The sequence below is a fragment of the Podarcis filfolensis genome (genome assembly GCF_964270895.1).
Source record: "Podarcis filfolensis genome assembly, chromosome: W".
In the NCBI taxonomy this organism is placed as follows: Eukaryota; Metazoa; Chordata; class Lepidosauria; order Squamata; family Lacertidae; genus Podarcis; species Podarcis filfolensis.
In genome coordinates, this window is record NC_139619.1 from 29,224,090 (window position 1) to 29,296,178 (window position 72,089).

The window sequence follows — 72,089 nt, forward strand, 5'->3', positions numbered from 1 at the left end:
GTGCCGTTTTTCATCTGCCACTAGACAACCCACCCCCATCCCCATAAAAAACCTATCAATGCAAGGATTCAGGAAACTGTGTAAGGGCCGAGGCACCCTAACACATAGTTTTGATAGAACTTTTATGCAAAGACTAGATTGGTGAAGTGTTAGGTTCCATACAGCATCGTCCAACAGTAGTGATTGCTGTACCCCTCCAGTCTGGTGCACATTAAGGATTCTGCACAGGAATTCAGATTTTCCCATCATGACTCAAATAAGTGACCTCAAAAATACACTGCGCAACTTTCTCCAATGGGTAAAATGCCTTAATGGTAACTGATACACGAGGCAAAGCAGAGGTGGATTTAGGGCAGTGAAGCTGTTCCCCTGCACAGGATGTGGGGGCCAAAAGGGAGCCTTCCTGCCTCCTTCCCCAAGCCTAGTTAGCGCTTTCCCAACTTTGGGAATGAGATGAGAGGGCTCTAGGACCCACCAGAGCCTTGTGCATCCTTCCCAAAGCCTGACACCTCCCTTGCCTGGCTTTTGGAAGGCACCAGGAGGGCAGGGGCAGGGTGTGTGACAAATTTTGCACCCCCCAGGGCACCATATTACCAAGGTCCATCCCTGGGCAAAGTGTAATTTGTTCTTCAATAAGAGTGTCTGTGCAAACAAAACAGAAACGGTGATGGTAAGGATGAATGGAAATGACATTCCGTTTAGCACTTTGTCTTAACCTCCCCTCAAAAGCTGGGGGATGCATATAGGTTCTGGTAACACCAGACGCATTTGCACAGAGGATTTGATCCCCACAGCCCATGTTCACGGAGACAATTCCATCTGTGGAAGTCCTAACCATGCCACATGATTGACAGGCTATGTGCAAGTCTAATATGGGGTGTGTGCAGCTAGGCCCCTACAGCAGGCTGAGGGGAGACTAAGGAAGCCTCCCTTTTAAAAAAAGGTGTTCAATCCAATGCTGAACTAGAAGCATAACACTGGCCCTCCAAGCTGTAATGGGTGAGGTTTCACTATGTTACGAGACTCATTAAAATGGAATAAAAAAGAAACATGGGGGGAAATATTATGAGACTCACCGCAGCCCATATACCTCACAGATTAAGGCCTGGTAAGATGCTGCTGATTAGCTGGATATCCCATGTTTTCTACCAACGGAAGATTGGATGGCATACATTTAAGATACAGGTAGGTAGCCGTGTTGGTCTGCCGTAGTTGCAACAAAATTAAAAAATGCCTTCCAGTAGCACCTTAGAGACCAACTAAGTTTGTTATTGGTATGAGCTTTTGTGTGCTCATGTATCTGAAGAAGTGTGCATGCACATGAAAACTCATACCATTAACAAACTTAGTTGGTCTCTAAGGTGCTACTGGAAGGCATTTTTTATACATTTAAGAGAAAGTCTTTAATTTAAGACTTATCAACATAAAACTTTTTAAAGCAATTAGACCTATTAGTACAGCAGCATCTAAAAGTTTAACATGTCAAGCCATTCATAGTTCCACTATGAATACGTAACAGGGCTGAGAAAGTGAGATGCTGCAACTCAAGTTGACTTTATCATGCGAGGTTCAAGTCTTACATGCTTGCTGCTTGAAACATGGCCCTATGGATGCAGCTTCCCCACAGCAAAGCGTTTACGAAAAGCAGATAATTACTTTATCCTCTTCCAACCATTTGAGGAGTGTTTCACATAAATGGCTTAGCTCATCTCGATTTGATTCTGCCCCAAGTGGCAACCTTGGTACGGACTCCATTATGAATTGCTCCATAAGCATATGCCTGGACAGGAAAAGCTGTTCAGATCTAACATGATGGCTGTATTCTATTAAAGAGAAGACTCAGACCACCAAGAGTTATTTGTAATAAATCATTTATGCATGCAGCGTTAGAAATGAGCCACAGTGTTTTATAAACCTTGGTCTTTATTAGGGCTACATCAACAGAAAGAGGTGTTTGCCACTAGAAAACAAGTAGATGTGGAAAAGACTTCCATCGGTGAGTGGTTGGCTTTGGTTTTTTACAAGGCAAATTGCAAAAAGAAGCTGCAGGTTGTATTATCATAGATGACTATGAATTGCCTAGTCTTGAATAAGTGAGTTCACTAGACATCAGTCTTTTCTCAAAGCAGCAACAGAACTAGAACAGAAATGAGATATCTGCACAAAGCAATGTGGCAACAGCAGACATATCCTCCAAGCTGTTCTTCAAACTTCTACAGACCTCAAAAAATGTGAGCTGCAAAAACCTTAAAGCAAAATGAAGCTGAAACAGTACAACTGGACTATAAGGAGGCCAACTGGGAAAAAGTGAAATTGCTAACTGTCATATTTAAGTCATATATACTTTGTGTTTTCTTTGGAGTACACTCATGCTTATGAAGGCCACATTAGACTGTGTTCAGGAACACCCATGTCTTCACATATAAAGTGGATGATACTTCTTTGGAGTGAGTTTCCTCCTTCAAATTGGGCAAAAGTTAGCATGCCTAAGAAAATTGCTGAGGCACTGACTACAGAAGATGTAGCCGCATGTTGTTGACACTATAAGCCGTCCGCTTTGCACAATCTCTGCAAAGCTGTCTATGCAAGTTCGGCAACTCAAAGTGCCTGAGGATCTTGCAAATTCCCTCCTTCCCACTTCTCTGGGGAGCTTTCTAGTGGCAAGAGCACCACTCTGTGTGTGTCTGCTATCACCATCACCACTAAATATGAGGCTGTCAGACAATGGTTGACATCTGAACTCTCTATTGGGCTGCTGCCCACTCTCTCCAATAAGCACAACAGAATCGTCTTGCGTAAGATCAACAACTATAGATTCTGAAGTTTCACAAGTGAGGTCAACTACTTCCACATCAATACTTCTATCATTAAGGCTGCGTGGTTCTACTTGTGCAGCTGCAGCAGCTATTTTCCTTTGATTACAGGCTTGCACAGAGCGAGTCTTGCATCCACAATAATTTCTCTGAATCTTCTGCTGCTCAGTTCCTTTGCTATCACCGAAAGGAGTAGATTGTTCCATAAAACTCAGCCCTGAATCAGGAGGGGAGCCAGCAAGGGCAGTTTGTAATAAAGGTAAGGCCAGGGAGGAAGTAGATGGCAGGGAAGAGGAAGAGGAGGAGGAGGAGGAGGGGATACAGGGTTCAGAAGCAGTTCCCACTATCATCTTGTCCAGAGTATTATGATGTCTTGCTTAGGTGTTGCGACGGCCCCTCTTGCTTTTGCTGTGCTTGGTTGCATTACATTCTGTACTTGTTGAACTCATGATGCACAGGGATGGGAGAGGCACAAGCTGCAGAGTACTTGCTTTTCCCCTTATCTCCGTGTGCTGCTCACTGCTTAGTCGCCAAGCAATTCTGTAATGTGATAATGATGATCATGAATGCTCTCTCTAAAGCAACTTTATGCAACTGGTGACGCTTTGGAGCACTGTGACTTTTTTAGAGTTGTCTCTTTTATACCAGGTACTCCGAAGCTGGGAGCAAGTTCAACATCTCGAGGAGTGATACGGAGGGGGGGGGGCATGCCTTCCTTCACCCTTCCGCCGGTCACCAGAGGGTCTGAGGCGATGACCTCAAGGGCACCCAGCCCCACGTGGACCCCTCAGCCCCCACACCGTTACACAAGCACCACACTCTACCCCAAGCCCCATAAATAAAGTGCCTTTTCCCTTTCCTACACCGATCCGCTATTACGGGCAAAATAAGCCCAAATTCTTATGCCTCTTTCCCGATCTATCTTTACTGTGGGTTGACCGTACGAAGCTGTATTCCCTATTCCTTTCAATGGCTGTGTTCTACCCAATCAGAACCATGCATTCGCTTGGCAGAGCTAGCTCAGCGAGCTCCTGCACGCCTCATTTAACCTCTTGACAAGCTGCTGACGGCTCCCCGCTGGGAGAACAATGGAACCGAAACTTGTGAACTCATAAAAGTGTCAAATCTTGCTACAATGTATCTATTTTGTTTCCGACTTCAATTACCAATATAAACTGGACTAAAAAGGACTAAAATCTTTAGAAATTTGTATAAAATCAACCACAACTCCGATTTCCTTGCTTTTGGTGCTGATCGGCTCTGTCTCTTCAGGACTCCATGACACCTCCCCTGCCTCCATGATCCCTCGAGCGAGGTGTCACATACTCAGGAAGACCCTAATCCGGTCAAATCGCTCTGCCAAGCCTTTCATCCGGGCAATGCCAGGCGGCAGACCATACATACATGGACCATTGTCTTCTCATCACCGGTACTCAGGAAGTGCTTATCTGCGCATATCTCCAGCTCTGCATATTCCCCCTCCCTCTTCTATATGTTAATCCGGTGTAACCCAACCTCTCTTTAATGTATTCATGATGTGATCCGTGTAACCCAACCTCTCTTTAATGTATTCATGATGTAACTATGATGTATTTTGCACTGTATTCTGGGACATGGAGGGAAGTTTTAAAAGTTCATGTCACCCCTTTCCCACTGTTCAATCTTGCCTTGAACCTGTTGCGCAATAAACTTGGATCTTCTGCAGCTTGCTCCTGTCTCCGGCTGAGCTCATTTTCCTCTGCAGGGACCCACGGACTTAGTCCGACGAGCTGGGTGGCAGAGTAGCTCCACACCCAGATTTTACCATAACAAGGAGTTAGGGCAGGCTTCCTCAACCTCGGCCCTCCAGGTGTTTTTGGCCTACAACTCCCATGATCCCTAGCTAGCAGGACCAGTGGTCAGGGATGATGGGAATTGTAGTCTCAAAACATCTGAAGGGCCGAGTTTGAGGAAGCCTGAGTTATGGTGTCTTTCGTGTTACTCTACAGAACTGCATTAAAGTGGGAAGAAACATGATTAGGCTAAGAAGCAGGCACACAAATATTAATTTTCTATCTTTCAGCCAAGAGATTAGCTAAAACAATTAGGATTATTACAAGGTGGAGTATCTTTCCCTACCTTGACAGTCCTCTTTATACAAGAGTCTGATAAGGAGAAGGGAAGAATTCATGGAAGACTGATGAATGCCTCTGATTCAAGAAGAACCAGGGCACATAGCCAAGCTGAGGATGATGGGAAATATTAAATGAAATTCATTTGAGTTGCCTCTACTAGAGCGCACCTCCTATGGCTGCTCTTGCAAGAGGTATTTTTCAGGTATGACACATTCAATCTGTACACCCAACAGGGTGGATAAAAATCAATGATTTTTTTTAAAAAAAAATAATATTTAAAATCTGTTGTTTTTAAAATTTAAATTGATTTTTTTTAAATTTAAATTTGATTTTTTTTTAAGTAAAATGCTTTTGGAGGAAAGATCATTTCTATTTAAGTTACATTATAGTCCAAAGGCTATTCATCAGGAAAGAAGTATTTGTTTTAAGTTTTTCATGTGTGCTAAAACTCATTCTAAGGATTTGGGGGGGGGGGGGGTAACAATAAAACAACACTTTTAACCACATCAGTTAACAAACATGGATACATATGCTATAATTTTATTGTTTTAGTTAAATACACTGTTTAAATTGTTATTAAGAAAATGATAATTTTTCTCCTTCAGCTGTCCACGGAGGTGCAGGTCCATTCTGTGTCCAGGGCAGCTGTTTACCAGCTCCATCTGTTACACAGGCTGAGACCCTATCTGCCCGCAGACTGTCTCGCCAGTGCATGCTCTAGTTACCTCCCACTTGGACTACTGCAATGCGCTCTACGTGGGGCTACCTTTGAAAGTGACTCGGAAACTGCAATTAATCCAGAATGCAGCAGCTAGACTGGTGACTGGGAGCGGCCACCGAGACCACATAACACCAGTCTTTAAAGACCTACATTGGCTCCCAGTACATTTCTGAGCACAATTCAAAGTGTTGGTGCTGACCTTGAAAGCCCTAAACGGTCTTGGTCCAGTATACCTGAAGGAGTGTCTCCACCCCCATCGTTCTGCCCAGACACCTGGGTCCATCTCCAAGGGCCTTCTGGTGGTTCCCTCACTGCGAGAAGCCAAGTTACAGGGAACCAGGCAGAGGGCATTCTCGGTAGTGGCACCCGCCCTGTGGAACGCCCTCCCACCAAATGTCGAAGAGAACAACAATTACAAGACTTTTAGAAGACATCTGTGTTACGAAAAAGGAGCAATGCTGAGTTCTCCAGATGGCTGGAAAGCCAAACAGGATGTTGATGTTTTGGGACTGTACCGTGGGAACAAGGGACAGTCTATTCTGTGCACTGAGCACCGGATGTTAGCTCAGAGTGTCACATGACCCTGTACTGGAAGTACATGGGAGGAGTTATTCTCTCTCTGCTGTTGATGTAAAGAGAGTGCAGACACGTTTTCTCTGTACTGCTGGAAAGACAGAAATAAAGGCATGTAAATACATTTCTGTCTGTCTCTCTCCCCTCCCTGGGAATGAGGGGGGGAGGAATGGTGTGTTCTTCTCACGTTTGGGAAGGATCGCCGATAAGAGATCTCGCCTTGTCTTACCGGGAGTCGCTGACGGGGGAGATCAACAAGGAATCCAAGCCGGGCACCTGGAGAGTGGCCAATTCCTCTGACTAAGGCTTGAATTTTGACAACTGGTAGCAGACGCCGGTGGTTATCTGATCCAGGGGAATCAGCATGAGAGGTGAGAGGTTGATGGATCGTGTGCCATCCTCTGCACCAAGGAAAGAAGATAACATCTGCATTGCAGCCAGAAGCTGAACAGACGGCTGGACACCGAGAGGGGGTGTTTTCCAAGCAAAAGAGCCCCAAAAGGTATGCTGAATTTCGGGCTGAAAGTGTGAACGCAGATTGATTCATTCTCTCGTTCACAGGAGCTGCGTTTGGAAAAACAGCTCTGAGAGCAAAGGCTTGCATACCAGGAATATTTGTGGTCGATAAGAAATCCTATCTGAAGAAAGGTATGCACAGTTACTAGGCAACGACAGTCAGTACAGTGGAAAGTTACTGACATGTGGGGCTGGCTCAGTGAGAGCCTGGGAACTCAAAGTTGTTTTGACTTTGAGACAGCTTGCAGTTTGCCTGCCAGAGAGGCAGTAAACACCCCGGAAGAGACTTTTGGATTTTACAGGCTCGAGAGTGAGAGCTGAGACTTGGATTCAAAATGGATGCCAAGAAGGGGGGAGGCTTACCTTACCCGCCTCCCCTGACTAATGACAATTATTCATCTTGGTCTGTAAAGATGAAGGCCCTGCTGCAGAATCAGAGGATTTTTGGGGTGATTGAGAACCCCATCCCTCAAGCACCAACGCGAGCTTGGAATTCACAGAATGTGAAAGCCAGGACGGCCATAATTCTGTGTGTCTCGGATGATCAACTTGTGCATATTCAGGATTTGGAATACGCGCAAGAGATTTGGGAGATGCTGCGTAGAACACATCAGAGGGATGCTGGTTCTTCAGCGTTGCTGTATTTTGAGAAGCTGACCAATCTGAGGCTTGCGCCTGATGGAGACGTTCAAGCGCACCTGACGGAAATGAAATATCTGCGCCAACAGATGGTGGAACGCAATTTCCGTCTACAGGAGGAAGTGTTCTGCTTCATGATGATAAACAGCCTAAATCGGACTTACAAAACAGTTGCCAGTCAGCTTGGTTCCCTTCCGGCTCACGATTTGACCGCGGAGAGGGTATGTGCCGTTGTTTTGAATGAACACGACCGCCTTGCTGCACTGGAGGTGAAGGACAGGGGGAGGGAGGAACGGAGTTCTGATTCCCCCACTGATGTTGCTACTGGAGAGGATGCTGTAGCTTTGAACGTTGTCCGATGTTACAATTGTGGACAGGCTGGGCATCTTCAGTGGAACTGCAAGAAGCCACGCCAGCCAAAAGGAGCTAAGGGCCACTCAGTAAAGCCTGAGGCAGCAGGCAAAGGTCATACCAAGTCTTCGGTGAAACCTGCAAAGGCTTTGATGGCGAAAGGAACCACGCCAGATGTTGGAAATTCATTTGTGATTGACACGGGCTGTAATTTTCATATGTCCCCACACAGAGGGCTCTTTTCAACGTTTAAGAAGCAAAGCTTCGCTGTGAAACTAGCCAACGGTCAGGAGCTGGAGGCGACCGGGATAGGAACTGTGTATCTTAAGAGTCTGAACCTGACTATACACAATGTTTACTTGGTTCCTGAATTGAAGTTCAATCTGCTGAGTGTTTCGCAGATTGCAAAGAAAGGACTGAAACTGTCCTATGATGCTGAGAGCTGCAAGATCTTCAAAGATGGAGAGTTGTATCTTTCCACCAGAGAGAAAGATGGACTGTATTTGTTGACTTTTGAGCAAAGTGATTACATGGAATGTAATTCTGAGTCTAACTTGATTTCTCTCGCAGGTGTGACCAAAACGAGCGCCAAGAAGATGGCCAGGGTCGACAGAGCGTTTCAGCGGGTGTATGCTGATGTGATTGGTCCTCTAGAACCATCTAGAGGCAATGCAAGATTTTATCTTGTGTGTGTGGATCATTTTACTAACTTTGTCTGGATTTATGTGTTACAGAGGCCACAGGAAGTCTTGGAAAGGTTTCAGGAGTTTTGTGACAAGGTTAAAAATATGCATGATGCTAACATTGATTGTCTTTTGACAGATGAGAAGCAGATTTTTCTTTTACAGGATTTTCAGGAGTTCCTGCAGAAGAAAGGGATAAGACACAAGGTTGCTGTTTCAGCGGAAGCGTGGAACAGGGGTGTCTATGTACGGGTGAACAAAGAATTGCAAAAGGGGATGAATGTGCAATTGCTTAGTTCACATCTGCCACATGAGTTCTGGGCGGAGTTGCTAATGTCGTATTGTTATACGTGGTTGAGAAAGGTTTCGAAAGAGTTGGGAAGTTCTCCTTTTGAGAAACTGTTCCATAGAAAACCTTCTGTTGCCCATTTCAAGGTTTTTGGGTCTCATGTGAGGACAGAAGCTCCAGGTGGAGTAAAGAATGCCAAAGGCATTTTTGTGGGATATGAAAAGGGTCTCTACAGAGTAATTTTGTCTGAATCTGGTCAGGTGATTCTCACAAAATTTCTAGAGAGTGCTCCTGAACAGGAGAGAGTGATAGTACACACATTTCCCACAGAGGACAATTCAGATGATGAGGATGGTTTTACAGATTACAGTGGTACTGAGAGCGACAGTGATAGCTCACAGAGCTCAGTTGTCACAGTCATTGAGAGGAAATCTCACACAATTGATAGACCTTCACAGGTGAAGGATGAACCACTGTTTACTATTGGAACTGGTTCTCCTAAAAGTCCTGAGACAGAACCAGTGAGCAGAGAGGATCAGCACCTCATACGCAGGTCTGAGAGAGTTACAAAGGGTGAACCACCCAAAAGGTACTCAACAGAGTTTGCTAACTTAGCTGTTGCATGTGTTGCTGTTGTACACAACCGAGGACAGGTTGGAGATGTGTCTGAGTCAGAGACAAAGACACAACAGAGAGTTGCTAGCCAAGGTAATGCAGATGCACTCATTCCTTGGAAGCCAGACAACCAGAGAGGTACACTGGGGAAACCAGTGGCGGGTAGTTCCAAGGGTGGAACTGAAACAACAGGGGAGTGTTATGTGTATAACAACTGTTTGTTTTCTTCTCTGGATCACGCTTTGCTTGCCGCAACTCGCATTGATTCTTTTGGGGGAGGATGTTACGAAAAAGGAGCAATGCTGAGTTCTCCAGATGGCTGGAAAGCCAAACAGGATGTTGATGTTTTGGGACTGTACCGTGGGAACAAGGGACAGTCTATTCTGTGCACTGAGCACCGGATGTTAGCTCAGAGTGTCACATGACCCTGTACTGGAAGTACATGGGAGGAGTTATTCTCTCTCTGCTGTTGATGTAAAGAGAGTGCAGACACGTTTTCTCTGTACTGCTGGAAAGACAGAAATAAAGGCATGTAAATACATTTCTGTCTGTCTCTCTCCCCTCCCTGGGAATGAGGGGGGGAGGAATGGTGTGTTCTTCTCACGTTTGGGAAGGATCGCCGATAAGAGATCTCGCCTTGTCTTACCGGGAGTCGCTGACGGGGGAGATCAACAAGGAATCCAAGCCGGGCACCTGGAGAGTGGCCAATTCCTCTGACTAAGGCTTGAATTTTGACAATCTGAAGGCAGCCCTGTTTAGGGAAGCTTTTAATGTTTGATGGATTACTGTATTTTCATATTTTATTGGAAGCCTCCCAGAGTGGCTGGGGTAGCCCAACCAGATGGGCGGGGTATAAACAATAAAAAATATTATTATTTCTTAGATTATCTTAGATTGATTTATTGCTCAGATAAACCCTCTCTCCCTGCGCTACTGTGGGGAAAATAAGTACAGAACTTACCCCAACTCCAAACCATCACAAAACTCCCCATGACTCTGGAAGCTTAAAGGTTTGGTAAATCCATCGGCCAAATTATCATGGCTAGCACAATACTTCAGCCGTATCACACCTGACTGAACACTCTGACACACATTTTGGAAACGTATGTCCAGATGCTTGGTTCCGGCCTTAAATTGCGCAGATTCAGCCAATTTCAAACAGGGTTGATTGTCTTCCCAAACCGTGACGGGTAAGCTACAATCCCCAAACACCAAACATCTATAGAACTCCAGTTCCCGGCACAAATCTGACAGTGCACTGAATTCAGCCTCAGTAGAAGACAGCGCAATGAGACTTTGCTTCCGGGACTTCCACCCAACCAGTGACTTCCCAAACTTTATCACCAACCCAGACACAGACTTGCGGTCCTGCGAATTCACCCAATCACTGTCCACATAGCATGTGAGCTTCACCTCACCTTCAGCTGGCAGCTTAAGACAGAAGTCTTTGGTATCCTGCAGGTAGCGCAGTACCCGCTTGATACTGTGCCAAGCACTCACACTAGGCTTTGACGCTTCCCTACTTAGCAGATTGGTAGCAAAGGCAATGTCTGGTCTGCTCCATTGGGACAGATACAACAGACTACCCAGAGCTGACTGAAAGAGCTCAGCATTCTCAAACTCAGCACTTTCTGCTTGCTGGCAATCTTTCTCGTAGCTCGTTTCCATGGGTGTCCGAACTCCTGCACAATCGGACATTCTGAACTTCTCAAGCAACTGCTCAATCTTGCCTTTCTGACTGAGCAAGAAGCTACCATCCTCAGTTCTAGCTATCTGGACGCCCAGGTAGGTCTTTACTGCACCCAGGTTCTTGAGCTGAAAACGCTTACCAAGCTCTTTGGCAAACTTCTGCACCTGTTTGTCTACCTTTCCTATATGGCTGATGTCATCAACGTAAAATAACACCATTTCCTGTGAGTCTCCTGATCCTTTAAGGAACAGGCAACTGTCAGCAACAGACCCAGACAATATGGCCAATTATCACCCAGTTTCAAATCTTCCATTCTTGGGCAAGGTGATTGAGTGTGTGGTTGCTGAACAACTCCAAGCATGCCTGGAGGATGCGGACCATTTGGATCCCTTCCATTCGGGATTCAGGCCTCGCCATGGGACTGAAACTGCCTTGTTCTCACTGGTTGATGATCTCAGGCGGGCTAGGGACAAAGGTGAGAGCTGTTTCCTAGTTCTGCTGGATCTCTCAGCGGCCTTTGACACCATCGACCATAACATCCTTCTGGACCGTCTAGAGGGGCTGGGAGCTGGGGGCACTGTTATACGGTGGTTCCGCTCCTTTCTCCTGGGCCGTGTCCAGAAAGTGGTGTTGGGGGATGAGTGTTCAGACCCCTGGGCTCTCACTTGTGGGGTGCCTCAGGGTTCCGTCCTCTCCCCCATGCTTTTTAATATCTCTATGAAGCCGCTGGGATAGATCATCAGGGGGTTTGGGCTAGGTGTTCATCAGTATGCAGATGACACCCAGCTCTACCTCTCTTTCATTTTTTTTATTATAAAATATTTATTGAGATTTTACAAAAACATAGGTTTAGAAAATACAAAGAGAAACATAGTAAAAGAAAAAGATAAAAAAACAAAAACATACAAAAATTCATAAAAAATAAAAAATAAAAATAAAAATACAAGATACAAAAAAAACACACAGATAGATAAAAAAGAAGTAAAAACAAATCCATTTTTTATAACTTTAAATTCGTTAGCTTGTTTCTTTGACCTCCTCACACCTCCCCTTTTTGTATTCCCATTTAAGTAATCAAGTCAGCAAATCCTTACCCTCTTTCGTTTATCTTAACTCTATATCTTAACATATTGTACCTCTATATTTTCATCCTTTATCAATTCATTTTTGCATATTCTCATAACTTTGTTGCTAATGCCACTTATTTTCTTTTTTTTTCATAAAATATTTATTGAAGTTTTCAAAAAATTAAAAGAAAAAACAAAACACACACAAAAAAAACAAAAAAACAAAAACAAACATATACCTTTCAATAACATTTTTCCCTGACTTCCCCCATCTCCTCTTCTTGTATTCCAGTTCAATTTTTAATTCAACAAGTTCCTATCCCCAAATTTTACCTTATTATATTTAAATCCTTTTTGTTTAACCAATTTTAACATAAATCTCAATCTTGATACATCAAATCTTATTCTTAATACCTTTTTCTAAAGTCAACCCCAATTCCATTTCACGATTTCCCCATTTTAATCTAGAATAGCAAAACAAATTATTTACAAGAAAGAAAAAAAAAATATATTTGTACCGCCTTTGGATACCCAAAACCCCACTCCCCGCTTTTCCCGGTTTCAATCTCCAACCAATGTCCATCAGTCCATCTGGTATCAGCCTGGTGATCTCACATCCGAGGCCCTTAAGTCTCTGTCCTTTCCTCTCTGCCGGTTTTTTTGATAGTCCTTTATGTTAAACGCCAAATCTCGGAGAAGCTCTGTCCCCATAAGGTCCATACTTCTTCCTGCCAGGCCACCATATTTAAAATTGTAATCCAAATCTTGTTTTTTACTTCTTTTAAGTCCAAATGTCCCAGAGACTCCTGCTTCCACTTTGATCAGATTTGTCTTTCCCTTTAAATCCATCTTCACAGGCCTCTGGCCTGCCAGGTCTCCATATTTATAATTGTAATCCAAATCTTGTTTTTTGCTTCTTTCTTTAATCCTCTGCTGCATTATAGCTCCTCCTTCCTTTCCCTCTAAGTTATCATGTGTAGCTTCTTCAAATTTCTCAAATTCCTTTTCTTGTTCAGCTGCAAGAGTCTTTAGTTCAAGGGCACAGTCTTTTTGTTCTGGTACAGAGACTTGAGTCAAGTCCCTTCCAATTTCCGCAGGTTTGTTTGCTTTTTCATTCAATATTGTAACATTTTTAGCCAAAACAGTGCTTTGTTCATGAAGTTTTCCCAGGCTACGAAAGATCTTCTCAAGTGCCGTCTGTATTTTTCCACTTACAGCCATTCTGTAATGTCCCAGAGCCCCCTCTAGGGGAGTGCTGGTTACTTAGTGTTCCTTCCAGTTGTAAATCCAAAAGTCCTTTATTTTCCTTGATTTTCGACAATTTGTTACCTAAATGTAACAAATATGACCAGCCGAGGCAATAGAAACAAAGTTCTCTCTCTTTTTTTTCCCTCTCAGCTTTGACAGCTAGTTTGACAGCTGTCAAAGTCTTTTAAATCTCTCCAACAGGCTCCCTCGCGGATCGCTCCCGGGTCCTGGGGGAGGGGTAACAATCCACTTTCAGAATTAACTCTTATCCTCCAGCACATTCACTTATACTGCCAAAACGTGAAATTAGTTACTTTTGACTTCTCACGAAGAAGATGTTCTTTTCAACCTTAGTTATCTAGTCCTTGCTTTAAAGTGTTTACAAGAGGGGGAGACGGACTTCCTCTTTGCGCCTTCCCCGCTCGTGCCGAATCAAAAAAAGGGATTTTTAATATCCAATTTCCGTAATACTCACGGGTTGTTACTTTTAGTCCAAATTTCAAAGGAAGAAGTCAGCGCTCTCCAACCATGGCATGCGGCTTCGCTTCGCGGAGACGGGTAGACAGCTCTCAGCTCCGCGCCGCTCACCCCCGGTATGTTCCGGAGCCTTTAAAAAGGCTCCTTTGCCGTGGGGGGGGGGGACGCAAATGGAGCCCGCCGAGCCTTCAGTTCACAGGCTTCCCCGCCTGTGATTTTTTTCGGGTTCCCGCTTCGCCGTAGCGGTAGAACCCTGGCTCCACGAAGCAGATTTCCTCCGGAGATCGGAGGAAATCCGCCATTACAGTTGCTGGCGCTGACCGGAAGTGCTAATGCCACTTATTTTCAATCCAACATCATTTTTAACATTCATTAATTTTACAGTGTTTCTGAAGATAGTCTTTAAATTTCTTCCAGTCTTCTTACTCCAACTCCTCTCCCAGGTCTCGGATTCTGCCAGTCATTTCCGCTAATTCCATATAGTCCATCACCTTCATCTGCCACTCTTCCAGGGTGGGTAAATCTTGTGTCTTCCAATACTTTGCAATGAGTATTCTTGCTGCTGTTGTTGCATACATAAAGAAAGTTCTGTCCTTCTTTGGCACCAATTGGCTGACTATGCCCAGGAGAAAGGCCTCTGGTTTCTTCAGGAAGGTATATTTAAATACCTTTTTCATTTCATTATAGATCATCTCCCAGAAAGCCTTAATCTTTGGGCACGTCCACCAAAGGTGAAAGAATGTACCTTCATTTTCTTTACATTTCCAGCATTTGTTATCGGGTAAATGATATATTTTTGCAAGCTTGACTGGTGTCATGTACCACCTGTATATCATTTTCATAATATTCTCTCTTAAGGCATTACATGCCGTAAATTTCATACCGGTGGTCCACAACTGTTCCCAGTCCGCAAACATAATGTTATGACCAATATCTTGTGCCCATTTAATCATAGCAGATTTAACCGTTTCATCCTGCGTATTCCATTTCAACAGCAAGTTATACATTCTTGAAAGTATCTTAGTTTTGGGATCTAACAATTCTGTTTCCAATTTTGATTTTTCCACCTGGAAGCCGATTTTTTTGTCCAAATTATAGGCCTCTCTTATTTGATAATAATGAAGCCAGTCTCGCACTTTATCTTTTAATTTCTCAAAACTCTGCAATTTCAGTTTATCTCCTTCTTGTTCCAAAATTTCCCAATATTTCGGCCATTTGGCCTCCATATTGAGCTTTTTCTGAGCCTTCGCTTCCATTGGTGACAACCACCTTGGGGTTTTATTTTCCAATAAGTCTTTGTATCTTATCCAGACATTGAACAATGCTTTCCTGACAATATGGTTTTTAAATGCTTTATGTGCTTTAACCTTGTCGTACCACAAATATGCATGCCATCCAAAAACGTTGTTAAAACCTTCTAAGTCCAAAATGTCCGTGTTCTCAAGAAGCAGCCATTCTTTCAACCAGCAGAATGCTGCTGATTCATAGTAAAGTTTAAGGTCTGGCAGGGCAAATCCGCCTCTTTCCTTTGCATCAGTTAGTATTTTAAATTTTATTCTGGGCTTCTTGCCCTGCCAGACAAATCTAGAAATATCTCTCTGCCACTTCTTGAAACAGTCCATCCTGTCCAAAATTTGCAATTATTGAAACAGAAATAACATTTTTGGCAATACATTCATCTTTATAGCTGCAATTTGACCCAACAAGGAAAGCTTCAAATTTGACCATATTTCTAAGTCTTTTTTCACTTCTGTCCAACATTTCTCATAGTTATCTTTAAATAAGTTTAAGTTCTTAGAAGTCATATTAACCCCCAAATATTTTACTTTCTTAGCTAATGTTAAACCAGTCTCCTTCTGAAACCTCTCTTTCTCAATCGGTGTTAAATTTTTCTCAAGTACTTTAGTTTTTGACTTGTTCAATTTAAATCCTGCCACATGACCAAATTCTTGAATCAGTTCTAATACTCTTTTCGTACTAGATTCTGGCTCCTGTAACGTCAAAACTAGGTCATCTGCAAAAGCTTTCAATTTATATTGTTTGGCTCCGACCTGAATACCCTGAATCAGACGGTCCCTTCTAATCATATTTAACAGAACCTCCAGGACCGAAATGAAGAGCAATGGGGAAATTGGGCAGCCTTGTCGTGTCCCTTTCTCTATCTTAAATTCCTCTGTCATCACATTATTAACTATTAGCTTAGCCTTTTGTTCTGAGTAAATTGCACTTATACCATTTTCAAACCCTTGACCCACCCCCATCCCCCGAAGATTTTTCTTCATGAAATTCCAAGAAATATTGTCAAAGGCTTTCTCCGCATCTATAAAAATTAAAACTGCTTAAGTATTAATCTTCACTTGCAACTTCTCCAATATGTTAATTATGTTCCTCATATTGTCAGACAAGTGTCTACCTGGAAGAAAGCCAGCTTGGTCCTTATGTATCTCTTCCACTAATACTTTTTTTTAATCTATTAGCCAAAATATCAGCAAAAATTTTGTAATCCACATTAAGCAGGGATATGGGGCGGTAGTTCTTAAGTTGTGTCTTCTCAGACTCCGTTTTCGGTATAAGTGTAATGTAGGCTTCCTTCCACGACTCTGGCGCTTTTTTCCCCTCCAAAATTTCATTACAGACCTCCTTCAGTGGCTGAATTAACCAATCTTTCAAAGATCTATAATATTTTGAGGTTAAGCCATCCGGCCCTGGAGATTTACCCAACTGCATATTCTGAATGGCACCTTCTATCTCCTGTTCTGTGATTTTATAATTCAGCATTATCTTATTTTCTTGAGAGATTTTTTTGTAATCCATTTGTTTTTAAAAATCGGTCTATATCAAACTCTTTCTGTGGCCCTTGTGTATATAGCTCTTTAAAATACCTCTGGAAGCATTTTCTAATTTCCACTGGATTCTGAATGTTCTTTCCTTCCACTTCCAAATTAGTGATAGTATTGAGCTTTTGTCTTTTTTTCATTTGCCAAGCTAGCAATTTTCCACATTTATTAGCCGATTCAAATGTCTTTTGTCTCATTTGTTTGATTTTCCATTCAATTTCCTGGTTCATCATCTTCATATATTGCACTTGGTATAACTTTATATCTCTCAGAATCTCTTGTGACTTTGGTTTCGCTCTTAGTTTCTTCTCACCCTCCTTTATTTTTTCCAGAATTTTATCTTTTTTTTCCATTTTGGGCTCTCTTCTTTATTGTATTCTGTTGAATCAGAAACCCCCTCATAACTGCTTTACTTGCGTCCCAGATTATTCTTTTTTCCGTAGTAGTGTTCAAATTTATCTCAAAATAGTCTCTCAAGGTTTTTTGGGCCTTCTTGATAACCTCTTGATCTCTAAATAAGGTGTCATTCATCCTCCATCTGAAGGAACCGCTTGGTGTTAGCTTCATCTCCATTTTCACAGCATTATGGTCGGAGCAAGTTTTTGGGCAAATTTCCACTTTTCGAGTCTTAGGTGCCAGTCCTCTAGTTATCCATATTTGGTCAATTCTTGTCCATGTCATTTTGGCTTCAGAGAAGAATGTTCCCTCTCTTCCTAGGGGGTTCTTAATTCTCCAAATGTCAATCAAGTCCATATTGTCAGTCAGTTCAAAAAAGGTTTTTGGTAGTCTGCCATCTTTAGTTACAATCTGTCTCTGCGACTTGTCCATATTTGTAGATACCACTCCATTCATATCTCCCATCATAATGATGTTGTGATCCATGTAATCTAACAATGTCTCGTGCAATTTCTTAAAAAATTCAGATTTCCCCTCATTTGGTGCATAAACTCCTATTATTAAAAATTTTTCTCCTTGTGATTGAATTTCGATTGCCACAAATCTTCCTTGATCATCTTTAAAAACAAATTTCGGTGACAGGCTCTCTTTGGCGTAAATTACAACTCCTCTCTTTTTAACCTTATCCGATGAAATAAACTCTTGTCCCAATCTTTTATTAATCAATACTTTCCTGTGTAGCCTTATCACATGTGTTTCCTGTAAACAAATTAAGTCCAATTGTTCCTTTTTCAATAAATGAAAAACTTTCCTCCTCTTCTCCGGGGAGTTAAGTCCATGAATGTTCCAACTTAGTAATTGCAGAGAGATGGTGCATTTATTCTACTTTCCTCCAACTGCTCCCAGTAATTCCTCTTGTTCCGACGGTGGTATCACTTTTTCTAATTTGTCCAGTCCCGAAGATGGTGGTACTATGTCTAGTACTCCTGGTTTTTAAGCTCTTAGCCCTTCTAGAGCTTCTTTTTGCATGTCTTCTTCGTAATCTCTCAGGAGTTTTTCCTTGTCTTCCACTGATCTTATTTTGAACTTTTTCCCTTTAAAGGTAAAGGATAGGCCTTGAGGGAATTCCCACCTGAAAGCAATTCTGTTACTTCTCAGGAAGGCCACCAAATCTCCGTAGTTAGTTCTAAGATCCAATAAGTATTTCGGAATATCCTTGAATATCTCCACTCTTGATTGATGTATTTCCAAGGTCTTCTGGAAGTGCAGGCTCAATATTTTGTCTCTCTCTTCTTTCGTTCGGAGGGTAACCAAACAGTCTCTCGCTCTGGGACTTCCGGGTTGGCGCCATTGTTTAATGGCGGATTCCCTCCGAGCTCCGGAGGGAATCGGCTCCGTAGCGTCTGGGTCTGGCCGCTGCGGCGAAGCGGAGACCCTTAAAATCACAGGCGCGGATGCCTGTGAACACAGAGACTCGGCGGGCACCATTTGCGCCCCCCCAATCCGCGACGGAGCCTTTTTAAAGGCTTTGGAACGGAGGCAGGGTGGGGCGTGGTGCTGAGAGTACTCCCTCGCCTACGGAGTGAAGCCGCAAGCCATTGACAGAGAGCGCCAACTTCTTCCAAGACCGATTGGACTCTAAAATATAAACCCGTGAGTAATACGGAGATTGGAATCTTAAAAAATTTTAATTTTGGATTTGGAACGAGCGGGAAGGGGCTAAAAAGGAAGTCCACCCCCCCCCCTCTTTGTAAACAATTTAAAGCAAAGGACTGGGCAGCTAAGGTCGAGAGAATTTGTTTCTTGTTTCTTTTTAAGGAAAGATCCTGACTTCACGGTTTTGACACTATAAGAAGATTTACTGGAGGATAAAAAGAATTTTGGGAGTTGAAATTTCACCCCCCCCCCCGAGACCCGGGAACGTCCTATGAGAAAGCCTGTTGTATTGAGGATTTTGACAGCTGTCAAGTGAGCTGTCAGCTGGAAAAAGAGAACATTGTTTCTGCTGTTTTTGCTGGTTTATTTGGTACAACTTGTTGAAAATAAGGAGAGCTGATACAAAATAACTGGACTTTTGGTTTGGAGCCGAAAGGAACATTAAGGAACTAAAATCCCCCTAGAGGGGTAACAGGGACACTACACCACAAAAATGGCTGGAGTATGTAAAATCCAAGCAGAATTGGACAGAGCACTCGTTCTCTTGGGAAACTTGCAAGATGAATACAATGCTTTGTCTACAGAGGTATCATTACTACACTGGACAGTAAACAACAGTTTTGAGCCTGATAAGGACTTGAAACAGGAAGCCTATTCAACTGAACAAATAAATGAAACTGAAAGTGTAGATATGATGGAGCAATATGTTGTTTTTGAAGAAAATGAAGGAGGAGCAGGAGATTTGCAGGAGTCAAAGGAGAGTTACAATATGAGGCCTGACATGATGATAAAAAAGGACAATAAAAATTGGATGTGGAAAGCCTGGTCTGAATGGGACTTTGGAAAATGGAGAGATCCCCTTTGGAGGAGATCTGAAGACCTGAGGATTACAAATTTGTTGAAGGTGAAAGCTGGAGCTTTGGGGACATATGGATCTGAAAGAAATTTGAAACAAGAGTTGGAGTACCCCATAGGCTTTGTTTTTAAGTATGGAGGACTGGCTGGAAGCAACATGGAGTCTGTTGGGCCGGAGCCCCTCCGAGACTTGGGGCTTAACATCAAGGACTATCAAAGAGACCGGCAGAAAGGAACTGAGAGAGATATAAGGGCCTCGGACGTGAGATCTCCAGGCTAAATAAATAACATAAAGACTGATGGATATTGGTTGGGGACTGGAACCGGGAGAAGGGTGGGTGGAGGTTGGGAATCCAAAGGGTACATAAGGATAATTTGCTTTTTATATTTTGTTAGTGGTAAGGAAATTGGGTAAATCGTGGAAGGGAAATTTTGGTCGACTTTAGGAAAAAGGCTTAAGAATAATTAATGAGGTATAAGTATTGATGTGTGATTTTAATAAGGTAAAATTGGTTTTTTCTTTTTAAATTAATTGAAAATAAGGCTGTTAGAAATAAATTGAGGAAATGGAAAAAAGAAGTAAAGTAAAACAATAGTATGTTAGAACAAATGTTTAAGTTAAGGTAAAGAAATAAGTTAAGGACTTGCTGAACTGACAATTTAAATTGGAATACAAGAAGGGGAGGTGTGAGGAGGTCTGAGAAATAAGGTTAAGAATAATAAGTATCAGAAATTTTATGTGGTTTTTTCTATTTTTTTTTCTTTGTTTAGTTTTGAATATTATGTATTTTTGTGTGTTTTTTTCTGTTTTGTTTTGTGTATTTCTTGTTTTTGTTTGTTGTGTGTTTCTTGAAAATGCCAATAAATATTTAATAAAAAAAAAAAACAGTCTCTCGCTCTGTTCTTTCTCCCTCCTCTTCCAAGTCTAAAAGCAGTTACTATCTTGAAGTCTTGCTTAGCATCCAGATTCCAAAATTCTGCAAATTCCTTCGTAAGAAAGTCACTCAAACTGTCTTTTTCCAATTCAGGGACCGCCCTGATTCTCAGATTAATCTGTTTTTCCTTAAGTTCAATCATAGACAGAAGCGACCGGTGGTCCTTAAGCTCTTTGCATATAGGTGGAATCTTTTCCTCTACCGCCAGCACTTTTTCCTTTACTTCCTCAACTGCCTTTTGGTTCGAAGCGGATTCTTGCAACAGTCTTTCAATAGCTTCTGTATTTGAGTTCACCTTCTGCCCCAAATTGTTAATGCTAGTAGTATTTTGGTCAATTTTAGTAGTCGCTTCAGTGACTTGGTTACTTAATTTTTCCAAACTTTCAAAAATTTTATTTAATACTGAAGTGAATCCCTCTTCAGTAGCCATTCCTTTAGGCCCAACTTGTGCAGGATCTTTCCCTTGTACAGAGTCTTTTCCTTGTGATGCAGAAGGGGCAGATACAGATGCAGAGGCAGATACGGATGCTCTACGCTGCTGCGTTACACTAGTCTGCTGCTGTCTAACCTTTCCCAATCTTGTTGTCTTTTCCTGAAGCAAGTCTGCCATACCACTTTATCTAGGAATCTGGAAGTCAAGGTCAATCCCACGGTCAAAACTTGTTTTGCTATGAAAGTTTCCCAGGCTAGTTGAGAGTGGAAAATCCCCTGGCTAGTTGCAACAATTTCAAAGTTCCTCTAGGGGGACACAGTAGCGATCAATAGTGTTACAATAAGGTCTCTCTTCCGATTTTCCAAAGTCCCCCTTTTACAAAAGAGAAAAGCAACAGTTCCAAATTCAAAGTAATCCACAGAGTAAAAGTGTCTCACTTGCAGAGTTAACTGTCACAAAGTAACATTGTCCATAAATAGTGCGATTCTCAGTACAGCAATTTATTAGTCTGGCAGTCCGTTCCCAAGGATTAAGTGGTGGTCTTTTACTCCTTTTTCCTCCACTTTTCTTGCAGGCAACATATATTTTCTCCTCTTCCCTCCCCTCTCCTGCAATTCAAGGAGGGAAATCTTTTAATTTGACGTTAGGATTTAAGTCCTTTTTAAACCCCACTCTCCAGCGTTAGCTTAATCAGTCTTTGCTTTGATCTATATACAGAAAGGAAGGCGGACTTCCTGTTTGCGTCTTCCCGTTTCAGTGCCAAATTAATCCTCTTTTTCTTGAATCCCCGGGTCTTTGAACTTGACCTACTCACAGGTAGTTGTTTGTTAGCCGAATTGTCCCAGGAAAAAGGTCAGCGCTCTCCGGCAACGGCTGTGCGGCTTCGCTCCACGGAAGAAGCAGTTGGCTCTCAGCACCGCGCCTGTCTCCCCGTTTCGCTATGGGACCCCTTACGGGGTTCCTTCGCAGTTAGGGGGGGCGCTAAAGGTGCCCGCTGAGTCCCATGAACACAGGCTTCTCCCGCCTGTAGTTTCCTAAAGGGTCCCCGCGTCGCCGTCGCGGTTAGACCCGATTTCCGTGGAGTAATCCCCTCACAACTGGAGGGAATCCGCCATTACCGATGGCGCCGCCTCCGGAAGTCCCTCTACCTCTCTTTCAAATCAGAACCAGTGAAGGCGGTGAAGGTCCTGTGTGAGCGGAGGAAAAGAGGAGGAGCCTCGGCTGCAGCAGGTTTAAATAGCCGAGGCCCCACCCCCAGAGCCAGCCGATTGGCTGGCCCGGGGTATGACACAGGCGGGGATTCCCTTAGGTATTGTGGGGGCTGGAGCCAACCCCCATGAATGTGGGGAAGGGGCGTGCCGCCCACAACCCCACCTCCTTGTTTATCGCGGAAGTGGCTTTGCGTGGCAAGTTCCCCCCTCCCCCCGAGGAGAAAAAGACACAGGACACAAGAATTCAGGTTAATGGGTCAAATTAGGCCACAGCTTTATTGATTACAGGAATTGAGCGGTATTGGCTTAGGCATTGGTCCTAACTACTAACCGGCTAGAGGCCGGAAGGGTTATTTTTTTTATTTTTTTTTAATGATATTTATTCAAGGTTTCATGAATACATAAGTATGAAAAAAGAAAAAAAACAGAAAAATACAACAAAAAAAATACAATAAAAATAAAAAACCAAAAAAGAAGAAAAATACAAATCTCGAATTGCATCTTTTCATTTGCTTATTTCTTGAACCTCCTCACACCTCCCTTTTTGTATTCTAATTTAATTCATTATTCCAGCAAATTCTTCCCATATTTCTCAATTTTAATTTAATTTGATTTAATTTAAATAATTTATCTTAACAATCTATCTTATTTATTAATTCAACATATCCTTTCCATCTTTTAATATATTCTGTTATTCAATTTACCTTAATTTCTTTAGCCTTATCTTATCTTGTAAAAACCTTAAAATTTCAAAATTTAAACCATATTCATACATAACTCCTTAAATCTTTTTTACTAAAGCCAATTTAGTTCCTTTCCAGCATGTTCCCTGATATTTCATTAATGTTGCACTAATTCCAAAAATAAAAAGAAATTTTTCTTAATATCTCTAATTTTTATCCAACGTCCCTTCTTCCTGGTCTCGGGTTATGTCAGTCCTTTCTGACCATTACATCCAGTCCATCAATCTGGTGATCTTATGTCCGAGGCCCTTAAGTCTCTTCTAGGCCCCTTCTGCAGATTTTCTTGTTCTTGTTTGTGCTTACGCACTTCTTTGTCTTTTGTTGGTTTCTTTCATAGTTTCTCCCCTTTCTCTTTGGGGAGTGGGTCTCTGGGGGATTCCTTCCGGTAATAATTTCCATTTTCCTTCATCAGACTAGCCCATTCCCCACAGTCCCACTCCCCGTCATCATCTTTGTAATCCAAAAAATAGTTATCCAAAAGATAGTTATCCACCTGTTTCATAGTCCCACTAGAGTTAAGAGCTTCCTTAACTCCAAAAACTTCCAGACACTCTCCAAGTTCAATCTTCCAATGCAGTGGCTTTTGCTCCTGCAGGACTTTGGATCTCTCCATTTGTGTTGTTTGAGGTGTAATCGCAGCCTCTTCCTTCCTCATCTGCCCTTGGACTTGCCCTGTCAAACCAGATTCCTGAATTGGTCTCTGTATAGCTTCTTTATCCTTATTTCCTGTTAAATCATATTCACTGGCTACAGCATTCATCAAGTGCAACTTTTCATTCATCAAGTTCATTTTCTCATGCAGCTGCTCCAGCAAAGCATTTGTCATGCCAAGGGCAGACACCAAACCTTCCTTCCAACACATTTCTGTTCAAGGTCAAACGGCTGGTCCCACGATCCAAATCTCGCAGCTGTAAGGTCTCCAAGTAAGCTGCAACAACAAACTGACAGGCTCCCTCTAGGGGACACAATTTCTATTTGTATCCATTTTTTTAAAATGTATCCAACAAAGAAGATTACTTTCGGTTTTCAAATACTTTGTTTCTTTAAAATGCAGAAATGCAGAAAGTAGCGTTGAAGTTAATTTGTTTCTCTTTTTTTTTTTAACTATCTGTCAAAATGCTCCACTTTCAATCAATGGACATCTCAAACAATTTCTGTCCAGACACCCCGTCCCCAGGTTTGGGACGATGGAAACTTAAATTCCTTTACTCTCCTCCTGCAGGATTAAACAGTCAAATCCCCCCCCCCCTTTTCTCCTGCTTCCAATGGGGTTTTATTGGTTGTGGATGCAGGAAATTTCCAACTTTAAAACAGTTTTCCAGGCTATTAGATTGCAAGGTCTTTGCTTCAGTCTATATACAAAAAGCGGAAGGCGGACTTCCTGTTTAAACCTTCCCGCTTCGTTGCCTAATTCACAAATTTTACAGATTTCTTGATCCAATTTTCCGTTTTTACTCACGGGTACTTGATTTAGAGTCCAATTGTCATCAGGAAAATGTCAGCGCTCTCCGGCGATGGCTATGCGGCTTCCCTCTGTGGAAATAGCGATCGGTTCGCAGCACCACGCTGCTCACCCCACTTCACTCCGGAGCCCCGAAAAGGGGTTTCCTCGCGAGTAGGGGAGGCGCTCTTGGTGCTCTGCCGAACCCCACGTTCCCAGGCTTCTCCGCCTGGGATTTCTAGCGGGTCCCCGCCTTCGCCGGGACGGGAAGACCCAATTTCCACAGAGCCCGTTCCTCCGGTTGGAGGAACTCCGCCATTCGTCGTTGGCGCTAACCCAGAAGTCGAGGCCGGAAGGGTTAATCACCAGATTAATCACCAGGAGGAGTCCTGCTGAGGCACGTCAACTAGGACCTCCCCCGGGCATCACCGCGTGGGGGCGTGCCATGGGCCCACACCTCCTTAGGCTTAGGACAAGGCCACGCACCCCAGAATCCTTTTTTTTTTAATAACATATTTATTAAGGTTTAGGAATTTATATAAAACATAAAAAACAAAACATTAAAAAACAAAAACAATAAAAAATACATACAATCCAAACAGAACACATACAAAACAAGTATAATTTCCATCCCTTCTATTCATAAAACTTACTTTCCCGACCTCCTCGTACCTCCCCTTTCTGTATTCCATTCTCTAATTAAGTCAATTCAGCAAATCCTTTCCCTAATTTCTATATACTTTTTAGCCTTTCTTTTCTTAATCACATAATCATTACAGCTTTTAACCCCTTAATTTCTCCCCCCAGAATCCTTTACCGGACTACCCTTGCTTGGGGGAAGGTGATGGCGCTCCTTCCCCCTTCATTTGCATAACAATAGGACAGTACCCCTACCAATGCCTAACCGCCACTCAAGCCCAGGCTCACCACCAATACCCTCAAACCTGTAACCAATCCCTAATCCCTAATATAATATCGCTCAACCAAACATCATTTCCCGCATCGGAAAGATGTACGCCATCATCTCTGTAGAGGGCCACCTTGGTGTACTGGATCTCAGGATGGTCAATGACTCGTCCCCCCAGAGCCACCACTCTACGTGCCACAGTACGTTGCAAGATCTTTCGGGCTCTATTCACCGCAGCAGGGGAGCGACAATCTCTCCATGTGCGCCTTTCTAGTAAGGATGACCACAGAATGCTAATGCTGGGGTAAGAGGTGAGTAGCTCCTCAAAGTCGCTGAATATATTCTATTGCAGATCAATAGTTTTATGATAAGCAAGATCGTTTCCCCCAAGCTGTATCACCAAAGCGTCTGGAGGGCCCTCAATTGCCACTCTGTTCTTAATGATCGGCATGAACTCGGCCCATCGCATCCCTCTCCGTGCCATCCATATCACATCTGTGCTTGGCGGCAAGCCGAGTCTTAGCCCTAAGCCCGTCATGGCAGCCCGCTTTGCAGCCCAATGCACGATACTGTGGCCCATGATCCATATCCGAATTCTCGTGTCTCCTAGAAGGGGAATGAAATGACATGGAAAGATCAGGAGTGCGGCCGCAATCATTGAATCTTTCTAACATAGGTCTTGTAAGCATCGGATTTCCAGTGCCCCATGTCCTTAAGTCTTTCCGCTGAGAGGCCCATGTGTACGGCAGTAGTAGCCGCCCCAATCCTAAAAGAATGGGCTGCAAACTCTGCAGTGTTGAGGCCGCAAGCCGCGATTGCCATACGCATCACCCGTGTAAATTGGTGCCCAGTCAGAGGAGCACCATCGTTATGAATTAATAGGGGCCCGGGCAACTTAGGTCTCAAGTATAGGAAATGCCTGGTATCTTTTACCGGACAAGGCCCTTCCTTCCCCGTTGGTAGTAACCTAATGAGGGCCCCTTTCCCCCGTTGGTCGGTTTTTGAACTGCGCACATGTAAGATCAAATCTGAGCGCGAGAGGGTCAGGTCATTCAACAATATACCATGCTGAGTTTTTTCCTGGCCTCCTTCGCATACCACCTCCCCTATCTGAAGTGCTCCATAAAATGCAATGGAAAAGACCGCTGAGAATAATCGAGCTTCAAATTTTGACCAACATATGGTTCTTAATTTCCTGTGAATTTGGCTAAGGATATCGAATGTAATGGGTTTCCTATTGTCCTTACTGGGGGGCTCTAGCCTGCGCCAACCTTCCAGCACTTTGCACACTACGAAGTCTGCACAGGGGTCTATGGAGTAAACAGCTTTTGAAAAGAAGGATATAGTGGCCGACTGTATAATTAAGGTCTTTGACGCTCTCCCTAAGTTTTTCAGGTGTAATAAGTATCTTAGGACTTTTGAGGGGGGGATGCGATGTTCAAGTTGCCTCCTCTGTTACAAAACTTTTGAAAGTCCGCCCACGCCCTTGTGTATGATCTCAGAGTGGATGGCGCCAATGCGGCCAATACTCCCTTCATAATTTCGTGTTCCCAAGGCTCCAAAGGTGCTCCGGGAAAGGCTGCGGCAATTGTCGCGCCTCTGGCGCTAATGAGCGGAAGCGGTTCATCTGAAAACGAGACAGCATCCACGATGTCATTATTAACGCCTGGCACAAACTTGGCAGAAAAATAGATGTTACGCTGAAGACATAACAGGACAAAGGAACGTAGGAGGCTTCCCACCCTTGGGGATCGTGAAGATTGCGTCGACAGGACCGCTACTACTGCCTGATTGTCGGTCCAGAAACACACCCTGTGGTTACTAAATACCTCTCCCCATAAGTGAACCGCTACCACGATGGGAAAGAATTCTAAAAAAGTAAGATCCCTCAAGATGGGTCTTCCTTGCCAACCGGGGGGTCAGTGTTGGTCGCACCACTGACCCTTAAAGAAAACCCCGAATCCTAGCGAACCTGCGGCATCGGACTGCACCTGAAAATCGGCGTGAAGCAGCATGGTGTCTTGCCACAGAGATATACCATTATAATTGTCCAGGAAATGAAGCCATATTTCTAAGTCGGCTTTAACCGCCTTGGAAAGGCGTACCCTGTGCTGAGGAGTGTGTAGGCCCGCAGACAATCTAGCTAGGCGGGCGCAAAAGGGGCCCCAGGAGATACCACCCGGCAGGTGAAATTCAGGTGACCTAATAGAGACTGGATTTTTCCTTTGGCAACCTGGAAGTCTGTGCAATTGTATCCAATTCAATGCCTAGGTGCACCATTTTGGTGGCGGGCCCCTCGGTTTTGTCCGCCGCCAATGGGACTCCGAGTTCCTCAGCTAAAGAGATAAATGACGTCAGCAAAGAGGTGCACTGGGGTGCTGTAGCTACAATGAGAATAAAGTCATCGAGGTAATGTGAGACCCCGATGGAGCCGGTTTTAAATTGAAGCACCCAATCCAGGAATGTACTGAAAGTTTCAAAGGCTGCACAAGCCACCGAACAGCCCATAGGCATAGCTTTGTCAACAAAGTAAGAACCTTCAAATTTAAAGCCTAACCAACGAAAATGCTCAGGGTGCACTGGGAGGAGACGGAAGGCTGATTCTATATCACATTTTGCGAGCAGCGCCCCCTTACCAAATTTATGAATCAGTTTAACCGCTTGGTCAAATGACGCGTATTTCACTGAGCAGAGTTCTTGGGGAATGGCATCGTTGACGGAGCCTCCCCTTGGGTATGAGAGATTATGGATCATACAGAATTCCCCAGGGGCGTTTTTGGGAACAATGCCCAGGGGGGAGATGTGTAAGCCTTCGATAGGGGGTTGGCTGAAGGGACCGGCCACCCTTCCCGCTGCAATTTCTTTTTGAATTTTCTTTCTGGCTATCTCTGGCATTTCCCTCACTGATTTTTGGTTGGGTGGATCGCCCGGGTTTGGTGGAAAGGAGACTGGGATTCTAAAGCCTGAGGAAAACCCTTCCCAAAGGTACCTCGCTGCTATTTTATTGGGGTATAGATCTAATAGGGCTTTCAACGGGTGCAATTTGATAGGTGTGTGAGCTAGCCTGAGGTTCCCGGAAGTCCCCTGTGGGTGTCCGGAGGTACCCCTAGGACCTTGGTGAGAGTACCCCCTGCCACCTCAAAAGGGCTGCTTTCCTTTGGGGCAGGCGGAGCCCGGGTGATTACCAAGGCACCTTTTGCATTCATGTGCATACTTACACGTGGGACGGGAACAGACCCCCCTGTTGAAATCCCAGCATTGCCGACAGTGTTTTGGCTCCACCTTTCCCACCTTTGGAGAATCCTGGGATTTCTTCTCCACATATGGACCTACATGATCCATCCAATAGTTCTGGTCCCTCAGTTCCCAGCAAGTGGATGGCAGAAGTGACGCGTTTCTACGGAAGTCCTCGTCATAAGATAAGGCGGCATTCTCCCCTGCTAGCGTAAAGGCCCTTCTAATGTGTGCCATGTGTGCTATGAGATGCATCGCACATTTTGGATAAGCTGCGGAAACTACCCCCATGAAGACCTGGTAGCCATCTAACCAATTTTCAAAAGTATGCTCCGCCCGCGGGGTTCTGTATCTCCGCTTCCCATAAATACGTTTTGTCTCCCCTTTACCTGTCATTTTTGTCGGGGGGAGGAGTGTAAATATGTCGATATAGTCCCTATTGAGTATTTTGGTCTTCTTTTTCTTAGATAAATGATTTCCCAATATAAAATCGGTCGACACATTTGGTGGATGTTTTTACGTCTTCCACCAATGCCCCCCCTTTCCAATCCAGGGACCCGTTAAAGGACTTACGGTGGGAGTTAGCCCTCCTTTCATGTACCCACAAAGGAAGCCCAGAATTATCCTTGCCCAAGCCCCAGTAATCCTCCATGGGGGCTTCGCTATCTGAATCGGAAGAAGAGGTACCTGACTCGTCCTCGGAATCCGCCTTCCTGCTTTTCTTGCCTTTTTTTGAAGTGTGTTTCTTCTTGGACTTCCGTTTCCCACCCTGCTGCTCTGCGTCAGCAACAGTCTGAGCAGTGGCCGGGGGGTCGTCTTGGTGTCCCTGTTGTTCCTCCTTGTATGATGATCCGGAATCTCCATCCACCGTCGTGAGCTGCTGCGCTGATTCCTGAAAGAAACTGGGCACACCTATGCCCTGATGAGAATTAGTATTGCTGGATCTCTCAGGAGGCGCTCTGCCACCAGAGGAACCTTAATTAGACCCAAGGGAGCGAGCAGACTGAGAGCGGGTTATATGTGGTGACCCAGCAGCGGGTCCCGGTGGAGCTATGCCCGAACCAGAGGCAGAGGTACTCGGTTGTTCCTGATTACTGGGTAGGGTGTCAGGAATGTAATCCTGGGAGGCTGGCGGTGGCGCTGGGAGTGGTATGGCCCCTGGCCGACACTGCCTATAAAAGGTTTCAAATGCCGCAAAGAACTGAGCGAATGCTTGCGGGTTACACGGCATGACGGGCACCAGTGAATTGGTTTGAGTGGCTTCCTTGTTCCCCTTGCGGAAAGATGCCTGTTGTTTTTTACCAGAAGGCATGTTGGAAGGAGCGTACACCACCAGCACCTAGCTAGGTGACCTGGTCTGGCAAGAACTAGTACGCAACCATGCCCCAGCTAATCCTAATCCCAATCATTCATTCATTCATTCATTTATTTACTTACTTACTATTGATTTTTTATTATTTATTTATTTACTGTTTTAAATGAAAATAAAACTTAATTAATTCTTTATTTATTATTATTATGTTTTAATTATTTTATTATTAATAATAATATTTTTTATTTGTTAATTGTGTAATTTAAGAATTTGTTTATATAATGCATGTGTCACTAGACCCCTAAGCCTAGTTCAGTATTTCCTAGGCTGACTGACCAAAAGTATGGTTAGACCAGTTCCGAACTGTTCAGTAGTAACTACGCCAGCAGCAGGAAACCCAATTTGGACAAAGGGTATCCCATGATCTTACCGCGTTATATGCACTCAATATGAGTAATGAATCATGCTAAATGGGATGAATTGAGTTGTATGAGATGACTATGCAATGAGTATATACATGAATATAATGGGCTGTGTATGAATATACCCTTTGCCAGGCGCTTGATTACAATGGTAAAATGCAGCAATCCCGCACTAAACACACTACCTATAAACCTGCAGTCCTACACTCTATGTGATATACAAGAAGTAAGTGAGCCACTATCAGCCTACATGTAAGATTGAGGGAATATCCAAGAAGGTTTAATTAAGAAGCACCTTAACTGCCTCTGTGAATAAAAGCAGTCCTCAATTGCCAGAACCAACCGCAGTGTAAGCAAGTCCTTTAATTGCCTTTATGAGTTAGGGCTTTTAAGAGCAGCGCTAAATAACATACAAGCTGCAGCATTTGCTAATTGCACCAATTAAATTTAAAAACAGCGCTAAATAATATGCAAGCTGCAGCGTTTGCCACTTGCTCCAATTAATTTTAAAAGCAGCGCTAAATACTATGCAAGCAGCAGCGTTTGCTAATTGCACCAATTAATTTTGCCAGCTATCGCACTTTAGAGACAGCACACAGCACTTTACTAACTTATACACTTTAGGCACTTGCTCCCAGCAGTTTGCAAAAGTAGCGATTCCCCATGCAAAGCCCCGGTGTACTAACGCAAACAACAGAATAATACTACCAGTGAAGCTACAAAGTAGCAGCCCCCGGCACAGAAATTTTAATGAGCGTGCGTGCAGCTGCTGAATAGTAGGCTAACAAAGTTGCAAGTTAATAGCAGTCCGAGTTACTTGGCAGACTGTGATAACAAAAAAAGGTGGCAGCTTTATTTGAATACACAACAATGTTGCAACCCCTTGCGCAGCGAAAACACAGCTTAAGATTCAAGGAAAGGTTCTATATCCAAAGGCACATAACCTCGCAGAGGGCAAACGCCTCACCTAAGATGGCGGGTGGTCCCCCCCAGCCACGTGGTCGAGTTAAAATGGCAGCCGCTAGCTGCAGTAACCTAGGCAACAGGTAAACACTTTTGCAGACACAGCTAGAATAGCCCTGCGATCGCACGCCCGCAAAGAAGCAGTCACTTCTCTACACGTTATTTTCTTAGAAAAAATGGCTCAAGTGCCCTATTCTGCTCAATAAACAAGCTGCCAGCTATCTAAAAAAACGCTGGCGATCTCGCGTTCGCTCCGACGCGTGAGGGTCGCAAGCTGCCAGAATTTAAACAAACGTCCCTGCAATCGCTCAGACGCCCAAGATGCGCAGCCGCAAGAGTTTAAAGCAAAAGCCCAGATCGGCGCCCTCCCCCCAAAGTCACCAACCTCACGCAGTGCTGAAGCTACCTGCGTTACGAAGTCAAAGCCAAATCCCCTCAGTTGTGAGGAGAGCTGTAATCCTAGGTCTTTGTGAACAAAAAGGAGAGCGCGCTGTGGGGAAAAACCCCTGGACCTGCTGCCCAACGCTGGAAGAGAGCTGCAGGAGCCTCCGACGATGGGTAGACGAGGAGACATAGTGGGAGGGAAAGAAAAATCGAGCCGAGACCAGGGAGAAGACCGCAGGGAAGGAAATACAAACCGGGTCAAAAAACCGGGTCAGCTGCAGCAGCGGAGGAAAAGAGGAGGAGCCTCGGCTGCAGCAGGTATACTGGACCGAGGCCGTTTAGGGCTTTCAAGGTCAGCACCAACACTTTGAATAGTGCTCGGAAACGTACTGGGAGCCAATGTAGGTCTTTCAAGACCGGTGTTATATGGTCTCGGCGGCGGCTCCCAGTCACCAGTCTAGCTTCCGCGTTCTGGATTAGTTTTAGTTTCTGGGTCACCTTCAAAGGTAGCCCCACGTAGAGCACATTGCAGTACTCCAAGCGGGAGTTAACTAGAGCATGCACCACTCTGGTGAGACAGTCCGCGGGCAGGCAGGGTCTTAGCCTGCGTACCAGGTGGAGCTGGTAAACAGCTGCCCTGGACACAGATTTGACCTGTGCCTCCATGGACCCCTGTGAGTCCAAAATGACTCCTAGGCTGCACACCAGGGGCACAGTTACCCCATTCAGGACCAGGGAATCCTCCACACCTGCCCGCCTCCTGTCCCCCAAAAACAGTACTTCTCTCTTGTCAGGATTCAACCTCAATCTGTTAGCCGCCATCCATCCTCCAACCGCCTCCAGACACTCACACAGTGGCTTCTGACGCTGATGCCGGACGGCAGAACAGAAGCTGCAAGTTGGATTTATTTGCGGTGCCCAGAAGCAGAGTTTTCTGAGCTGTTTTCTGAGCTGTTTTCCATGCAGCTGCTGCTGCTTGATTTATGGAGGTATGTTGCTGTCCACCAAGAAAAGAAGATAGCGTCCCTGTTTGCCTGTTAATTGGGCTCTGAGTGGGAGAAAGAGTGGCTGAAGGAGTCTAAGGCTTTATTGTGTTGCACGTAGGGAAGTGTCTTGCTTTAATTAACAGCAGACATGGCCTGTGCACATAAACTGAGAGATATGCATTTGAGACAAGGTGCCGGTTCCAGCGTGATTTTCTTCAAGAAGCTGTGCAGGCTGCAATTAAAGAAAGATGGTGATTTGCCCAGCCATCTGTCCCAATTAAAATGCCTCAGACAGGACCTTGTTCAGCGAGATCTGAATATTTCGGAGGCTGTGTTTGCAATGTTAGTGATAAATAGCATAGACGATTCTTTCGACGGAGTAGCTGCCCAAATTTCTTGCCTTCTGACCGGCTAACAGAAGATTATGTGTCTAGTGTGCTCTTGAATGAGTGGGATCGCAGACAGGCTGTTAGAGAAAGTCGGGACAATGCTGTTGAAAATGTGCCTAAGTCTCCAGCAGGGGAAAGTGAAAATGCTGCTAAAGCTCTAAAATTGCAGCGTTGTTTTTCACGTGGAGCTCAAGGCCATATGAGTTTCCAGTGTAAAAAAACTTCAAAGAAGGAGGGCAACTTCAAAGGCAGAGGGGGAGGGGGAGGATATCCCCAAGTGCCAGCTACATCAAAGGCTTTGATCTCGCGCTGCTCCAATCAACGTGGACGGAGATTTTTTGTCGTAGACAACTTGTGTAAATATAAAGTTCTCTTTGTTCATCTTGAGAAGCAAGAGAAAGCAATTCATCAAGCAGATGGGACTGTTTTCAGAAGTTTGGCTCAAGGAAATGTGTTTTTAAAGAGCCTTAATGCAACAATTAAGAATGTCCTGTATGCTCCTCATCTTCAGGACAATCTTTTGAGTGTTTCTCAGCTTGATTATCCAGGGTTCAAGGTGGTTTTTGCTGGATCTCGTTGTGAAATTCGTCAAGATGGCAAGCTCATTCTGTATGCCAAATGTGTTAATGGTTTATATCAATTGCCTTTTGTTACAGGTACAGCTGCTGAAGCAACTGAGAAGACATGTTGTAACATTTCTGTAGATAAGAATGAGAAGCTGCATGACCAATGTATTCATGAGTACCACCGTCTCTATGGTCATTTGCATTTCCAGGCAGTAGCTAAAATGCCAAGCATGGCTGAGGGCATGAAATTGAAAAATTGTCCTTACCATATGAAATGTGTTTCTTGCGCTGAAAATAAGGCTAAGCAAGCTCCCAAAGGTGTAAAATCTGGGAGAGAAGCCAAGAAACCTTATGAAGTCATACATGCTGACTTGGTGGGACCTCTAGAGGCAACTCACGTTTTTTCATGGTGCTGATAGATTCCAATTCAAGATATGTTTGGGTCTATGTGCTGCAAAAGAAATCTGAAGCTTTTCCTAAGTTTCAAGAATTTTGTGCATGGCTTAGGAATGTACACAATGAGAACATACATTGTTTGTTTACTGACAGGGGTGGAGAACTTTGTTCAGAAAAGTTAGGAGTTTTCTTACTGAACAGGGCATAGAGCACATGACTGCTATGCCCAGATCTCCCTGGCAAAATGGTTTGTGTGAACGAGTGAACCAAACCTTGCAACAAGGTATAAGAACTCTGTTGCACGATTCGGGCCTACCCCATCCCTTTTGGGTCAAGGCTCTATCCTGTTTTTCTTATGTGTACAATCGTAGATATCAGTCCGGTATTGATTGCACCCCATATGAAATGCTTTACAAAAAGAAGCCATATGTAAAACATTTCAAAATTTTTGGTTCAGAGGTATGGATGCACACTTTGCAGAACAACAAATTGAGCAAACAACGTGAACATGGTATTTTTCTGGGTTATGAAAAAGGTTCCTATTGTGTGTTAATCACTGACACAAAGGTGATTAGGTTGACCAGAAGCATGGATTGTAATCCAAAATGGGAAAGAGTTGGCATTTTTCAATGTCATCCCATTTCAGATGATGATGGTGCAAAAGCAGTTAAGAAAGAGGCAGATTCTGTTGTTGCTGATCATAATGCTGATGCCAACATACATTCTGATGATGACACAGATTATCAAAGTCCAAAAGCCTCTCTTAAACGATCAGATGAGTCTTTTCAGGATTTATGTCTTCCTCCTGTCCGGCCGCTTCCTTCTGTGCGCACACTCTGAGGAAAAACAGCCTAGGTAGGAAAACAAATTGCAGAGCAGAGACGCAGCAGTCTTCGTGTGAGAGAAGAGGGAGTGAAAATAGTCCAGGCACGGCTTCTTCTATCTAAAAGCTTTATTTACAAGCAAAAGCAACACACTCCATCAGAGCTTAAACGCATCGCGTCTTTCTCCTTTCGCTCTCGGAGAAAAGTGAGACCAACTCTCAAAGAAAAAAGAACCGTGACGTACAGTGCAGCATTGGATGGACGCCCCTCCCCCAGGGCAGAACACAAGGAGGTTAACTCTATAACCACCAAACTCTACAGAGTCTGACACTGATTCAGACACAGCACCTTCATTTACATTAGGTCGTCATTCTCCCGAGGAGGAGGAGACACCAGACCCAGAGGACCAGAGAGTTTTGTGTAGATCTGAAAGAACTACTGAGGCCATACCACCTAAGCGGTTCTCCAAAGAGTTTGCTAAAGCTGCTGTTACTAGCAACTCTGATGCGGTTTTTGAACCAGCCAACTACAAAGAGGTTCAAAATCTATCCGCAAAGGATGCCGAACCTTGGCTGAACGCCATGAAAGCCGAGTTAAAGTCCCTAAAGCAAAATGATACTTGGGAATTGGTTCCAGCAGAACCAGGCATGAAGTGTGTTGATAGCAGGTGGGTCTACAAGACAAAAGCTGATCAGAATGGAAAAATAGTCAGGTACAAAGCCAGACTAGTGGCATGAGGTTTTTCTCAAATACCTGATCAGGACTATCATGAGACATATTCACCAACAGTAAAGTTTGAGAGTGTTAGGCTGTTGATGAAAATTGCTGCTGAGGAAGGTATGACCATTTCTCATCATGATGTAAATACTGCATTTTTGTGTGGAGTTCTCACTGAGAATATTTACATGTCACCGCCAGATGGTGTGCAGATAAAACAGGGAATGGTTTGTAAGCTGAAAAAATCCCTGTATGGCTTAAAAAATAGTGCACGATGCTGGCACACCAAGCTGACTGAAGTTCTGTTTTCCCTAGGTTTTCAGCAAGGGAAGGCTGATTCTTGTGTTTTTGTGAAAGAGTCCAATCAGCACACGCTCTACTGCATTTGCTTTGTTGATGATATCTTATTTTTGTGGAGAATATCTACAAAAGCACTCTAGCAAAGCTGCAGAAACATTTTGATATGAAAGATCTTGGAGAAGTCAGCAATTATCTCTCACTAGAGGTAGAAAGAAATGCACAAGGTGATGTTTTGCTGCATCAGACATGTAAAATCACTGATGTCATCGAAAGGTTGAACCTGAGCGATGCTAATGCTGTAGACACCCCCATGGTCTCAGGTTATCAACATGATGCTGATGCTGATGTTTTTCCTGATACAACACTTTTCAGGGGTGTATTAGGCAAACTCAGTTTTATAGCAAGGTGTACAAGACCAGATATTGCTGTGAGTGTAAATCTGCTCAGCAGACATGCGAACCAACCCACAGTTCAAGATTGGAAAGCGCTGAAACGAATAGCGAGAGATTTAAAAGGAACTGTGGATTACAGATTGAGACTTACTAGTCAAAAATCTGGAGGTCTTGAGATCTATGCCGATGCCAGTTTTGGCAGTGACACAATTGATGGCAAAAGAACATCAGGTGAGTGCTATCTGCACAATCAATGCCTATTTGATTGGTCTTGTAGGAAGCAGGCAACAGTAAGTTTGAGTTCTTGCGAAACAGAACTTAATGCTTTAACTCTTTCGCTCATGGACATAGAGTGATTACAGCAACTGTTTGATGATATAAAAGTAAAGGTCACTTGTCTGTTCAAGTTTATCAGGACAATAAAGCATGTATAGCGTTGCTCCACTCAGAAGGATGCAAGCAAAGGACGAAGTATCTGCAAATCAAACTTCATCGAGCTAGGGAATGTATCCAAAACGATATTGTAAAAGTGTCTTATATGCCGGGGAAAGAGATACCTGCAGATGTTTTAACCAAAGTTGTTAACAAGGAACAACTTCCGGTGTATGTACATAAATTGTGGTTGTGTTAGATTCTGCAATGGTTGGCATGAAAAGGGGGAGGATCTGGATATTTCACCCCTCCCATTGCAAGACTCTACTGACAATGTTTACAGAGAGGAGGGGCGGAATCTGCTCACTGTTTCTTCCACTCCAGCCTGACTCTCTTCAAAGAGTCTGAGTGTTATCTGTGTCGAGATAAGATGACTGCTTAAACAACTATAACACTCATGCAGTCCAGCGTCTCCGATAGTCTTTAGTAGTTTATTTTAGTTTTGCAGTAGCTGAAAAGGAATAAAGAAGTTTCCAAAACATGATAAACTTGTCTCCTTTTTTGAGGAGAGTTCAAACCATTTACATTCCATGAATAAATTCTCAACGCCATAATGCCAAATTAAGAGGATGCTGCCTCCGCTCCCGACAGCTGTGGGCTTTGTAATCCAAGTTCCACCGAGTGCTTTTGCAGAAATCTGTCCTTGTCGCCAACAGTCTTTATCTTTTGCTTTCTTCCTTCAAATTTGAAGGATAGGCCCTCTGGAAATTCCCACCTAAAAAAGATGTTCTTCCTCCTCAAGATGGTTATCAAATCCGTGTATTGCAATCTCAGGTTCAAAAATTGATGTGGGATCTCTTTAAAGAGCACCACAGATTTATCCTGGATTTTTAGGCCTTTTTTGTAGTGGTGTACCAAAATAATATCTCTGCTCCTTGGCCTTAAAAATCACTATACAGTCATAAGTTATTTTAATATCCTTTTAAGAACCAAATCTATAAGCTTTCTCTATCCAAGCTTCCACTTCCTCTTTTTTCAGATCCCAACATTCCACAAAAAAACCTATCAAAGACTCCTTGAGATTTTCCTCTTCCAGAAAAGGGACCCCCCTCAATCTCAAATATGATTCTTTTTCCTTCAACTGGAGAAAGGCAATTGCATTAGCATTTTCATATTGCAACCGTTCCAAATCTGGCACTCTAACAGTCTCCAGCTGTGCCAACCTTGTGTCATGCGTGATTATCTCATATTTCACTTCCTTTAAGTCAGTGCTTAAAAGTTCAGTCCTTTTGTCCAATTTATCAATGCTTGCTGTATTGTGATTTAAACTTTCTCTAATGTTGCTCAACATTGCCATCACCGACTCTTCAAATTGCTGGGTTTTAGAGCCACGTCTTGTTTATTCTGAACTCATAATGGCTTAGGAATGTCAAGGTCAGTCCCACAGTCTGGCGCAGTGGAGGAGAAAAACAATTTCCCTCCACCAATGCCACTGCCTGGGCCTTGTATGTGTCCTTGGCCTGGCGCAGTTGCTCCATCAACAGTTGTTGCTAAGACTGGAGCTCCTGGAGCCAATCTGCCACTGCGGGGACTGCGACTGCCGGCAGCACATCCGGGAACAAATGTGGATGGTAACCATAATTGGCCTGTAACGGGGTCTGCTGGGAGGAGGCGTTCACCGCATTGTTGTAAGTGAACTCCACCAATGCTAAGTGGTCAACCCAGTCGTCCTGCTGGAAGCTGCAGTAACACTGGAGATACTGCTCCAGCACTGTGTTCGCCTGTTCCGTCTGGCCATCGGTCCGTGGGTGGTGGGCCGAAGATAGACAGACCTCTGTCCCGAGGGCCTGGTGCAAAGCTTGCCAGAAGCAGGATGTGAACTGGACACCCCGGTTGGAAACCACACGCTCGGGAAGGCCATGCAGGCGGAAGATGTGCTGAAGGTATAGCTGAGCAGTTTCCTTGGCCGTGGGTATGGATGGGCAGGGGGCACAGTGCACCATCTTGGTGAAATGGTCTGTGAAAACCAGGTGGCAGGTACAGTGATGAGACAGGGGTAAGTCCACCACAAAGTCCAGCAAGACCATATGCCAGGGACGTGGTGGGACCGGCAACGGCTGGAGTAGGCCGGGGGGTCGCCCGGTAGGACCCTTGGCCCGCCGGCAGACATCGCAACTAGCAACGTAGTGTGCCACATCAGCCTTCAGGCAGGGCCACCAAAACTCTCAGCTTACCAGATGGGTGGTCCGATACCGCCCGAAGTGCCCCACTGCTGGGGCATTGTGGGACATCCGGAGTACCTCAGCCCGCAGTGGTCCTAGCGGGATGTACAGACGGCCGTGGTGCAGCAGTAGGCCCTGATGCAAGACCAGCCCCGGATAGTGAGGGCATGACCCTTCGGACAGTTCCCAGAGCAGTTCTCAAGCCCAAGCTTTGACCCGTTGTTGTTCCCACACCCGAGCCCACAGTGGCTCTGCCTCCTGAGTGGCCATGAACGCGGCCAATGGTAAGATCGTTGTTGGTACTGCTTGCTGTACCGTGTCTGCGACGTCCTCGGATTTCCGAGACAGGGCATCCTCCTTCCGGTTTTGGGAGCTAGGGATGTAGCGGATCCGGAACTGGAACTGAGAGAAGAACAGCGCCCACCGGATCTGTCTTTGGTTCAACTTGCGGGTGGTCTGAAGGTACTCCAGGTTCCGGAGGTCAGTTGTCACTTCCACCGGGTGTTGTGCCCCCTCAAGATGATGGCTCCAGACCTCAAAGGCCACCTTGATGGCCAGTAGTTCCCACTCCCACACGGTATAATTACACTCTGCTGGAAGGAGCTGGCGGGAATAGTAAGCACAGGGCAACAGCGGAGCATCAGGTCCGTGCTGCTGGGACAAGACAGCACCGAGAGCTGTGCTGGAGGCATCGGTCTCCACCACGAAGGGACGAGAGGGATCAGGATGCTGTAAAATCGGCGCCCACTGGAAACAGGCTTTCAACCCCTGAAACGCCACCTCTGCCTCCTTGTCCCAGGAGAACAGCATCTTGGGGCACAGCAGTCGAGTCAACGGGGTGGTGCGATGAGCATAATCCGCAATGAAGGTCCGGTAATAGTTGGCGAACCCCAGGAACCGCTGTAGGTGTTTGCGGTTTGGGGTGCCTCCCACTCCCAAACCGCAACCACCTTCCCGGGATCCATCTGTACCCCATCAGGGGAGAGTCGGTGACCGAGAAAGACCACTGACTGCTGGTGGAACTCACACTTGCTGAGCTTAGCATACATGCGGTGCTCCCACAAGAGCTGCAGCACAGACCGGACATGACCCTCGTGACGCTCCAGGTTGCGGGAGTAAATCAGAATATCATCTAGGTACACCACCATGTACTTGTCTAGCAAGTCCTGGAACACGTGGTTGATGTACCGTTGGAACACGGCGGGCTCATTGCACAACCCAAAAGGCATGACCAGGTATTCGAACTGCCCATACCGGGTCCCAAATGCTGTCTTCCACTCATCCCTGGCTTGGATCCGAATCAAATTGTAGGCTCCCCGGAGGTCCAGCTTGGTAAACATCTGCGCCCTTTGCACCCGCTCCAGCAACTCCACAATAAGGGGCAAGGGATGGTAATCTTGTTCAGGGCCCAGTAATTGTGGCAAGGGCGAAGCTCCCCACACTTCTTCTTAATGAAGAGTATTGGAGCGGCGGTGGGCAAGGTAGAGGGCCGAATGAACCTGCGCTCCAGGTTCTTGCGAAGGAAGCCCTGCAAAGCTTCGCGCTCTGGCTCCGCAAGGGAGTATAGGCGACTCATAGGCAGAGGCGCCCTGGGCTGGAGGTCTATGCCGCAGTCGAAAGATTGATGAGGCGGCAGCTGGTCTGCCCCCTGTTCCTCGAACACATCTTGGTAGTCCTGGTAAACAGCGGGAAACGTTGATGCGGCCTCCCCCGTGGGGGCGGCCGCTAGCATCTGGAACCGAGCATGGGGCACGGGTCTGGGAAGCGCACAGTCTGATTGACCCAGTTGATTTGAACATTGTGAGACTCCAGCCAGTCCATCCCGAGCACCAGGGGAAACCAGGGCATGGTAGCATTGTCCAAGGTTCGCACCTCCCGGTGCTGCTGGTGACATAGAACCAAGGGCTGGGTCTCCTGAGTAACAGCACCCAAGCGCAGGAGCTGTCCGTCAATTGCCTCCACCTGTACCGGTTCTGGCTTATCCTGGAGTGGCATCTGATGATGGGCGGAAAAGGCAGAGTCCATGTAGGAGCGGGTTGCCCCAGAATCCACCAGAGCGTGGGTGAGAATCCACGGCCTGCCAGGGGGGTATAGACGCACCGGAACCATGAGATGTTGCAATTCCATCGGTGAGGACCCATCATACGATGTTTGGGACCCCAGATAGCCTGGGCCAACGGCTACTGGGGATTGGCGGTTTCCCTGCGGCCGGTGTTTCTCGGGACAGGTTCGGGCGTAGTGTCCACTCCCGCCGCAGTAGAGACACAGGTTCCCCTCCCATCGCCGCATCTTCTCCGAGGGGGAGAGGTGAGGCCGCGCTGCCCCAAGCTGCATTGGCTCCTCCGGCAACTCGGCTATGGCCGTGGAACTGCTGAGAAGGACCGGAGCTGGGAGCCGGGAGTGCCGGTGGTCCCGGGCCTGACGACGGTCCTCCAACCAATCGTCTATCTGCAGGCTCCGTTGAATGAGGGCGTCCAGTGCGGCGGGGTGATCCATTGTGGCCAGCTGGTCCTGTATCTTGTCCGAGAGCCCCTCGAGATACTGGTCCCGAAGTGCAGAGTAATTCCAGGACAAGTCCTGTGCCAACAGCTGAAATTCTGTGGCGTAGGCAGCCACTGTGGACTTGTCCTGTTTCAACCGCCAAATCACCCGATTGGCTTGACTCCCCTCTGAGGGTTGCCGAACGCGGTCTCCAGATGGTTGCAAAACCCCGTATAGTCTGTCAGGAAGGGAGAGTCTTGCCGGAGCAGCGGCAATGCCCACTTGGCCGCCTGGTCCTTCAGCAAGCTGATCAAGAAGTGCACCTTGGTGCGGTCGTCAGGGAAATTCCGGGCTCGCCCCTGAATATACAGTTTGGCCTGGGCGAGAAACGTGGGAAAGCTGGCTGGAGTCCCACTGAACTTCTCTGGCAGGGCCACTGGGTACTTGCCAGAAGCTGGGGCGTCGGCCCCAGGAGCCAGTAAGGCGCCCAAACGCTGCTGAAGCACCGTAACCGCATTGCTTAGCTGCTGAACGGTGTGGGTCAAGGCCTGGTTTTCCTGGGCCAATGCCACCAGCGCAGCCGCCTGGTTAGCCATGGCTTCTGGTTCTTCCCAAACGCACCCCGATGAAGGGGGAGTGTGGGTGTGGCAGGAGCAAACTGTGCTGGTCCTGTGTGCTAACCGAGAGGCGAGGTCCAAGTCCAGTCCGAGGTCAAAGGTGCAGTATGGAGGCAGTCCATAAAAGTTGAAGCTGGATGCAGGGCAGGTAGTCGGGTGAGGTCAGGAGCTCCGGCAGGATAGCAGGACAGGGTTCAGGCAGGACCTGTCAACCAACAAAGTTGCTCCCGCAACTTGGGACTGGGGCTGGTTGGCTTTTATCCGCCCAGAGGCACAGGGCGGCTCCGATCCTCAGATAACTCGCCTCTCCTGGCCTGGAGGCGAGCACTCCTCCTGCGGGAACTTAGTTTCCTCCGCCTCTCTGCCCTGAGCCTCTGCAGCTCAGGAGAGGCTGGAGGGTTACTGGACCCAGAGGCAACCTCAGCTTCCTCTGCCGGGGCTGAGAGTGGAGCACCTGCAGGCAATGGGTCATCCACCCCCTCAGGAGCCCAAGCAGACTCAGCTGGTGCCTGCACCTGAGGATCCAGCACAGGTGAGGACCCTTCAGGCTCAAGCCCCAGTCCTGGCTCAGCTGGTTCTGGAGGTGGGGAATCCTGCGCAGGCTGGGATTCTTCAGGTTCAGCATCCGAATCCGGATCCCAGGCCATCAAAAGCCAAAGGCAACTGGCAGAGATGGCCTTGAACATAGACAATTGGCAGCTTCCATGGCAACAGTCAAGAACTGTAAACAGGACGCTGTGCTGACCCTCGTGATAGACTCTGGAGCGTCCCACCACCTCGTGCCCTCTGGTGGTCTTTTGCGGAACTGCACCTCTGTAGACTCTGGGAAATATGTTTGTCTTGCAGATGGGACTAAACGTCCTCTGACACAGTCTGACTCACTGTTTTGCTCTTTCTTACTGGATTTGATACAGGAGTTTGTCATTCCTGGACAGTCCTGCTGTCTGTTATCCGTCACCGCTCTTGTTGCTGATGGTTATTGTCAGGGATCGGTTTGCAGGGGAGGGGGGAAAGGCAGGAATGTACAGAGAGCCTCCTCCTCTGTTGAGCAGCTGTACTTCATCAGAGTCGGGGGAGGAGAGGCCGTCAGGAGACACGGAAGATGAGAGAGGGAGGAACCCAAAGGCTGCTATCAGAGAGCAAAAAGAGCAGTGTGCCTCACTTAGTTTGTCACAGAAGGAAAAGAAAAGAAGGGGGGCTTCCGGGGTTTCTCTGCTGGAGGGGGAACAGGCGTGGAGCACTTCCAGATTCTGTTAGCAATTGAGACAGACATGCTTTTGGAACCTCTGCACTGTACATAGTATTTGCACTCAATAAATCCTGTAAAAGACAGGCTGGAGTCCCAAGCTGTTATCTCCGCAAGCAGCCATTAATCACTCTGACAGTTATAGAGTCTGTTTTGAGAATAACATGTGTTCTATTTCCAGGGATGAGCAAAAACTAGTCAGTGTGGAATGTAAAGATAGGCTGTTTGTGCTAGAAACTTCTCTTGCAGGTCCAGGTACCACGGAGGCAGCTCAAGCGCAATGTGCCAACGTTCCAGTCCATGATGCGTGTCAACATCTTTGGCACAGACGAATGGCTCACGTGTCGTGGGGTTACGTGAAGAAGATCCCAGAGTGCACTGAGGGGTGCAAAATGTAGTCATGTGCTAAATTTCTTGATTGCAGAGCGTGTAAGCATTCGTAGGTGAAAACGTGCACCTACCCAAGGTCTGAAGGGGTGACCACTAGACCTTTTCAGCTGGTGCAAGCAGATTTGTGTGGCCCTATGTCAGTAGCCAATTTGGGCGGGACCAAATTTGCGCTCACTCTGATAGATGATTTCTCGAGGAATGGCTGGGTCTTCTCACTTAAACACAAGAGTGAGGCTGCACCGCTGATCAGAGACTGGATTGCGGCAGTGGAACTGCAATTTCCCACACACGTGCAAAACTTTCAGAGTGACTGTGCTGGGGAATTCACCGGGTCTGCGCTGCAAAGTTTCTTCTGCCAGACAGGTTGACAGTTCCACACAGACCCCAACAGAATGGCGTTGCAGAATGCCGGAACAGAACGCTGCAGGAAATGTCCGCAGTGTTGCTGTTTTTATGCCGGGCTCCCCCAGCGCTTTTGGGTGGAATCTTGGAAGAAGGCCAACTTCAGGTTGAACAGGTCGTTTAATTCAGTGGTGGGGGACACACCCTATTTTCTGCTGCACGGCAAGAAGCTCAAGGTGCATTTCTTCCATGTATTTGGCTGCGAGGCTTGGGTACTTGTGCCAAAGGCCAAACACAGAAAGGGTGGCCCTAGGTCCGAAAAGATGATTTTCTGTGGGGATGAGCCAGGGACCAAGGGGTGGAGATTTGCCTATCCAACAGGCGATCAGTCCAGGATTCTGCTCAGCAACAGTGCTGAATTCTGTGAGCAGAATGGGTGGACACAGATACATGGGAACCCTGATGTTCTTTCAGAGAGTCTGCTTGACTCTGCTGATGAGGAAGAGGTAGAGATTGTACCTGTTGCTGAGGCAGAGTCTCTCTGATGCCAAGGACATTCTGGCTGGTCCTGGTGGGTCAGAGGGGGCACCTGAAGTAGTGTTGCGCCGATCAGCTCGAACGACGAAGGGGAAGCCTCCTGAAAGGTTTGCAGTCACTAGCGTGTGGGTTGGAATGGCACAGTGTGAACCCGAGAGTTTTGAGGATGTTCAGAAACTGCCTCAGGAAGAAGCCAGGAAATGGCATGAGGCGATGCAGAAGGAGATGAACTCAATGGCGTCGCTAGGTGTGTTTTCACTCACGAAGTTGCCGGTGGGCAAACAAGCCGTGGGTAGCCACTGGGTTTGCCGTCTTAAACCCACAGCGACAGGAGAATGGGTTCATGGGAACCCTGACATCCTGTCAGAGAGTCTGCTTGACTCTGCTGATGAAGAAGAGGAAGAGGTTGAACCTGCTACTGAGGCCCAGAGTCCAGGCCCAGTGCAGGCAGAGGGGAGAACTTCTCCCAAGGCTGTGAAGCTGGAGCAACGCAGTGCTCCATCTTCTCCCACAGGTTTGGCTGAGAAGTCCAGAAGGCGCAGTAAGTCAGAGGGGGAACTCTCTGATGCCAAGGACGTTCTGGCTGGCCCTAGTGAGTCAGAGGGGGTTCCTGAAGTAGTGTTGCGCCGATCAGCTCGGACAACAAAGGGGAAACCTCCTGAAAGGTTTGCAGTCACTAGTGTGTGGGTTGGTATGGCACAGTGTGAACCTGAGAGTTTTGAGGATGTTCAGAAACTGCCTCAGGAAGAAGCCAGGAAATGGCATGAGGCGATGCAGAAGATGAGTTCTATGGAGTCTCTAGGTGTGTTCTCCCTCACAACATTGCCAGTGGGCAAACAGGCCGTGAGCAGCCGCTGGGTTTACCGTCCTAAACTCACAGCAGCTGGAGAACCACAGTACAAGGCTAGGCTAGTAGCCAGAGGGTTCACACAGCGGAAGGGGCTGCATTATACCGAGGTATATGCTCCTACTTCCAGAAGTGAAACTCTGTGCATGCTCTTAGCCATTGCTGCACAAAGGGGTTTGCTGGTGCATCACTTTGATGTGGATGTGGCCTATTTGAACTCAGACCTCTAGGAGGATCTGTACATGATTCCTCCTCCAGGGTTTGAGGGCAATGAGCAAGGTACTGTATGGAGGTTGCACAAGTCAATTTACGAGCTGAGAGAATCGGCCAGAAATTGGAACTTGTGCCTGAATGAAGCCTTAGAGAAGCTAGGTTTCAGGAAGAGTCTTGCTGACAGCTCCCTGTATCTCAAAGGGTCAGGAGAGTCACAGGAAATAGTTTTTGTTTTTGTTGATGACATCGTATACTCCTCAGGGGCAAACAAGCAGGTGCAGAGGTTTGCCAAAGAACTTGGAAAACGTTTTCAGCTCAAGAACCTGGGTGCAGTAAAGATCTACCTAGGTGTGCAGATAGATAGGACTGAGGATGGAAGCTTCTTGCTCAGTCAGAAAGGCATGATTGAGCAGTTGCTTGAGAAGTTCAGAATGGCTGATTGTGCAGGAGTCAGAACACCCATGGAGAGAAGCTATGTGAAAGACAGTCAGCTAACAGAACGCACTGAGTTCGAGAATGCTGAGCTCTTTCAGTCAGCCCTAGAAGTCTGTTGTATCTGTCCCAATGGAGCAGACCAGACATTGCTTTTGCTACCAATTTGCTCAGTAGGGAAGCTACAAAGCCCAGCGTAAATGCCTGGCATGGTGTCAAGAGGGTACTGTGTTACCTGCAGGATACCTAGGACTTCAGTCTCAAACTGTCAGCTGCAGGTGAAACGAAGCTCACGTGCTGGGCAGACAGCGACTGGGCGAATCTGGATGACAGGACGTCCGTATCTGGGATGGTAATAAAGTTTGGGGGATCTCTTATTGGGTGGAAGTCCTGGCAGAATCTGGGCAATTTAAGGCGGAACCAAGCATCTAGACATACGTTTCCAGAATGTGTGTCAAAGTGTCCAGTCAGGTTTGATACGGCTGAAGTACTGTGCTAGCCACGATAACCTGGCAGATGGGTTGAACATGAACTTATGACGCTCTTCACTGTAAATAGTTTACACCAAAATAAAGCCCATAAAAGACAAGTCGGAGTCTTGCCTGGCTACTCTCGAGCAACCACAACAGCGCCAGACAGCAATCCGGGAGTCTTTGAGGTTGCTCGCGTGTAGCAGCGAAGGGGTAGCACAATGAGCAAGACCGGCAAAGGTGCTGAGACGGAGGAGGCGAAGGACATAGCAGCCCTTTCATCGAGGAACAGGGAACTGGAAGCTCATGTCACAGATCTCGCAGCCAGGCTTGAGGAACGCAGAGCACAGGACCAGCACATCAGAGCTACTCCAATTGGGAGAAAGGTACCATTGCTTGTGAGCATGTTTGGGGGGAAACCCCAGGATTATCTAGCTTTTAGAACTGAGATAAAATACGCGTTGGACTTGCAAAAAGGGGAGTTTGCGAATGACCAGGAGAAAGTGGCGTTTGTAATTGGACACTTGGAGGGATCTGCAAGGGAATGGGTGCAACCCCTGATAGCAGCGGAGAACGATGCCCTGCAGAACCTAGCAAAGTTTTATCAGGCGATGGACGCGATGTTTTCCAGCGAGGTGGAGGGGGATGTCACTCGGCAGCATTTGTTGGGTCTTAACCAGGGAAGTCTGACAGTCCAAAGTTATTGGTCGTGCTTCGCAATGCTAGTGCACAAGTTAAACTGGGATTAGCCTCTGAACCCCTGCAAGCGCTTTTTGAGGCGGGCTTGAATCCAGAGGTGAAGGATGAACTATCCAGGGGTCCGCGGTCATGATCGATGGATGAGCTGACCAAGGCAGCATTATCCATTGGGGTGAGGCAAGAGGTGCGTGCACAGGAAAGGCAGGAGCGTTTCCGTAGCAATCGCATTCCTGAAATTCCGGCGGGGACTTCAGGCAGGGTGTCACAAGCAGAGCCTATGGAAATTGATGGAGCCCGCATGCGGGAGATTTCAAACGCTGACGTTCCCAAGAAAAAGGAGGGAAGGGACTGGAAGTCAACCAAAAAGTGCTTCATCTGTCAACGCCCCAGGCATTTTGCCAAGGCTTGCCTGCAGAGGAAAGCCTGGCAAGCCATAGTGGGGGCAGCGGGCAAAGAGGAGGAGGGAGACAAGCCTCAGGTGCAGGGAAACGAAAGGGCCTGGCTGCAGACCAACAGGGACAGTAGAAAAGCTCCGACCAGACCCTCCCAAGGCGGGCATAGCAGTCAAGGCGATGCGAGAGCTCCCTAATGGGCACCCAATAGAAGTCCAGGCCTTAATAGATTCTGGTGCGTCAGCCAATTTTTTCAGCAGAGACTTTGCCTTGGAGCACCAGCTGTACCTGTTGCCACTAGATTTCCCCTTGCAAGTGACCACTATTGATGGGAGAGAGCTACTGGGAGGGAAAGTCACGCACCAGACACCCCCGATGAGGATGAGGGTTTCCAAACACACAGAAACCATTGCCTTTCATTCGGCCACTCTGGCGGGACCTCCCATTATCCTGGGAATGAGTTGGTTGGCACATGACCTGGTGGTGTCGTGGCATCAACGATTCCTTACCTTTGGGTCAGCACACTGTGTGGAACACTGTTTTGGGGGGGAGGAGCCACAGGTGGCTATGGCCAAGGTCGCCGGAGCGACTCTGGAGGAGAGGAAGAGCATTCCGCGACAATATGCAGATTTGAAGGAGGTCTTCAGTGAGAGGGAGGCTAACAAGCTGCCCCCCCCCCACCGGCCTTATGACTACCAGGTCAATCTGGTCCCAGGGGCCAAGCTGCCGGTGGGTAAGCTATATTCAATGTCTGACCAAGACATACAAGAGTTGAAGGAGTTTATTGACAAAATTTGAAAATGGGTTTCATAAGGGAATCCAAGGCAGTAGGGAGCAGTCCAGTATTCTTTGTGGACAAGCGAGGGACAAACGAACACCACTTGATCATGGACGTCAAGGTCGTGAACAGTCTGACGGAACCCATAGCCTTCTCCATGCCCAGAATTGACAATGTTTTGGCGCAAGTCAGGCAGGGGAAAATTTTTTACCAAGTTGGATCTCAGAGGAGCGTACAACCTGATTAGGGTGTGGGAGGAAGACGAATGGAAGACGACCATGTTCACCCCCCTTGGAGCATTTGAATATCTTGTTATGCCGTTCGGATTACAAGGGGGCAGCACATGCTTCCAGGCCTTCATGCACCCCGTGTTGGGCTCCCTTCTGTACAGGAACTGTGTTGCCTGTTTGGATGACGTCTTAAACTTTTCAGAGGATGAAGCACAGCACGTGAGAGACGTGCGGCAAGTGTTGGAGAGATTGAAGGAGCATCAGTTGTGGGTCAAACTGGAGAAATGCCAATTCCATGCTCGAGAGGTCGAGTTCCTGGGGTATCGGCTGTCGGATAAAGGGCTTGCCATGTATCCGGAGAAGGTGAAGGCATTGCTGGACTGGAAGAGTCCCAAGACAAAGAAGGATGTGCAGCGGTTCCTGGGCTTCAGCAATTTCTACAGAAAGTTCATCAAGAACTTTGCACATTTGACAGCACCTATAACAGATTGTCTCAGGAGGAAGAAGAAGTTTTCATGGACAAGGGAAGTGCAGCAGGCCTTTGAAAGGTTAAAGAATGTCTTTGCATCGGAGAATTTTTTTTCCTTCCAGTAGCACCTTAAAGACCAACTAAGTTAGTCCTTGGTATGAGCTTTCGTGTGCATGCACACTTCTTCAGATACAGATGTTTTGTTTTGACTATGGCAGACCAACACGGCTACCTATCTGTATTTGCATCGGAGGAGGAGCTCTTGCATGTGGATCCTGGGAAGCCTTTGAGGGTGGAGATGAACACTTCAGACTGGGCCATCGGAGCAGTGCTGTTGCAACAAGGTGCAGGGGAGGATTGGAAACCTTGTGCCTTTTTCTCTCGGAAGCTGAGCAAATTGGAGCAAAATTACACCATTTATGAAAAGGAATTGTTGGTCATTTATGTGGCTTTTAAGTAGTGGAGACATTTTTTGATCGGGGCACAGCAGCAGATCCAGGTGCGAACAGACCACAAGAACCTGGAATATTGGTGGACAGCGCACGTGCTCTGCCAGAGACAGGTCAGATGGGCGCAGTACTTTGCTAATTTTAACTTTAAGATACAATATGTCCCTGGGGGGCAAAACGAGAGGGCAGACGCGCTCTCCAGGAAGCCTGAGTACATGGAAGAGGAAGGGCCGCCCGTGGCCAGACAAATATTCCAGGAGGACAAATGGTCTTGTGGGGGAGCACTGACAGGGGAGGCAGAACTGGTTGGACTCACCAGACACGTGTTTGCTCAAACTAAAATTAGGGAAGTAAAGGAAGGTCAGGGAGCAAACGGGGGGGGGGGTTGAGGAGAAAGGGGGGCTGTTGTTCTACAAAGGGGCACTATATGTACCGGGAGAGCCAACGAGAGCCAAAATCCTCAAACAGCTCCATGACAATCCCACAGCTTGGCATTTTGGGCAATATAAGACCATGCTGCTAGTCACCAGGGACTTCTGGTGGCCCAAGGTAAGGGAGGACGTACGGGAATATGTCCGAGGGTATGACAGGTGTCAGAGGGCCAAAGGGGAAAGAACAGCACCGGCGGGGTTGCTGGAACCAGTACCAACCCTGGGGAGATGCTGGGAGGTGGTATCCATAGATTTCATGATGGACTTGCCCAGGTCATGAGGTAAGACAGCGGTCAGGGTGCTGGTCGATCTGCTGACCAAAATGTGTCTCTTTGTAGCATGTTCCCATGCAGTGATAGCCGAGGAGACTGCCAAGCTGTTTGTGGATCATGTTTTTCGGCTGCATGGGGCCCCATCGCAGGTGAGCTCGGACAGCGGAAGGCAGTTCACCTCGCGGTTCTGGTGTAAACTCATGAGCTTGTTGCAGGTAGAGGTGAACTTCTCGACGGCAAGACACCCAAAAACCAACAGGTAGGCCGAGAGAGCTAGCGCCATATTGCAGCATTACTTGTGTTGTTACATCAGTCAGAGACAGAATGATTGGGTGGAGAAATTAGCACTGGCTGAGTTTGCATACAATAATGCTGAACACGTGTCCACGGGGATGAGTCCCTTTCTGGCCAACTACAGGTGTCACCCCAGGGCCTTTCCAGGACAGGGGGAAGAGGAATGGAGTGTTCTGGCTGCAGAGCAGTTTGCAGAAGAGATGGAGGCTTTGCACCAGCAGCTCCAGTTCAACCTGGAGAGGGCCAAAGAGGTGTATAAGAGGGAGGCAGACAAGCATCGCAGGCCAGGGGAGGTCATACAGGTGGGGGACAAAGTGTGGTTGTCATCTCAGGGGCTGCCCTTAAGAGGGGGGTGCAAGAAACTGCAGCCCAGAAGATGGGGTCCCTTTGAGATGACCCATCAGATCAACCCAGTGGCGTTCTGGCGGAAATTGCTGGACAATATGAGAATACATCTGGGGTTTCACAGATCCTTGCTCTCGCCTTACAGGGAGGGGCACAGCTTCCCGGGAAGGGAGGAGGGGGTATCCACCCATCCTAGCGTAGAAGAGAGGGAACTCTGTAATGAAGTGACGGAAATACTTCACTCCAGGTGGAACGGGCATCAGCTAGAGTACTTGGTTGCCTGGGAGGGGGAGCCCAGTTCAGAAAACACGTGGGTTCCTGCAGAGGCCGTGACAGAGGAGTATCTTGTAGAAGAGTTCCATGCTCTTTTCCCATGAAAGCCAAAACCCCAGGAGAGGTTCTTTGGGGGAGTGTTTGGACCCACGGAGGACGAGGGGGACTTTGTAGGATTTACATCCTCAGGGGAGGAGGAGGGACTCCGGGACAAAGTCGCTGAGCTGTCTGATGGGGGGGACCTGACAGGGGCTTCCCACCAGAGAGGGGGGAAACGGGGGGATGGGAAGCAGTTTTTGAATCCACAGAGGAAGACAACGATTATTTCCTGGGTTTTCCCCCCTCTCCTACCAACGCCCAGGAGGGGGATGCTGCTAGAGACCTCCCCAGCGGGGAGGGGGGTCTTGAGGGTGTGTGTGTGTGTCAGGGAACTGCCATCGGCTCAGAGGCGAAAGATGGAAGGACAGTTGTGTTATAGGGAGCCTCTGAAAATCTTACGAAGCAGTTTCTCTTCCGGCGAGGAGGAAAGCCCTGTTGGGATACTGCCAGGGAGATAGAGTCCATCTGAGCCCCCAAGCTCGGTGCCGGACGATCCATCGACCTCCCGTAGTCACGCAGTACCAGCAATTTAGCGACACTAAGCCTCTGGCTTAGAGCACACTCTAACAGCAGAATTCACACAGCAAAAGTTGCACAGCAGGACAGCATATTTACAGTTTATTTTGCGTAGGTCAGAACAAAAGAAGACATGACCGTCTGCTCCGACTGCTCAGGCAAAACAGCAGAAAACGAAAGGAACAGACAAACATAAACATCCTGTGAACAGGAAATACGCAGGCTGTGACACAAACATCCTGCTCCCTTTTAAGGTGGAACGGAAATATCCTAACATCCTCCCCCTTTCCGTGTAACCTGTAGTACCTGTGGTTCAACCCAATTGCAACCTTTGTACGTAAACCTTAAGTTGTTCTCTGTTAACAACCTTAGACAACAGATCAGCAGGAATTTCATTTCCTGGCATGTAGGACACCTGAATGAGTCCTTTCTGAATACACTCTCTTGCACGATGTAGCTTAATCTGCAAGTACTTGGTCCTTTGCTTGCAACTCTCCGAGTTCAGCAAAGCCAAACAAGATCTATTGTCTTGATACACTTGTATAGGACATTTCACAGAAACCCCAATGTCCTTAAACAGTTGCATCAACCATTCACAATCCATGAGTGAAAATGACAGAGCATTGAGTTCTGCTTCACAGGAACTTAGGCTAACTGTCGTCTGCTTTTTGCACAACCAGTCAAACAGGCAGTGGTTGTACATGTAGCATACTCCAGAAGTGCTTGTACCATCCGTGGTGTCACTTCCAAAACTTGCATCTGCAAAGATTTCAAGACCTCCAGTCTTCTGACTGGTGAACCTCAGCCTGTAGTGCATAGTCCCTTTCAAATAGCGGGCTATGCGCTTCAGAGCTTTCCAATCCTGAACAGTAGGATTGTTAGCATGTCTGCTAAGCAGGTTAGTGCTTACAGCAATGTCAGGTCTCGAACATCTAGCAATGAAATTCAACTTGCCTAGAATGCATCTGTACAGCGTTGTGTCAGAAAACGCTTCAGCAGTACTGTCTACCTGGTAACCTGTCACCATCGGTGTGTCCGCTGGGTTTGCATCAACCAAATTCAACCTGGTTAATACATCAGCAATTTTCTGTGTTTGGTGTACCAGAAAATTACCTGCTTGGTCCCTCTCCACCTGCAGAGAAAGATAGTTGGATACCTCACCAAGATCCTTCATGTCAAAGTGCTCCTTCAGCTGAGCTAGGGTGCTTTGGTAGAAAGCCTGATTCTTCCAAAACATCAGAAGATCATCAACAAAACATAAACAATACAGTTTGTTTTGCCCCTCCTCCTTGACAAACACACACGGATCAGCTTTGCCCTGGTGAAAACCTAGAGAAAGCAACGTTTCAGTGAGTTTTGTGTTCCAACACCTGGCACTCTGCTTGAGACCATATAAGGATTTCCGCAGTTTACAGACCATTCCCTTCTGTATCTGCATCCCGTCAGGTGGAAGCATGTACAGCTCCTCCCCCAAAATCCCGTACAAAAAAGCTGTATTTATGTCATGATGGGAAACATGCAGTTTCTCCTCCGCAGCAATCTTGAGCATCAGCCGAATGCTCTCATATTTGACGGTGGGCGAGTAGGTCTCGTGGTAATCCTGCCCTGGTACCTGTGAAAAACCTCTGGCAACCAATCTGGCTTTGTGTCTGACAACCTTGCCATTCTGGTCTGTCTTGGCCTTGAAGACCCATTTGCTGCCAACCAGTCTCATCCCTGGGACTACCGGTACCAGCTCCCAAGTCTGGTTCCTGTTCAAGGAATCAACTTCAGCCTTCATGGCATTAAGCCAAGGCTCAGCATCTTTAGAAGTTAACTCCTGGACCTCTTTGAAGCTTGAAGGTTCCCACACCTTCTCTGAGCTACTAAGAACAGCAGTTGCCGTCTTAGCAAACTCATCAGCAAATCTCTTTGGAGGTCTGCCTTTGGTCGCCCTTTCAGACCTGCGAACTAGACGCAAGTCTTCTGGACTCATCTCCTCCTTCTTAGGAGAAAAATGACCAATGGTGAACAGTGGTTCTTCCAGTTCATTGTCAGACGCATCAGATGGTCTGACTGAGGCCTTTGCGCTCTTGTAGTCTGCTGTGTCATCACTGTCACTGACAGCAGCAGCAGCGCCGCCCACTGAACTGGAATCCGTACTCTGATCATCATCATCATCATCATCATCATCATCATCATCATCCTCAGTTTCCTCAGCTTTCTCAGCATGATCTGCTTTCTTCACATCACCTTCATCCTCCTCTGGGTAACTCTGGAAAATTCCCACATTTTCCCCCCACTTAGGATTGTACTCAACACTCCTTGTGAACTTTATGGATTTTGAGTTAGTCATCCATACTCTGTATGCACCTTTATCGTACCCCATGAACAAACCATGTGCCCCACGCTTCCCAAGCTTGTTGCTTTGTGGGGTGTGTACCCACATGTCAGAACCAAAGATTCTCAAGTGCTTGGTGTTAGGTTTCTTACCAAACATTTTCTCATAGGGAGTGCAGCCAATAGGTGATGACAGTCTGCGATTAAAAGTGTAAACAAAATTCGAGAGAGCCTCCCCCCAAAACTTCTCAGGGAGGTTGGCATCATGCAACGAGGTTTTTATTCCTTGCAGCAGCGTTTGATTTGCTCTCTCCGCAAGCCCATTCATCCATGGCGATCTAGGCGTTGACAAGTCATGCTGGATTCCCTTCTCAGTCAGGAAAGCTTCAAACTGCTGAGAAGTGAACTCCCCGCCCCGATCAGTAAACAGACAGCCAATACGTTTACCATGAGCATTCTCCAACCAAGTACAGAATGCCTTGAACCTAGGAAATGCTTGCAATTTCTGCTCTAGCATAAACACATGAATGTACCTGGAAAAAGAATCAATTAGAACCATGAAGTACCTTGCTCCTCCCAAAGAGGGCACTAGAGGCCCAACCAGGTCTGCGTGAACTAGCTGGTAGGGTTTGGAAGCCTGCCTGCTAGACTCCTTGCCTTTTGGAGCAACCTTCACCTTGTTCTCTGCACAAGATACACATTTCATGTGAAATTTACAAGGTTTGATGTCCAAACCTTCAACCAACTCAGGCATCTTGGCTAGCGCTTGCCAAGAGAGGTGACAAAATCTTCTATGTGCATCGTGAATGCATCCTGCATGAAGAACCTTGTTAGTTTGTGCAACACAACAAGAATCAGCATTAGATATAACAGCATTGTCATCATAAGTTAGACAGAACAAACCATCCATCAACTTTGCATGCAAAAAGTCCTCTTTGCCTTTTCTGATGACACAGACAGTCCTCTTGAAGGTAATTTCAAAACCACGCCCATTCAGCTGTGGGACACTAAGCAAATTGTCCGCAGCTCCTGGAACAAAAAGTACATCTCTGATGGTAGTATGCAGACTTGCAAGTTTCACAGTCCCAACTCCTGCACCTTGCAAAGTCCTTCCATCAGCCAGGTGGATCTCTCCATCTTGAGGTGTGAAGGAGATGAACAGATGGCGGTCTTTGGCGATATGGCGCGTGCACCCTGAATCCACTATAAACCTCGCCTTGGATTTCGGTGAAGCAGTGCCAGCAAACAAAACCTTGTTTTCCACTGGCGTGGGCTTTTGCTGCTTGCCCCCCTGCTCCTGGTCATCAGACGTGCCTTTAGCCTTTGGTGAAGCTGTGCCAGCAAACAAAGCCTTGTTTTCCACTGGCGTGGGCCTTTCACCCCCCTTCTGCTTCGGGCCATCTGCAGGCTTTTTCCTTTGTTTACTTCTGGCCTTCCAGCCTCTGCAAAGTTGACCTTGGCTCCCATGGGAAACAGAGCTCTCAGCTGCCGACTCCTTGGCTCCCCCTGGAGGCTGGAATGACTGGCAGATGGGCTATCTTCAAAGCATTCCACATCTGACGTGCAGTCGTGTTGCCAGCTAGCGTAGCAATTTCCTCCAGAGAGACGGACAAGACTATTACGTCTATGGCTCTCGAATTCTGAGCCTCCCATCTCCCTGTCAGAGGAACTGGAGGGGCTTCACTCACAGTTTGCCACACTCCAAACTGACGCAGCAAACTCTCACACCATTTTGCCCAGGTCTCATAATTGTTCCGATTTAACTTTGGGCACTCAGCAGCTTCAGAGGCTTGGAAAAACTCCATTCCAGCTCTTAACTTTGGCCGTGAGTCTTCTTCACTTCAGAGACTCCTTATCTTGGCACCCATAAATCACGAAGCCTGCTTGGCTCGGCTCCCAGGCCTATTAGGCCAGCCGGACATCAAAAGCTCTTGCCGCGGCAAACAGAAAAGCCTCTTCTTTCGCTTTTCCAACATACCTTTCAGCAGTCTGTCGCTGTCTTACTCTCCTGCAAGTGCCGTGAATCTGGGCCCGAAACCTGTTGTTGGGATACTGCCAGGGAGATAGAGTCCATCTGAGCCCCCAAGCTCGGTGCCGGACGATCCATCGACCTCCCGTAGTCACGCAGTATCAGCAATTTAGCGACACTAAGCCTCTGGCTTAGAGCACACTCTAACAGCAGAATTCACACAGCAAAAGTTGCACAGCAGGACAGCATATTTACAGTTTATTTTGCGTAGGTCAGAACAAAAGAAGACATGACCGTCTGCTCCGACTGCTCAGGCAAAACAGCAGAAAACGAAAGGAACAGACAAACATAAACATCCTGTGAACAGGAAATACGCAGGCTGTGACACAAACATCCTGCTCCCTTTTAAGGTGGAACGGAAATATCCTAACAAGCCCCACGTCCAGTGTAGATGAGGTGCAAGGACCAGAGGATGCTAGGAAGAGCCTTAACACCGAGCCTGAGCAAGCCGGAGAGGCGGGGAGCACACCCTTGCCATCGCCCATCCTGTGCAGTAGTCTTTGGTGCAGGGAGCAGCGGAAAAGGCTGGGGTGATGAGACTTTTATGCTGGGGGAGGTATAAAAACAGACCACTCCCGGATTCTGCTAGCGATTGAGCCAGACATGAACTTATGACGCTCTTCACTGTAAATAGTTTGCACCAAAATAAAGCCTGTAAAAGACAGGTCGGAGTCTTGCTTGGTTATTCTCGAGCAATCGTAACAGCACCTGACAGCCAAGGACCTGACCGCTGTGGTTTTTTACTCTGCTTTGCTCGGAGGTCTGGAAATGTCTGCTGCGCAGCAGGGAAGCCTGTTGGACTTTATCCCTCTGAGCAATAAATCCTAAGCTGTGAAATTGGCTAGATGGACAGAAATCTGACGTCTATTTCATATAAAGATTTTGTAACAGGACAGAACCTATCTCTAGGTGTGGATCACATTGTAAAAAGGTATGAAGGAAATAGTTTTGAAAAACAAGATGACAAGAACTCTTGGGCTAAGTTTGTTTTTGTTTTCTCTGTACGGAACTGTTTCCAAAAGAAAGCCATTTTCTTCCTTTTTTAAGGACAATAATCGAAATACCCTTTCTTATAGGCTCAAGTGCTTAGCTATTACATCAGGCACCCCCAAGCTGGGTCCTCCAGATGTTTTGGGACTACAACTCCCATCATCCCTAGCTAACAGGACCAGTGGTCAGGGATGATGGGAATTGTAGTTTCAAAACATCTGGAGGGCCGAGTTTGGGGATGCCTGTATTACATCCATAAAAGTATATTCTTATTTTGCAGACTCCTTCCATAAACATCCTTAACTTCTCCCCCATATCCTGAAATCAAACTATCTGAACCTCTAGAAGAGGCAGAACACCACAGAAGTAAATACATGTAGCTGTTCAAAAGCAAATGGTATGTATGGGACTTCTGGATGTCGAGGAGAGGAATGGCAGTGCCCGGCGCTTTGCCCCGTTAAAGACGAGCGCTTTGGGGGTTGATGAGCAAAGAGGGGAGGTTGCCAGGAATAGTTACCCCCCTAAAAAAAACCTTGCAGAAGAGCAGGGCTTCGAATTGGTCCTGCGGAATCCGTTCTTTCCGCCTGCCGGGACCCAGTTCTCGCAACTACATTTTTGACAGAGGCCTTTAAAAAAGCAGACATACGATATAAATGGGAGCTTCCAGAAGGACTCTTATTTATATATAAAGGCAAAAGATGCAGATTTACAACAGAAAAACAGGCATATCACTTTTTTGACAAACAAGGCAGAGACTTAGAAAGACAAAAAGCAGATAGGCATGGGAAGAGTCCTCTGGAACAGCAAAGGCTGGCAATGGAACAGTTGGCACATGAAGAAGAAAAAGGTGTAGTAGGGGGTAGACCTATCTTAAGAAAAACAGACAATGGCAAACCTTAAGATATTCAGCTGGAATGTGAATGGGATAAATATTAAAACAAAGAGAAATAGGGTGCAACACATAATTCTCAAACACAATTTAGATATAATCTGTTTACAAGAGTCACAAATAGCCAAAAGACACCAAAGAATTCTGACAAATAAAAAAATAGGGATGGATTTAATTACTGCTGGCGATAGCAAAAAAAGAGGTGTAGTCTTTTACATTAAACCTGCACTGGAGCCCAAACTGATTAAAAAGGATGAAAAAGGGAGAATGATAATAGTTTAAATTAAAATTCAGGGAGAGAATATATATTTGGTAGGAGTCTATGCCCCAAACAATAATAAAGCAGAATTTTATTTTAAAAAATTAGAAACAGACCTGTTGGAATTTACAGATAAAAAAATTATCATAATGGGAGATTTGAGCAGAGTGGGATCATTGGAAGTGGTTGGAACCATCAGAAAAAAGAGACAAAAGAAGGGAAACTTCCAAAAACTTTCTTTGATATGACTAAAACTTTGAACTTGGTAGAGATTTGGAGAGTAAGGCATTTAATGGAGAAACAGTTCACGTATTATTCTGATTTCCATGAGAGCAGTACAAGAACTGATGCAGTTTGGATTACTAAAAAATTAGAATTCAGTCAAGAAAGTTGAGATAGAGCAGAGGATTATGTCAGATCATAACCCAGTGGTTATGGAAATGCAAAAGGAAGAACGGTCAACCTTGAGATGGGGACTTAATCACTGGGCAACAATTTTTTACTTTTTGAATGTTGTCTAGATTTCTACAACTGATTTAGGGTACAGTGGTGCCCCGCAAGACGGAAAACCCGCTAGACGAAAGGGTTTTCCGTTTTGGAGGTGCTTCGCAAAACGAATTTCCTATGGGCTTGCTTCGCAAGACGAAAATGTCTTGCGAGTTCCTGCGGGTTTTTTTTCCTTCCCCCCCCCCTTTTTCCCAAGCCGCTAAGCCGCTTATCAGCTGATCCGCTAAGCTGCTAAGCCGCTTAACAGCTGATCCGCTAAGCCGCTTAACAGCTGATTGCTAAGCTGCTTATCAGCTGATCCGCTAAGCCGCTTAACAGCTGATGTGCTAAGCCGCTAAGCCGCTAAGCCGCTAAGCCGCTTATCAGCTGATCAGCTAAGTCACTAAGCCGCTTAACAGCTGATCCGCTAAGCCCGCTAAGCCGCTAATAGCGCTAATCCGCTAATGGGCTTGCTTCGCAAGACGAAAAAACCGCAAGACGAAGAGACTCGCGGAACGGATTCTTTTCGTCTTGCGAGGCACCACTGTATTTTTGCACTACTGAATCAGGAAATGGCATCCGTTTCTCTCCATCAGGTCAGGTTTTTGTGTTATGTTGATTTGAAAAAAATCAGATCTCGTGACAAAATCGATTACATTTTTGTGGCATTATCAGCTGATTTTTGTCAACACATATCATCCTAAATATGTTTTAAGAGAAAAAAATGTTTTTCCAACAACATATATTGATTACCTGATAGAAACATCGATTACTGTAAACTGAATGGTGGGCATTGATAAAGGTAAGTACACGTAAATTGCATGTTGCTTCACCATTTTTCAAACTTCAGGGCTTGAACTTCCGTTTCTTGGAACTCCTGGAATGCTCAGCGGCAGGGAGGTCTCTCTTCAGAGTCCAACAGTAGTCAGCCATCATGACTGCGTCCCAGCGACCCTGAGACCTGGTCTCCATCTCTTTCATGTCCTGATGGAATCTCTCCCCCTGCTCGTCACTCATTGAACCCAGGTTCTCAGGAAACCGGGCCATATGTGAAAATAGGTAGTGCATCTTGATGCTCATGTTGCAGCCCAGGTTTCTGAAAGCAGTCAGCATGTTGTTGACAAGTTTTGTATAGTTTCTGGCCTTATTGTTGCCAAGAAAGTTCTTCACTACCAGAACAAATGCCTTCCACGCTTCCAGTTCCACTTCATTCATTGAGTTTCCGAACTCTGGATCTCTGATGAGCTGACGGATCTGAGGCCCGTCAAAGATGCCAGCTTTCAAATTCTCCATGGTCAATCCTGGAGACAGTGATGAGATACTCTGCTCTAGCAGCGACGGAGGGGTCCCGGCACCGTCTGTAAGGGGCCGGAGTGGCGCCAGCGGCAAACCTCTATACAACACATGTGCGGCGTTGCTATATACGGCACATGCATCGTTCATAGCGTTGCTGCACATGCGCCCTACATCGTGATACCCGCCCCAGGTGTCACGATGCCTTCCTCTGCCCCTGGGTGCCATATCAAAGAAGGAAAACGAATTAGGAAAAAATCCAAACAAACAATAAATAAAATTATTACAATCACAATATTCAATGATAATTAATGATAAATAGCATGGAAAGTTAAAAAAATGAAACAGAAATTTTTTGAGCATGCAAATAAACCAGGAAAGTTGTTAGCATGGCAACTAAGGAAAAATCAACAGATGAATTATATGGGTAAAATTAATTCCAATGGAAAAGTTTTGAATAAAACAAAATAAATAAGGGAAGCTTTTAAAATATATTTTCAGAATTTATATAAAAAAGGAAATGAAAAGATAAGCAACATACAGGAATATATAAAAAAGAGTCATTTGACAAAGATAAAACAAGAAGAGACAGTACTCTTAAATACACAAATAACAAACCAAGAAATCTTTGATGCAATAAGTAAAAAATGGTGGGTAAATCACCAGGACCAGATGGACTATCAGCAAAGTCTTATAAAAAAATTAAAGAACAGCTTGCAAACCTAATGAAAGACATAGTGAACAAAATATTAACAAAAGGGGAAATTCCGGAGACATGGAAGGAAGCTTATATTACCTTGATTCCAAAACAAGATAGAGATCTGACAGTGATCAAAAACTATAGACCCATTTCATTACTGAATAATGACTACAAGAGATTTGCTAATATTTTAGCTAATAGATTGAAAAAGGTCTTAAATTTTTATCTACATCCAGATCAAACGGGATTCCTTCCAGGTAGACAGATGAAAGATAATATAAGAAATATTTTAAATGTAATAGAATATTTAGAAGGAAGAAATGAGAATAAAGCAGCAATGATGTTTATAAATGCGGGGAAAAAATTTGATAATATATCTTGGGATTTTATGAAGAAAGTGATGGAAGAAATGGAATATGAAGAAAAGTTTATAAAAGGGATAAAAGCTGTATATACAGAACAGAATGCAAAATTAATTATTAAGCAGGTGATAACGAATCAATTTAAAATAGAAAAAGGAATGAGACAAGGATGTTGTTAAAGTTTGTGGGTTGTAAATCCTTTGACCCACAGAGTCTGCTGCAACGGCACTGCAATAAATTTGATTTATTGCCACTCCGACAAACTTCAACGGTGCCCACACGCTTCCACTCGCGCGCTGCCACTCTTCTCAGTTGTCGGACGTTAGCAGAGTTCACACACAGCGTAAAATGGCTTTGTCTGTGTCTGTGTCTGTGTCTGTGTCTGTGTCTGTGTCTGTGTCTGTGTGGTATCTTCAATAACTCAGCTCTACAGCAGTGCTTCTATTCTATCACTCTTTTTTTAGAAGCATACAAAACCAGAAAAGAAAGACCTACAGAATCTAGCTGCATGCTTGCAGCTTTCTGTCTCTAACAAAAAAAAACTACCTTGCTGACATTCTCTTTTTTTAAAAAAATAAATTTTTATTAATTTTCCAAAATAGTCATACAATTTTGTCCAAATTTTAACAAATTTTAACACAGTACTCTTTTTGGTCTTCCTTCAGCTTCCCTGGTAATCATCCGTATTTGCCCTTCAATACGCATTCCTTTAATTGCATTGCCATTTGTCTTCCCTCCCTTTTCTATTTTCATTTAACAATACCTCTTAAAATTTTACAGTGCTTCTTGAAACCCCACTAGCGTTGTTTGCACCTCACATATATTTTTCAGATAATCTAGGAATTTTCCCCAATCCTCGATGAACTTTTGGTTTCGAGTATATCTTATTTTCCCAGTCAATTTGTCCAGTTCCGCATAGTCCGTCAATTTCATTCTCCATTCTTGTATCGTCGGTATTTCCTCTTGTTTCCATTTCTGGGCCAATAGAATTATTGCTGCCGTAACTGCATACTGGAATAGTTTACAGTCTTTTCTTCTTATTTATTTTCCTGTAATCCCTGAAAGGAAAGCTTCTGGTTTCTTAACAAAAGTGTATTTTAACATCTTTTTCATTTCATTATATATCGCTTCCCAGAAACTCTTTACTTTCTTACATTCCCACCACATATGGTAAAACGTTCCCTCTTTTTCTTTACATTTCCTTTTTTTAAAAAATGATATTTATTAGAAGTTTAAAAATTACAGAAAAAAGAAGAAAAGAAAGCAACAAAAAATTAACAAAACATACATTACAATACATAAAAAACAAAGGGGGAAAAAACATAAAAACCAATGCAACAATAACAATAACAATAAAAAACACACATCCAATATTCCATATCTTTATCTTTCATTTACTTGTTTCATCGACCTCCTCACACCTCCCTTTTTGTATTCTAGTTTAGTTATTTGTTTCAGCAAATTCTTTCCATCTTTCTCAATTTTTATTGGGTAATTTATCTTAACAGTCTAACCTATTAATTAACTCAGCAAATCCTTTCCATCTTTCACTATATTCTGTCGTTCAATTTACCTTAATTTATTTTAACCTTATCTTACCATAAAATACCTTAAAGCTTAAAACTTAATACTTATTTATACATAACTCCTTATATCATTTCTACTAAAGCCAAATAGTTTCATTCCAACATTTTTCCTAATGCTCGTTAATTTTACACTAATTCCCAAAATAAATTTTTAAAAACTTTCTTCCAATCTTCATCCAACGTCTCTTCTTCCTGGTCTCGGGTTATGTCAGTCCTTACTGTCCATTCCATCTAGTCCATCAACCTGGTAATCTTATGTCCGAGGCTCTTAAGTCTTTTCCATGTCCCTTCTGCAGATCTTCTTCTTGTTTATACCTGCACTTTACCTTGTCTTTTGTTGATCTCTTTCTTAGTTTCTTTCCTTTCTCATTGAGGAGTAGGTCTCGGGGAGACTCCAACCCAAAAATATCTCCATCTCCCCTCAGCAGATCAGCCCATTCCCCACAGTCCCATTCCCCACAGTCAGCAGTGTAGTCCAGAGAGTATTTAAAAGCAAGTTTCAAAGTCCCTCCAAAAGTAAGGGCCCCCACAACTCCAGACCCCCCCGGCCCACTCCAGATTCAATCTTCAAGAACAGCGGCTTATGCTCCTGCAGGGCCTCGGGTCTCTCCATTTGTATTACTTGAGGTTCAACAGCAACCTCCTCCATTGTCTTCTGCATTTGCACTTGCCCTGTCAAAACAGGTTCCTGGGTTGGTTCCTGAATGGTTTCTATATAAGTATTTGCTGTTTGTCCAAAGTTTTTGACTGCAACAGTCATCAAATCCATCTTCTCATGCATCTGGTCCAACAAAGCACTTGTCTTGCAAAAAGCAAGCACCAAAACTTCTTCCAAACACATTTTTATTCAAGGTCAGAGTCTGGTCCCACGATCCTAATCTCCACAGCTGTGAAATCCCCAGATCGACTCCAGCAACAATTTAACAAGCTCCCTCTAGAGGAGACAATTTCTATTTGTATCCATCTTTTGAAAGCAGGTCCAACAAAAGAAAATTACTTTCATTTTTCAATTTTTTTGTTTCTTTAAAATGCAAAAGGCAACATTGGAATCAATTTGTTTCTCTTCTTTAACTATCTGTCAAAAAACGTTCCATTCACAGTCAATGAACTTCCCCAAAAATTTCTGTCTCTGACACCCCGTTCCCAGGTTTGAGACGGTGGAAATTTATCTTTCTTTACTCTCTCTCCTGCAGGCTTGAACAATCAAAATTCCCCCTCTTTTCTCCTGCTTCTAAGAGGGGTTTTGGTGGTTAAAACTGAAGGAATTTTAGACCTTTATATACGACTTTCCAGACTTTAGCTTGCACAATTTTTGCTTTAGTCTATTTACAAAAGCGGAAGGCGGACTTCCTGTTTAGAACCTTCCCGCTTCAGTGCCAAATTAAAGTGTTTCTTAATCCAATTTTCCGTTCTACTCACGGGTACTTGAGTAGTACCCACGTTCCCAGGCTTCCTCCGCCTGGGATTTTTGAAGGGTCTCCGCCTTCGCCGCGGCGGCAAGACCCGATTTTTGCGGAGCGGGTTCCTCTCAGTCAGAGGAACTCCGCCATTGCCGATGGCGCTAACCCGGAAGTCCTCTTTTTCTTTACATTTCCAACACTTATTACATGTTTTATACATTTTTGTCAATTTTACCGGTGTAATGTACCATCTATAGAACATTTTCATAACATTTTCCTTCAACCCCATGCATGCAGTAAATTTTAAATTTTCCTTCCATAATTTTTCCCAATCTTCAAATTGAATATTATATCCAAAATCTTTGGCCCATTGTATCATTACCGATTTAACCTCTTCATCTTTCGTAAACCATTCTAACAATATCTTATACATTTTTGACAGAGTTTTATATTCATTATTTATTATCTGTTTGGAACTTTGAATCTTTTTCTGCATAACCACTTTCCTTTATATCTTTTTTAAACATTTCATTTACCTGAAAATAATGCAACCAATCATACACATCATCTTTAACATAGTCATATGGTTTTAGTTTCCATTTTCCTCCTTCTTTAGTTATTAATTCTCCGTATGTAGCCCATTTCCCTCTCATATTAATTTTCTTTACACACATAACCTCTAACGGAGATAGCCAATGTGGAACTCTTGGTTCCAGAAGGTTTTTATACCTGTCCCATACTGCTATTAATGAACTCCTGAAAATGTGGTTCCCAAATCCTTTATGGACTTTCTTCTTGTCACTCCATAGGTAGGCGTGCCACCCAAATCTGTTATCGAAACCTTCTAAGTCCAATAATTCCGTATTTTCTAATTTAATCCATTCCTTTAACCAGCAAAGACAAGCTGCTTCATAATATAATTTCATATCTGGCAGGGCGAAGCCTCCCCTTTCCTTCACATCTGTTAATAATTTATATTTTATTCTCGGCTTTTTGCCCTGCCAAATATACCTTGAAATCACTCTTTGCCAATCCTTAAAAATCCCTACCCCCTTAATAACGGGGATAGTCTGAAATAAAAATAACATCTTTGGAAGCACATTCATCTTTATCGTAGAAATTCTGCCCCAAAAGGACAGTTTCATTCTACCCCACACCTCCAGGTCATTCCTTATTCCTTTCCACACCTGTACATAATTATTCTGGAACAGGTCAATATTTTTAGGAGTTAACCAAATTCCTAAGTATTTTACTTTCTTCACCACCTCTATCTCTGTCTGTTGTTGCATTATTTCTATCTTATTATACTCCATATTTTTCACCATTATTTTAGTTTTTTTCTTATTCAACCTAAAACCGGCCACTTTTTCCAAATTGTTCAATCTCCTCCAATACTTTTTTAACACTCTGCCTTGGTTCTTCCATCGTTATAACCAGATCATCGGCAAAGGCTTTTACTTTATATTCATTCCGACCTACTGTCACCCCTTTAATTAGTTTATTTTGTTTTGTTTTTAAATGATATTTTATTCAAATTTCAAAAAAAGATTACAAAAATAATAAGAAAATAAAGGGAAAAAAAACAAATAATACAAAATACAGAGTAGAAAAAAAGAAAAAAAGAAAAAACAGTAAAAAATAAGTCCATCTTTCAATGTCTTGCCTTTCATTCACTTGTTTCCCTGACCTCCTCACATCTCCCTTTTTTGTATTCCATTTTGAGTAGTTGGTTCAGCAAATCCTTACCCTCTTTGTTTTTATCTTAGTTCTTTATCTTAACATATTATAATCTTATATTTTCATCTATTAACAAATCATTTTTACATACTCCTTTTTAACATTGTTGCTAAAACCGCTTCAATTCATTCCGACATCATTTTAACATTCATTAATTTTGCAGTGTTTCTGTAAATAGTCCTTAAATTTCTTCCAATCTTCCACCGACTCTTCTCCCTGGTCTCGGATTCTGCCAGTCATTTCTGCCAATTCCATATAGTCCATCACTTTCATCTGCCATTCTTCCAGAGTGGGTAAATCTTGTGTCTTCCAATACTTTGCAATAAGTATTCTTGCTGCTGTTGTAGTGTACATAAAAAGAGTTCTATCCTTCTTTAACACCAATTGGCCGACCATACCCAGGAGAAAAGCCTCTGGTTTCTTCAAGAAGGTATATTTAAATACCTTTTTCATTTCATTATATATCATCTCCCAGAAAGCCTTAATCCTTGGGCACGTCCACCAAAGGTGAAAGAATGTACCTTCATTGTCTTTACATTTCCAACATTTATTATCGGGCAAATGATAGATTTTTGCAAGCTTGACTGGTGTCATGTACCACCTGTATATCATTTTCATAATATTCTCTCTTAAGGCATTACATGCTGTGAATTTCATACCTGTGGTCCACAACTGTTCCCAGTCAGCAAACATAATGTTATGTCCAACATCTTGTGCCCATTTAATCATAGCAGATTTAACCGTTTCATCCTGAGTGTTCCATTTCAACAGCAAGTTATACATTCTTGAAAGTATCTTAGTTTTGGGATCTAGCAGTTCTGTTTCCAATTTTGATTTTTCCACCTGGAAACCAATTTTTTTATCCAAATTGTAAGCCTCCCTTATTTGATAATAATGAAGCCAATCTCGCACTTTATCTTTTAGTTTCTCAAAACTCTGCAATTTCAGTTTATCTCCTTCTTGTTCCAGAATTTCCCAATATTTCGGCCATTTGGCCTCCATATTGAGCTTTTTCTCGGCCTTTGCTTCCATCGGTGACAACCACCTTGGGGTTTTATTTTCAAGTAGGTCCTTATATCTTATCCAAACATTAAACAATGCTTTCCTGACAATATGGTTTTTAAATGCTTTGTGTGCTTTAACCTTGTCATACCACAAATATGCATGCCACCCAAAAACGTTATTAAAACATTCTAAATCCAAAATGTCTGTGTTCTCAAGAAGCAGCCATTCTTTCAACCAGCAGAATGCTGCTGATTCATAATAGAGTTTAAGGTCTGGCAGGGTGAATCCACCTCTTTCCTTTACATCAGTTAATATCTTAAATTTTATTCTGGGCTTCTTGCCCTGCCAGACAAATCTAGAAATGTCTCTCTGCCACTTCTTGAAACAGTCCATTTTGTCCAAAATTTGCAATGATTGAAATAAAAATAACATTCTTGGCAATACATTCATCTTTATAACAGCAATTCGACCTAACAAGGAAAGCTTCAAATTTGACCATATTTCTAGATCCTTTTTCACTTCTGACCAACATTTCTCATAATTGTCTTTAAATAAATTCAAGTTCTTAGCGGTCATGTTAACCCCCAGGTATTTTACTTTCTTAACCAATGTTAAACCTGTCTCCTTCTGAAACCTCTCTTTCTCAATCGGTGTTAAATTTTTCTCAAGAACCTTAGTTTTTAACTTGTTCAACTTAAATCCTGCCACATGACCAAATTCTTGAATCAATTCTAATACTCTTTTAGTACTAGATTCTGGCTCCTGTAACGTCAGTACTAAGTCATCTGCAAAAGCTTTCAATTTGTACTGTTTAGCTCCAACGGTCCCTTCTGATCATATTTAGCAAAACCTCCAGGACCGAAATAAAGAGCAATGGGGAAATTGGGCAGCCTTGTCGTGTCCCTTTCTCTATCTTAAATTCCTCTGTCACCACATTGTTAACAATTAATTTGGCCTTTTGTTCTGAGTAAATTGCACCTATACCATTTTCAAAACCTTGACCAACCCCCATCCCCTGAAGATTTTTCTTCATAAAACTCCAAGAAATATTGTCGAAGGCTTTCTCCGCATCTACAAATATTAAGACTGCTTTAGTATTAATATTCAATTGCAATTTTTCCAAAATATTAATTATATTTCTCGTGTTGTCAGATAAGTGACTGCCCGGGAGAAAGCCAGCTTGGTCCTTATGTATCTCCTCCACTAATACTTTTTTTAGTCTTTTAGCCAAAATGTCTGCAAAAATTTTATAATCCACGGTAAGCAGGGATATGGGGCGGTAGTTCTTAAGTTGTGTCTTTTCAGACTCAGTTTTCGGTATAAGTGTAATATAAGCTTCCTTCCACGACTCTGGCGCTTTTTCCCCCTCCAAAATTTCATTACAAACCTCCTTTAGTGGTTGAATTATCCAATCTTTCAGAGATCTATAGTATTTTGAGGTTAAGCCGTCCGGCCCTGGAGATTTGCCCAGTTGCATATTCTGAATGGCACCTTCTACCTCCTGTTCTGTGATTTTATAGTTCAACATTAACTTGTTTTCTTGAGAGATATTTTGTAGTCCATTTATTTTTAAGAATTGGTCTATATCGAACTCTTTCTGTGGCCCTTGTGTATATAACTGTTTAAAGTACCTCTTGAAACATTTTCTAATTTCCACTGGATTCTGAATATTCTTTCCTTCCACTTCCAAGTTAGTAATGGTGTTAAGTTTTTGTCTTTTTTTCATTTGCCAAGCTAACAATTTTCCACATTTATTAGCCGATTCAAGTGTCCTTTGTCTCATCTGTTTAATTTTCCATTCTATTTCCTGATTCATCATTTTCATATATTGAACTTGATATAACTTTATTTCTCTCAGAATCTCTTGTGACTTTGGTTTCGCTCTCAGTTTCTTCTCACCCTCTTTTATTTTTTCCAAAATTTTATCTTTTTTCTCATTTTGAGTTCTCTTCTTTATTGCATTCTGTTGAATTAGAAACCCCCTCATAACTGCTTTGCTTGCGTCCCAGATTACTCTTTTTTCAATGGTAGTGTTCATATTTATCTCAAAATAGTCTCTCAAGGTTTTTTGGGCCTTCTTAGTAACCTCTTCATCTCTAAACAGGGTGTCATTCATCCTCCATCTGAAGGAACCAGTTGGTGTTAGTTTCATCTCCATTTTCACAGCATTATGGTCGGAGCAAGTTTTAGGGCAAATTTCTACTTTTCGAGTCTTAGGAGCCAGTCCTCTAGTTATCCAGATTTGGTCAATTCTTGTCCATGTCATTTTGGCTTCAGAGAAGAAAGTTCCCTCTCTACCCAAGGGATTCTTTGTTCTCCAAATGTCAATTAAGTCCATATTGTCAGTCATCTCAAAAAAGGTTTTTGGTAGTCTGCCATCCTTAGTAACTACCTGTCTCTGTGCCTTGTCCATATATGTGGACACTCCATTCATATCTCCCATCATGATAATGTTATAATCCATATAGTCCAGCAATGTCTCATGCAACTTTTTTAAAAATTCCGATTTCCCCTCATTTGGTGCATAAACTCCTACTATCAGAAATTTCTCTCCTTGTGCTCGAATTTCAATTGCCACAAATCTTCCTTGGTCATCTTTAAACATAAATTTCGTGATAGGCTCTCTTTTGCATAGATCACTACACCTCTTTTTTTTACCTTGTCCGATGAAATAAACTCTTGACCCAATCTTTTATTGATCAATACTTTCCTATGCAGCCTTATCACATGTGTTTCCTGTAGACAAATCAAGTCCAATTGTTCCTTTTTCAATAAATGAAAGACTTTTTTCCTCTTCTCCGGGGAGTTAAAACCATTAATATTCCAGCTTAATAGTTGCAGAGCCATGGCGTGGTTACTTTGCTTTTCCTCCAACTGCACCCAGCAATTGTTCTTGTTCTGTCGGTGGTATCACTTTCTCTAAGTTGTCCAATCCAAATGATAGTGATGATATGTCTAATATTCCTGGTTTTAGTGCTCTTAGCTCTTCAGATTCATTCTGCAAATCTTCTCCGTGATCTTTCAAAAATCTTTCTTTATCTTCCACTGATCTTATTTTTAACTTTCTTCCTTTGAAAGTAAAAGATAGGCCTTGAGGGAATTCCCACCTGAAAACAATTCTATTACTTCTCAACAGGGTCACCAGGTCTCCGTAGTTAGACCTAAGATCCAGAAGGTATTTTGGAATGTCTTTGAATATCTCCACTCTTGACTGATGTATTTCCAAGGTCTTCTGAAAATGCAGACTCAATATTTTGTCTCTCTCCTCTTTTGTTCGGAGGGTAATCAAACAGTCTCTCACCCTGTTCTTTCTCCCCCCTCTTCCGAGCCTGAAAGCACTTACTATCTTGATATCTTGCTTCTCTGAATCTAAGTTCCAGAAGTCTGCAAATTCATGCATAAGAAAGTCACTTAGGTTATCTTTCTCAAGTTCAGGTACCGCCCTGATCCTTAAATTTCTCTGTCTTTCCTTCAGTTCAATCATAGATAACATTGACCTGTGGTCCTCAAGTTGCCTGCATATCGGTGGTATCTTTTCCTCTACGGCCAGTGCTTTTTCCTTTGCTTCTTCAGCTGTCTTTCGGGTCAAAGTAGATTCCTGCAGCAATTTCTCAATAGATTCTGTGTTAGAATTCACCTTCTGTCCCAAATTATTGATGCTTGTAGTATTCTGATCAATTATAGTTGATGCTTCAGCTACTTGTTTACTCAGTTTTTCCAGAGATTCATTAATTTTGCCTAATGCCACAGCTAAAACATCTTCAGATGCCATTCCTTTTGGATCAACTTGAACAGGTGCTGCCCCTGATAGTGCAGAAGGGCCAGATGCTGATGCTCTTCGCTGCTGCCGAATTTTCCCAGATCTTGTTGTTTTTTCCTGAGGCAAGTTTGCCATAACACTTTATCTGAAGCTCAAGGTCAATCCCACGGCCAGAGTTTATTTTGCTGTGGAAAATTCCCCTGGCCAATTTGGAGTGGAAAATTCCCTGGCCAGTTGTAACAATTGCAAAGTTCCTCTAGGGGGACACAGTAACAGTCAATTCTTGTTGCATTAAAGTAACTTTTCCAAATCCCCCATTTAACAAAGTAAACAACCGTTTCAATTTCAATTTCAGTTACTTTACAGTTCCTTAAAGTCCGGAGAAGCCAGTCAGAATCAAAAGTATCTCTCTTGCAGAGTTAACTGTCAAAAGGTTACAATGTCCATAAACAGCGCGATTCACAGTACGGCAATCTTATTAGCACTTGACAGCCCGTTCCCAGGCATTAAGCGGTGGTCTTTGTTTCTTTTTCCTCTCTTTTTGCAGGCAAAAATACTTCTCCCTCTTCCCTCCCCTCTCCTGCAATTCAGGGAGGGAGATCTTTTGTCTTGATGTTAGGATTTAAGTCCTTTTAAAGCGATTTTCCAGGTCTTAGTTTAAATAGTCTTTGCTTTGATCTGTTTACAAGAAACGGAAGGTGGACTTCCTGTTTACACCTTCCGGAGTCGGCGCCATCGGCAATGGCGGATTCCCTCTAACTCGGAGGGAGATAGCTCTACGGAAATCGGGTCTTGCCGCTGCGGCGAAGCGGGGACCCCTCAAAAAACCACAGGCGGGTGAAGCCTGTGACCGTGGGACTCGGCGGGCACCTTCAGCGCCCCCCCCCCCAATTTGCAAAGGAACCCAGTTACGGGCTCCGGAGCGAAACGGGGTGAGTGGCGCGGTGCTGAGAGTCAATTGCTTCTTCCGTGGAGTGAAGCCGCACAGCTGTTGTAGGAGGGCACTGACTTTTTTCCTGTGACAATTCGGCCAGCAAATAGATACCGTGAGTAGGTTGAATTTAAAGATTTGGACTTCCGGGTCAGCACCATCGATTAATGGCGGATTCCCTCTGAGTCTCGGAGGGATTAGCTCTGTGGGATCGGGTCTTACCGCTGCGGCAAAGCGGGGACCCTTTAAAAATCACAGGCGGGGGAAGCCTGTGAACGTGGGGACTCGGGCACCATTTGCGCCCCCCCAATCTGCAAAAGGACCCTTTTTTTTTTAAGGGCTCCGGAGCGGGACGGGATGAGCAGCACAGTGCTGAGAGTCAACTGCTTCTTCCGCGGAGTGAAGCCGCACAGCTGGAGAGCGCTGACTTTTTCCTGGGACAATTGGACTCGAAAGTAACTACCCGTGAGTAGGAATAAATTGGATTTGAATTGGATTTAAAAGAACAAGTAAATTTGGTACCGAAGCGGGAAGGTATAAACAGGAAGTCTGCCTTCCCTTATTGTAAACAGATTAAAGCAATGAGACTGTAAAGCGGAAACTTGGAAAGACGTTTTGGAAAAAGACTTAAATCTTAACATCAGGAAAGCGGTCTCCCCTCCAGTTTGCAGGAGAGGAGGGGGGAAAGTTTGAGGTGTATTTACCTGCAAAAACAAGAGGAAAAGGAAGCTAAAATCCGCTGCTCCGCTGCCTAAAACCTGGGAACGGACTGCCCCTAGACAAGGAAAGCCGCTCAGTGGAAAGCAGAGGACTTTTGACTTAGCTCTGCAAA

At 44.8% G+C, this 72,089-nt stretch overlaps 1 protein-coding gene and 1 long non-coding RNA gene across 2 annotated transcripts; both read right to left on the bottom strand.

Annotated features, from left to right (window-relative positions):
* Positions 1-2,461: 2,461 nt before the first annotated feature.
* On the bottom strand, positions 2,462-3,163 carry LOC310753774 (E3 ubiquitin-protein ligase RNF4-like; the record flags this gene model as incomplete). Its single annotated transcript, XM_083595116.1, has 1 exon — positions 2,462-3,163. One exon carries the CDS (start codon positions 3,161-3,163, stop codon positions 2,462-2,464), a length of 702 nt encoding a protein of 233 aa, XP_083451242.1.
* A 21,939-nt stretch (positions 3,164-25,102) lies between these two features.
* On the bottom strand, positions 25,103-28,277 carry LOC310753668. Its single transcript, XR_014543438.1, has 3 exons — positions 27,847-28,277; positions 27,146-27,422; positions 25,103-25,225 (listed from the first exon to the last, which is right to left on the bottom strand). It is a non-coding gene; the product is annotated as an uncharacterized lncRNA (long non-coding RNA).
* Positions 28,278-72,089: the final 43,812 nt, after the last annotated feature.